Here is a 70914-nt window from a genome sequence, read left to right on the forward strand (position 1 = left end):
GGAGGAGCGGCCATTTCCATGGAAACATGGGGGCCTCTCAGACCAGTGGGTAAGGTGGGGATAGGCAGCCAAGAGGGTGTGAGTGGAAAAACCCCAGAAGGTCCTCCTTCCGCTGGGCAGGCTGAGATGCTGCCCAGAGAGCCCACAGCAGGGCTCTGGCAGGTGGGAGGCCAGGATGTAGGGGCAGAGGCAGGAAGGCCCCCAGTGGACTCCACCCCCCGGCTGCTCTCAGGTATCACAGTTCACTCCTGCCCTTCTGGGATGAGGAGGGGTCTTGGAGGCCCAGAGAGGCTGGGGGGCCAGGGTGTGGAGGCCTGCACCTGAGATGCGGAGGCCGCTGGCCCAGCCGCTCTCCTCAGACCCCATCGACAGCTCCCAGGCTACTTGGAAGACACTTGAAGGGGGCTGGTGGACCGTCCCATGCCTGCACCTCCCCTATGACCAGGACCTCCCACTTCTCCTGGGTGCTGGCATCAGGGGGCAGAGAGCCCCCCACAGCCGCCCATGATGAATCACACTTCCACGCTCTGGGGGCATGGCCATGAGCCTTTCTAGAAAGGAAAAGCACCTGCCTGACCCTCAGCTCCAGGAGACCACAGCTCTGGAACCGGTAGTGGATGGACAGAGGGTGAGGGCCCCAGAAGAGCCACTGGGGGACTGGGGGACAGCACTGGGCTGGGAAACTGGGAGACTGCCTCTCACCTGCCACGTGACTCCCTTCCTCTGGGCCTTGGTCTCCCCATCCATAAAGGGAGAAAACGATGCCCAATGTCCATATGCTACTGTCTCCCAGAAACCTGTCCCCCATCTGGGGGGACCCACTCCCCGCCCCAAGAGAGCTTGGGTCCATCTCCACCCCAGGCTCCTTTACCCCAAAACCTGTCCCTAGTCCCAGAGCCCCAGACCCCACACCCTCTTCTGGCTTCCTCGTCTGCCCCTCCCCCCTCCCCCGCCCCCAACCCAGCCCGCACACCCCGGCAGAGTCCCTGGGCAGCACAGTAAAGACCACTGGTTTCGGTATCAGTGTGTAAACTTTAAGGAGAACATGTCTTTGTTTTCCTGTCCGTTATTGTCGGGTGGTGGTTGTTCACAGTCAGGTGGTGGTCAGGTGTGTGCGTGGGTGCGTGCGTGCGGGTGTGCGTGTGCGTCCACTCCTCGGCCCCCAGCGCGCCCCGCCCGGCCGCCCCGGCCCTTCCCCGCGTGCCCCTGGCCCGCCCCCTCCAACCTCACCAGGGTCGGGGGTGGGGAGAGGGTCACAGCTTCTGCTGGGCCGAGACCCCCTTCCAGTAATCGAGGATGTCATGCAGGTCCTCGTCCTTGGCGAACTGGACCTTCTTGCGCAGGGCGTGGCCGGCGGCCATGTACACCTCCTCCCGGTGGTGCTTCTTGTAGGGCCGGAAGCGTTCCCAGATCTTGTGCGTGCTCTCGGACGAGTACTCAGGGCTGGAGGAGTAACCTGAGTAGTAGTGTCTGGGGGAGAGCTGCGAGTAGGTGGAGTCCCGCTTGGTGCGGGTCAGCGGCTTGAGGAAGGACACACGCTGGCTCAGGCTGTCGGTGCCCTCCTCGTAGTACAGGGCCGGGAAGCTGTGCCGGTGCTCGCTGCAGTGGTAGGCGGGCTTCACCTCCAGGTGGTGGACGGTGCCGCCCCCGCCGCCGCTACTCCCGCTGCTGCTGGCCGGCACCAACGGGAGCCGGTCCAGCGGGCTGTTGAGGGGGCTGCCCTTCTCGATGTACTTGGAGTCGCCCTTGGCCAGCCCCGGTGTGGCCGGATGATCCGGCACGTCCAGGCTGAAAACCTTGGCGCTCTTGATGGAGCCGCTGGAGGAGACGCTGCAGGTCTTTCGAGCCACGGCGGCATCGGCGCTCAGCTGGCGCTGCAGCGGGTGATGGGAGCCCTCCTTATAGGGGGGCGAAAGGAAGCTGGGCCGCTCCAGCACCCCAGGAACAGGGGTGGCAGTGGAGGAAGTGGTGGAGGCCGCAGGGAGGGACTGGCACTCGAAGGCCATCTCAGGGTCCCCACCACCACTGCCACTCCCCAGGAAAGAGGCCGAGTCCAGCTTGAGGGCATCGATGCAATTGTTAATGATCTGGTTGACCTTGTCCACCTCCTTGGCGATGGTGGAGATCTCAGCGGCCGAGCCCTGGCCGTTCTCCAGCTCAGGGAGGTCGTCCTCCGGCCGTGCCAGGCCCTCGCTGCCCGTGCCTGTGCGCACCTCGATATAGTTGCCCTTGGTGGCCCCCTTGGGCGTGTCCAATCCAGCCTCCAGCCCCTTGGAGGCAGTGGGCAGCTTCTCCCCGATCATGGAGGGGATGGAAGACATTCGGGACACGGGCAGCACGGGGGGCTCGCCCAGCTTCTGGGCGGCGTGGACCGCAGAGCCGGCGTCCACATCCGCCCCATAGCGCATCTCCAGGATGGTTTTCTTGACCTTGACTGACTTCTGCTTCTCCTCCTGCATGCGTCGCTTGCGCAGGCAGTAGTAGACGGCTCCCAGCACGATGACCATGCCGAAGAGGCAGCCCAGGATGGTCATGATGTAGTGGGTGGTGGTGGAGGTACTGGGTGCCAGGTCGCCGGGCACTGGGTCCCTGGTGGTGAAGGTCAGGCAGGTGTGGTTGAAGCGGCGGCTGTTTCGCAGTGAGGTCACGCAGAAGGTGTACTCGGTGTGCGCCCGCAGCTTGTCCAGCGTCACGATCTCCTTCTTGTTCTTGAGTGTCATGACGTCGGAGAAGTAGCTGTTGTTGTATTGGACCAGCACGTACATCTTGCTGTACGGGTGTGGGATGATGACCACCAGGGTGGCTGAGGTGAAGGTGACCTGGTGCAGCTTGATGGCTGGCCCCGCTGATGCATCTGTGGTGGACGAGGCTGGCGGCTCCACCGACAGGATCTCGTCGGGGCTGAAGCCTGAGTTCTCATCAGGCTCCCTCTGGGTGTCAGTGGAGTAGGGCGTGGGGTGGCTCGCAGGCCGGGCGGGCAGCGAGCCATTTCGGCACTTGGCCTGGAGCACGGTGATGGCGTTGAGGCTGTGGTAGGGCCGGGGCACCAGCAGTGGGTAGCCGGCGAACTCACGTGGCGACTCGCACTGCAGGCGGTCATAGTTCTTGGTTACATTGTTGAAGACCACAAGCCAGGCCAGGAAGCCGAAGAGGTCGCACTCGCAGTTGAAGGGGTTGCCGGCCAGCTCGCACACCATGAGGCTGGCCAGGCTGGCGAAGGTGGCGCCGTCGAGACGGCTGAGGCGGTTGGAGGACAGGTCAATGCTGATGAGGCTCGGGCACTCGGAGAAGGCGGCGGGCGTCACCACCTCAATGAGGTTGTGCTGCACGAAGAGGAACTGCAGGCGGCCCATGCCCCTCAGCATGCCCTCGGTCAGGTTGCTGAGCTTGTTGTAGCCCAGCTGCAGCACCTGCAGGCTCGACTGGCCCAGGAAGGCGCCGTCCTCGATGTAGGAGATCTCGTTCTTGGTGAGGTTGAGGTCGGTGAGGTTCCCGAAGCGGTTGAGCGAGGAGTAGAGCACGGCCTTGAGCTTGTTCTCGTTGAGCCGCAGGTCGTGCACAGTGCTGTTGATGTGCTGCGGGATGGTCTCATAGGGCGGCTGGTTCTGGCTGCAGATGGCCAGCCACACGTACCCCTTGTCGCCCTCGATGAGCCAGCAGTCGGCGCGCACGGTTCCCGGCCGGCACACGCACAGCAGCGCGGCCGCACACAGCCCCAGGCGCAGCATGGCTCCAGCCACGGCCCCCTCTCAGGCCTGGCTCAGGGTGGGGGGCCGGGGCGCCGGGGGGCCTAGTGGCCAGAGGTCGGGGCCAGCAGCACAGTCCTCCCTGGGGCTGCCACCATCTTTGGGGGGACCCCCAGCTCGGGGGCCCCAGGTGAGGCGGGCACGGCCAGTGCCAACCGTCAGGGGCCCTTCTGGGGTGCTACCCACAGTCGCCGGGCACCAGAGCCAGACCAAGGCCAGGGGGGCTGCGGGCCCCACAGCCTGCTTCCCCGAGGTGCTCCTTTCCTGCCAGGAAGATGCCCAGGTTCTCGGGGCTTGACTTCCTCCGCCTCTTCCTCTTCCTCCTGGGGCTCTGGGCTCAGAATTTCAGACGATTCCCACAGGAGGCTGGAGACTGGGACTCTGAGGGGGGTGCACGAAAGGCAGGGACAGGAAGGAAGAGACCCGTCTGTCACCTGGTTCCTGAAAGGCAGCACCGAGAGGGCAACAGATCAGCGTGAAGGCTCAGGGCAGCCCTCTAAGCTCCAGCGCAGGCCCCTGGCCCCACTCCCACCCCCTCCCAGGGTGTCCTGTGCCAGCAGCACTCTGGGTCCCTGTTACATAAAAGGAGGGGGGTGGCAGGGGGGCAAGAGGGGGAGGAGGGGGCCAGAGGATCTGGGAGGAGGGAAATCAAAGAAACAAGAGGGAGGAGGGAGGGGACAGTGTCTGAAGCCAGGAGACAAGGAAGGGAGACTGGAGACTTAACAGGGCAGGGGCAGATACATGCACGTGTCAGCATCGTCGCGTCCACACTCGTCCACCTGCCCGCACAAAGACCCACATGCCCCCACGCGAATCCGAACTGCATAGCAAGCTCACATAGACAGGTGCGCACAACCACACACACACACACTCACAAGCACACCTACGGTCTTGTGTACCACAACAGGCCCGTACACACATGGTACACACACGTACCCGGGCAGCCACCCTCCAATCCAGAAAAGAATTAAGGAGCCCAGCAAAATGCCTCCTCTCCTCCATGCCCAAAGATAAATAATTCATTTGTTGTGTAACTGCTCTTGTTCCAAAAATAATTCCCTTGTCTCGGCTTTCATGGGGGAGGAGGGGCAGCAGAGCAACATGGTTGTGAGCCCCCCAGGCAGGGGGTGCACAGCGGCTGGGGTCTCCCGCAGTGGGAGGGCAGGAGATGAGCTCTTCTTATAGCAAAAGTAGAGCCGAGGGAAAGAGAGGGCGAGTCTGGGAACCCAGACACACTCCCAATAGCCCCTCCTCATAGTGTTTTCCAGTAGGGGGCACCCCCAACCCTGATCCTGTAGGGGTTGCCTCAGGCAGAAGACAGAGGCATTAGGAATGCCCAGGCATCTCCTCAGTGGCTGGAGAGTTAGAGGCCCAGAGAGGGGCAGTGACCTGCCCAGAGTCGTATACTGCAGCCTGGGTCACGGCCAGGATCAAGGCTCCTGAGCCAGCAGCATTCCGGCCTGGAGCCCCATCCACCCTGCTCGATTAGTCAGATGGACTGCACCACCTCTGAGTCTTGTCTCCACATCTATAAAGTGGGGACCAGGCCCCTGCCGGGCCTTTGACGGGGGGAGAAGTAAAGTGAGCCATGTTGCCCATGCTCGACTTTCAGGGGTCAGGGGAGGCTGTGCAGGGCTCCCAGCCCGCAGACCCTCAATTTCGTGAATTTCAGTCTAGGGGGGACTTGCCCTGGTCTCCCAGCAAGCCAGACACGGCCCTTCACCCAGATCAGTCTCTCACACCCAGCGCTCTCCTGGCTGTGGGAAGAACTCAGCCCTCCCTCCGTCCGTCCTGGGCACTGGCCAGGGATGTGGAGATTAAGCCAGAGAAACCCATGTTTGGATCAAGGAAGCCAAAGACTGTTCACAAGGGCCGCCTCTGCCTCCCGCTCCTCCTCCCGGGAAACTCCAGGAAAGAGAGCGCTTTAAGAAAAAATGTGAAACCTTTGCTGTTAAAAGCAAAACCAATTTACAGCCCTGAGCCCCAGAGGGCTGGAACTGAGGAAAGGGAAGTGGAGATGGAGAGAAGTCCCCAGAGCAGCGCAGGCAGGCAGTTTCCATTGAGGTGGCAAGTGAACAGGGCATCCAGATGTCCCATCAGATGGAAGGCTGATGCAGCATGAGAGGCTGTGATTATCACAGTTGCCACAGGGGGTCAGCCTCACACCTCCTCGACAACCCCCCTGCCCCCACCACCAGTCCCTGGGCCAGCTCAGGCTGAGAGGCCAGATGGGGGCTGGGGAGGAGGTAACCACGAGGCTGCGGGTCAAGATGGGGTCCCCAGGCAACAGAGAGCATTTTTGTCCTTGGCTCTGCCAAGCACATTCTCAGGGCTGGAGTCAGGAGAACTGGGCTCCCTTCTGACGTGGCAGCTGGCTCCCAGGGGGCCTCAGGCCAGTCCTACCCTTCTGGGGCCTCACTGCCCTACCCCGCCAGGCAGAGAGGTTGAACCACAGGGGGCTGACTGGCCAGGTCTGTCCTGTCGAGGACCCTCCGTCTGCGCCTCCACCGGCTGGGAACGTCTGGGGACCGCATCTGTATGCAGGTGATGTGCAGGTGTGCATTGGTGTGTATGAGGAGACAGGTGTGCAGGCCAGCGTGTGCACACTCATGCCCATGTGCACAGGTCATGTGCCCGCCTGGCCAGCTACAGGAGTGAACAGCAGGGTAAGAAGGGGCTATCTGTGAGTGGAGGGGTGGGAAGGGATGCATGTGGGCCATCTCATGGAAACGCAGGCACGCTCCTGCCTGTATGTTGACATGTTAATAAGCACGTGTGTCCCACATGAATGCGTGTGTATGTATGCACATGCGCAACTTTAGCCGCATCAGGCCCCCCCTCCCACCCTCAGATCTGAGTTGCTCAAAGCGGAACCCACTCAGGCAAACCTAGCAGCTAGCAGGCAGGCAAAGCTGGCCAGACTCTTGGAAATCCCAGGCCAAGCTGAGGGTGTGGGAAGAGGCAAAGGGGAGGGGAGTGGAATAGGCGAAGGGGCCCAGGCTTGAGAGAGGGCCGGGGCAGGGCGGGGGGCGCACTAGCCCTGCCCTGCATCCTCCCTTCCCAAACAGTCCAAGGGGTACAGTGGCACCTGTGCCCCTAGCCTAGCCCCTCTGAGCTCTGCCCACCTCGGCCCTCAAGGTGACCCCGCCCTCTCTCCTGCTCCTCCTGGTGTCCAGCTCCCCCTCCTTCCCCCATGACTCAGAGTGGGGAGGAGGCTCCCCATTACCCCGTCCCATCGTCCCATGTGCGTCAGCTGCCTGTCCCTGACCCGGGCTGCCTGCCCACCACCCGTCGAGGCCTGACGCAGCCAGGGAGGGGGAACGGCAAGGCCGCTAAGGCGCTGACAGCAGCACTTGGCCCCCCGCCCGGCTGCACACCCACTCGAGGTGTGGGGAGGGGCGTGCTGTCGGGCCTCGGGCTGACGGTTCTGGGGGCCGGGCCCCGCCTGCTCCCACAGGAGTGATGCCCCAGCCCAGACACTAGTGGGAGGAACCAGGGCCCTATCCGCCCCCTCACCCCGCCCCACACGCCAGGGGCTGGTGAGGGAGAGAGGAAGTGAGGAGCTGCAGCCCAGAGGCGAGAGCTGAGGAGGAGGGAGAAGCCAGAATCTGGAGCCAGCTGAGCAGGGAGAGAGAGAGGAATAGAGATAAATGGAGAGGGAGCATGGGAGACGGAAGAATCGATCGGCAGAGAAGCACGGCGTGATGACAAATGGGGGGGGGGGGGTTCGAGGGAGGGCACACAGTCCAGCTGCCCACTCCGCCCACCCACCCAGGGGCCAGGGAGACAGATGAGCACTGAAGCCACCAAGATGCTGTCTGTGACCAGCCCGGGAGCGGGGTGGGGAGCGGCGGGAAGCGGCTGGTGGAAGCAGAGGCCTTTACTGCCCAGGATGCAACCGGTGCAAAACGTGGGAGGGTATGGTCACCCTGGGAAGCCAACTGTGGGCCAGTGGCCGGGCACCAGGGCTTGTGCAGCGAAGAGTAGGGGGCCCAGCTGACCTGGACCCCTCTTCTAGTGTCCTACCGTCGCCCCACTCCCATAGGTGTGGGTATTGAGCGAACTCTGGCCAGAGAGGGGGGCAGGCCAGCAGCTCTTCGAGGGTCTCTCTCCTGCCGCCACAGAGACGGAATGTGGCAAAGTTGGGGGCAGCATGCCATCGAGGGAGCCTGGGGACCCCAGTGCAGCAGGCTACACACTGCATGATGGCCGCTCTCATGTGGACACCCCTGCACAGAAGGAAGAGTCGGCGAGGCCCATGAGGGTCTGAGAGGAACCGAAGAGGGGCCGGGGGTCTCTGTTAGGAGCTGGGCCTCAGAACATCCAAGTCACTCTGGGCAGAGCCCTCCCCTCTCTCCAGGGCTCAGCACCCACCCTCAAGTCGCCGGTCATCCCTGATGGATTCTGTGCCCTGCTCCAGTGGCCAGGATTCAAGACTCCTCCATGGACTCAGAATCCTAGAACCTCTGAGCAGCCGGGACGAGGCATCCTGGCTCTGCCCAACCCCAGTCACTGTCAGAGGGGAAGCTGAGGCCAGGACTGGGGAGGGCACGTACGGCTGGTGGCAGGTCCACTCAGGACCCAGGGTTGCAGCAACAGACTCTGATATGCCAACCTCGAATCCTCTCTGGGACCTTACTCCCCCGACATGGGCCCCACCCCCCAGCTGCCCCAGGACACTGGGCATGGGCAAGTTTCTCTGCCTGGGAAGTGGGTTTGAATGATCCCTCCCTGCAAGGCTCCAGGGCAAGCATGCTGCCTAGTGCAGAGCAGGTGGCCTCAGAGAATGTTAGCTACCATCCTTCATGAGGCTCTTCTCATGATTTCCTCACAAGCCCATCAGGGTTCCCCCAGACTCAGGCTCCCTGAAGCCCTCGGTCACATCCCCCCAGACCCTTTCACTTCAGGCCGGCCACCAAGCCCCCCAGTCAGAGGGGAGCTTTGACCTCTCCACCCCAGGCTGTGGGGCTGGGAGGGTCAGGGGGTCATTGGGCCACTCCTCCTGCCTGGGCTGGGCGAGATGATGAACAGGGTAAGGGCCTGTGTGTCCCCAGGCTCAGGGCGGCTGGGGTGGGGGTGGGCAGAGGTCAGAAGGCAAGAGGTGGGGCCGCTGACTCTGAGACCTTGGGTCCTCTCCAGACCTCAGTTTTTCCACCTGTGTGGCAAGGTGAGTATCTCCCAGCCACCAGGGCTCCCAACAAAAGCCTAGGACACAGTGGAGACAAACACAGCCTCTACAGGGCAGGAAGCCCGGCGAATGCATAGCTCCCGCCCATAATGTCACACCCTTGTGGATGTTGGTAGGGTCCTGGGAGTCAATGGGGGAGAGGCCATGCGTGTTCGACCTCCCAGGAGCGGGACGTAAGGCTTAGCCAGGGAAATCTCATTTGCAGCAGCTGATCAGCCCTGGCACGGGCTTCTCCCTGAGCCGGCTGGCCAAGGCTCCCTGAGGTGCCACTGACACTGTCCTTGTGAACGCCATTACCCAGGATTAGGAGAGCCAAGGACCCCTGGGGTCCAGCCAGAACTCGAGGGGTAGGCGGCCACCTCACCTCTGCTGGAAGCACAGCACCAGGCTAGGGGTCCCAGAGGTTGGCTGCCACCGCTCTGCCCTCAGGGACAAAGCCTGCCGCCCCCTGGGAACTGGATACTGGGTCTTGTCACTGCCCCCACCTCACCAGGGCTCCTTGGGCAGGCTGCTCTGGGCCTTGCTTCCTCACCTGTGAAATGGGATAATTATACCTTTGCCCCTGAACTACTGTCTGGTAAATGAACCATCAGGATTTCAGGTACAAAGAGCCCCAGCTGCAAGACAGAGAGGAAAAGAAAAGCATGGATGTGGGAGGCCACGGGTCCTGAGAGTGAATGCTGTGCTGTGTGACACAGGGCACGTTAACTAACCTCTCGGGGCTTCAGTCCCTTTCCCATAAGAGCGACACAGCTAAACAGACTCATCTGCATCTGATATTTCACATTCCTTGAATCTCGTGTTAGCCCTGCATGGTTGGTGCTGTTGGCTTCATCTAACAGATGAAACACCAAGGCCCCCTCCTTCTCCAGCTTCCTCCAAAGAGCTGGGTCCATCACAGGGACTGGACATGTGGGCCATCTTGTAGGTTTCCTGCCCCTTGAGTAAACACCTCCCTCCCTACCAGGAAAGCATGTAAGAGTGGACCATCCGTAAACCGAGAGAGAATTCAACATATCCATTCATCAGGAGGTACTTAGTCCAGGCCACCTATGCTCCTCCAGTATCCCCAGGCAGATGCCCACCTCAGGGCCTTTGCACATGCTATTCTGCTTGGCATGCCCTTCCCCCAGTATCCACACAACCCCACTACCTCACTTCATTCAGGTCTCTGCTCAACTGCTCCCCTCAACCTCGCCCTCCCTGATACCAAATCTGAGATGATTCACTTGCTCTGGTCCCTTCAGAGCTCTCAGCAATACCAGACACCATTTAGCTCCTTGTCATTCCCTCCCCGCCCCCATCATAAAATAAAAGGAGGCTTTACCTTGTTCGAAACTGTAGCCTCCATGCCTAGAACAGGGTCAGGCATTTAGCAGGTGCCAGAACACGATGTGTGGAGTGACAGATCAGGGCTAGGGACAAGGACGAGGGACAGAAGGAGATCCTAGAGTCCCTGACTCTACTGAGTCAGGACTTGAACCATCAGCGGAAAGGGTTCCACTACTGATGCAGTGCTCACAGTGTGCAAGAAATGTGCTGAGCCTTCTCTTTAGCCTCATGGTTCTGCTGATGCCTCCTATCTCAGATGAGCAAACAGGCTCAGAGAGGTGCCATCATCTGCCCTAGACCACATAGCCGGGAACTTGAACTGGCCTGAGCTCTTAGAACTACCACACTTCCCAGGATCCCTGCAGATATGACTTCCCCTGACTTGAGTACCTCCAGGGACAGGGATCTCAGCACCCATCTGAGGCTACTGACTCCCTTCTTGAACAGCTCTGATTGTTAGAGGTTTGTTTATATTACAAAGCGAGACCTAGCTGCTGAACCCCTGTCCGCTCATTGGTCCCAGCCTGCCACTGGCCAGACACAGCCCATCTGGAGCCACTGCAGCCAAGAGCCCTCCTCAGAGGTCCTTCTGGTATTTGTTCAACTGCATCTCATGCTTCTGCCATCCACGTACCCAGCCTAAATGGCCTCAAGCCCTCTACTGCTCTTCATGCTCCATGGTGTCAAGCCCCACGCCCTTGGGTCCAGCCGTCCTGGGTCATGCTTGCTGTCAAGGTCCCTCCTAAAAGGGGTCACCTAGAGCTGAGCCTCAGCACCAGCATGGTTGGAGCAGTGACAGGCACCAGGGACCCTCTGCCTCACTAGCTTTGGCTCCCTGGTCGTTAGAGCAGGTGAACATGCACAGCAGTGTGTCCTCACCTCGTCCAAGATGCCAACCAAGCCCCCAGGCCCCCTCGCACATCCTGCCAGGCTGCCCCGATGCCCTCAGAACATCGTCAGGCAGCTCCGGGAAGTATCTGTTTTGGTTTCACCCGAGGTGCCGGGTTTCTGTCCACTCCCATTCAGTCACGTCTTGTTAGTCTCAGGCCTCCGTGCCAGCTGCTCCACATCTCGGGGGAGCTGGCTCCTGCCCCCTGACACCGTGGCACCCGCTCCCAGCTCCGTGCCCTCATGCACCAGGTGAGCAGGCTGTGCCAGCTGCATCCATGTCACAGGGAATCAGGGAACAGGCCCGCGGCTCAGCCCTGGGGTTGGGGGGGGCACGCTGTCCAACCAGCCACACACTCGCCCACGCTCTTACGCACCCACACAGCATCACTGCACACCCACTGTGTGCCTGGGATGTGTGTTATTGCAGACAGACTTGCTCTACCTTCACCGGGTTTCCAACTTACCCAAAAGAGCTTAGTAAGAACACGGCCACATCAACAGCAACAGTTACGGGGGTTAATTGGGTTGGCAAGGCCTCGATGCATCGTGCACCCATCTCCAAGAGGAGTAACCTCGGCCAGAGAAGGGGGCTGGGCTAGCTTGCTGTGCCACGCGCTGTTATGACACTCGGAGGGCAGGCTCTCTGTGTCACCTTGGGCAGGTCAGCGCCTTGCCCCCTCTGGGCCTCAGTTTCCTCATCTGTTTATAGGGAGAACAGCTGAGTGCTTGTGTCTCTCTGGTTTGCTGGGGCCACCCCCAGCCCTCTGTGACCACTCACTGGGTCATCTCCCAAGAGCCCCACTGGGGCCTGGGCTTCCCCTGCTCCCAGGGGTGTTGGATCTGTTGTTGGCACCAGTGCTGGGTCCAGACCTCCGTGGAACGAGGCAGGCAGGAGGATGGAAGGGCTTTGGGGAAACCACCCAGCAGCCTGCTAGGAGAGGCCCTGACACTGGTTCTGTGGGCAACTCTTCACATGGCCCACTCCCTGGTACCCACCCCCCGACCCTGAGCAACACACCATCCACCCCAGCCACCCCCAGGACTACTGTGTAGAGCATGTGACCCTCCTGCTCACAGCCAAGAATGACCTGTATTAAAAGTCTGTCTCCTAGTCCCACCGCAGGAGTCATCTCTGGCTTTCCCCGAATCCCCCAGGCCATTCAAGGGACTGCCTCCTCCATCTGACCTGTGATTCCCCAACTGACCCCTGCTTTCCCCCACCTGACCCTTGCCTCCCCACCTTGCCCCTCACCCCCACCTGGTCCCTGCCCTCCCCCATCTGGCCCTGCCTTCCCACCTGGTCCCTGCCGCTCACCTGGCCCCTGCCTCCCCCCACACCTGTCCTCTGCCTCCCCCACCTGCTCCCTGCTTGCCCCTTGGCCTTGGCTCCGGCACACCCCAGGCCCCGCTCAGCTGCAGCCCCGGGCACTACTCACCAGTCTCCACTGGACCCGCTCTTTCACCAGTGCCTGCGCACGCACGGCTGCCTCTGCCTGCATGGCCTCCATTCATTCATTCAATAAACATTTATGGAGCACCTACTATGTACCAGGCGCTGGCTAGGCCCACCCTCCCGGCTCTGCTCCCTCTCCAGGGCCCCAAGGGGTGAATATTTCCCTGTTTTCCAACACCCTCAGGGCTGCCCCGGGGCGGACTGGCACGGCTGGAGCCCACGGGGAGAAGCGGAGGCTCCGGGTGGCAAAGAGTGCAGCCCCGGGGGCAAAATGAAAACAGAGTCCTGGGCTGACACAGGTAGGCCTAAGCACTTCTCATGTGAACTCACTTAATCCTCTGCACAACCTCATGAGTCATGCTGTTTTTATTCCCACTTTACAGAGGAGGAAACTGAGGTTTCACAACTGCTACAAAGTGGCTTTGACCCTCCATGGCACCAGGCTCTGGGTCAAGACATACTATGAGTTCCTGTTTCATCTGGACAATGGCTTTAAAAATTTTTTTTGAATTACTTGCCAATGTTGATAACTTGGGAGATTTTATTTTTAAAATCCCCACTTCTGGAATGACTGGAAAACCTGGAAGAACTGGCTGCCCACCTTCTAAATCCCTGCGGAGACGGCGGATGGCGCGAGCCTCCCTGGTTCTGTGGCTCTGGGACACTCTGAAGGCATAGATCTTTTTGTGGGGATGGCAGGTCTCTGATTACGAATCTGGGGCTCAAGATCTCTGTAGTTCTTTGATCCTAAAAGTCTACTTGGCTTCTGTGTCACTGATGGTACAAGACTCCCTGGCCCATCCACAACCCTTGCTCACCTCCAAGCAGGCCACCGGAGTAGGGACCCCTAACCAGGAGAGCACCCCCACACCCCTGACCTGCCTGTCACCCTGCGTGGTCCCTGGCTCTTCAACAACGCTGTTCGATTTGCTGGGTCAAGTTGGGGGCTCCTGCTGGGGTTTGGGAGTAACGGGCTCCCAAATATGATTCCTACTCCATAAAATATTGCCAGCCAGGATGGGCTGAGGCTCCCACCAAGGCTGCTGTGAACACCAGGAGGCCTAAAGCCTTGGCTGCTCAAGCCACAGCCCAGAGCAGGTACTGCGGCAAAGGTCTCTGGGGCTTCTAGAATGGCCCCTTGCTCCTGCCCCTCCCCCAGAGCTCAGGTTCCCCTTGCTCTGCTCACCTGGGACTCCTGCCCACCCTCCCCACGGCCTCTCCCAGGCCGCCACCTGGGCTCATAGCTGGCCAGGGCCAGGCCCGTCCCAGGGTGACAGCCTATCACAGTCCTGAACCAGGTGGTCGCATGGGGTCCTTCTCCTAGCCCTGAGACTGGCTTCTCTGCATGGGTTGGGGGGGGGGGTGGGGGTGGGCATGGCTTGCAGGGGCCTGCAGCTGTGGCACCAGAGAACAAGGAAGCTCTGTTTGGGCAGGAGGAGCCCCGGAAGTGCCCAGGGGAGGGCCACCCCATGGACTGCCGGCTGCACAGAAACCACAGCCTGGGACACGTGTCCACCAAGTCTACGTGGCCAACCCATAGAGACTGGCCCTCCTTAGTGTTCTCCTAGAAGGACAGGCCACCTTCAACTCAAATCCCGGCCCTGCCACTGAATGAAGAGTGTGGCCCAGGCAAGCTACGTCTTTCCTCTGAGTCTCAGTCTCCTCTTCTGTAAAATGGGACTAGAAGGGCGCAACCTCAGAGGGTGGGAGAACGGAAGCTTTGGAGCAGGTCTGGCACATAGTAAGTGCTCATAGCTACGTCTAGAATGGGTATGATGGCCTGGCTCACAGGTGTGGCACAGTGGACAAACAGGGTCCCTGTGACCCATCGCTGCAGCAGTGGCAGGGAGGAAGGGATGAGGCCCAGCCCTGGACAGTGTCTGCCTTCCTGCCTGTTCCTGCCCCCTCAGAGACCTGCTCCCACCCCTGCCTTTAGCCTGCTCCCCAGCCTCGGTTTCTCTCCCGTTGCCAAAACACAATGGCTGTTATAATTAACGGATTATCTCAGTGCGACAGCTGTGGTCCTTTGAAAATTGGGTTGAATAACAAGATCCCGGCGTATGGTAATTTCTTTTCATCCCCTGCTCCCTCTTTCTCTCTCCCTCGCTTCAGCCTTGTTACGCATGCAAATGTTTCTTCCCCTTTCCCTCCTTCCCAAACACCTCCTCCTCCTTGGTGGCCCCTTCCTCCTCGGGATGGCATGGGGGACAGACCACAGTTCTGCTTCCTGGTGACAGCCAGGTGGGGGCTGGTCCTCCTGGGCCCCTCCCGTGCTCCTGGCGCTGGGCAGATTGCCTGACGCATGAGTCCCTACACCCCAGGATTGCTCCTTCCTGCCAGGCCACTCCCTCCTTGGGCTACTTTGCAGGGACCTTCCCTGAAGCCCTGGTCCTCACTCTCTGATCTTCCCAAACCTACTTCGCCACTCCTACTGCCCAGCATCTCTGCCCCTCCCAAGGCTTCTGTTAGCAGCTTGGTACCAACCACCATCTTCCTCCCACTGCCTTCTGGACCCCTCCCTGGCACGTGAAACTCCGCCTGTCCTCATCCATGACTGGACTCGCCTCCCACTGCCCACCTGCTCCCCCACCCCTGCTCCTCTCCCCTGTCCCTGAGCCAGGCAGGAGCATCCCCACGTGCCCACACCTGGGTGGTCTTGGCGTACGCCCTCCCACTGCTCCTGTCCCGCTGCAGTCTCCTTCCTCACCCCAGGTGAATTTCTCAATCTGCATGCTCAAGGGTCTCCCTGCCTCCACTCTCAGCACCCCCTCCACCCAGCAGAGGAGGAGCATTCTAAACGTACATCGGAGCATGGTGCTCCCTTGCTCAAAAGCCTTCACCGGCTCCCGTACTAATCTGGGAAATTCCCAACAAGGATCATCTGAAGCTCAGCCTCTGGGGTCTTGCGGAGCTGGTTTCCTGCCTTCTTCTCCTGCCCTCCTGCTTCCCTCCACCAATCAAAATTGTCTGGCTGGGGTCCCTCCTGTGGGTTCCCACGGCACCCTGGGCTTCTTCCATCACAACCAGAGTGAAAACCGCTGCTGTGACTCCTGAGCTGAGTGCTCTGAGGAAGGGCACTAAAGGCCAACACCAGACACCCAGTAGGTTCTGAATAAACATGTATGGATGACTGACTGAAAGAAGCCTGCTATCTCCCTTTATAGATATGAAAACTGAGGCTCAGAGTAATAACTTGCTCAAGATCACACTGTTTGTGCAAGACAAAACCAGGATTTGAACCCAGGTCTGTGATTCTAATGCCAGTCTTTCCCACTCCCTGGGGGTGGGGGGAGGACTGTGGGGGTCAGCTTCTGCACAGATCTCAGGGGATTTGAACCTCCCTCCAGCCTTAGCTGGATGATAGGATGGGACTCCCTGCCCATGCTGTCACTGCATTGACCTTGGACTCCCAGGGCCTCAGCCTGCTCATCTGTAAAGTGGGAAGGAGCCTTGCCTCACTCCCATCTCAGGGGATGTCTGTGGGGACAGAAGCTCAGGTCTTGGAGAAAGCCAGCCCTGCTAACATCTGAGGGTTCACCCACCCCCACCCTCCAAACCCAACTGCGCTGCCCTTGGCAGGTACTTCTATGAGCTTGGGGGTTCCTAGGATGGCTGGTGTCACACAGGACAGAGATGCGCATCCCCTCCCCCCACCCCGCAAAAAAAAAGTGAGAGCTAGTGGAAGAACCATGGGAAGACTGAGGGTCAGATCATGACCTTGGGCAAAAACTTCCCTCTCTCAGCCTCAGTGTCTTTGTCTGTGCACGGGGCCCAGTAGTGCCCACTTTATGGGGTTGCCATGGGAACTGATGTGCAATGTGTCCAGCACATGCAGGCACCACCGTGGTCACAGGTTCTACAGGAACGTGATGGTCAAGTGTACGCAGGAGAGAGGGCAGGTGAAGGGGGCAGCACAAGGCAGGGCCACTGTTCCTGACTCTCAGTCCTCAACAGCCCACAGAACAGAGCTCAAACCCCAACATGAAGCCTTGGGTCCCCCCCTCCCTCTCTAACTTCACACCCTACCACATCCCTTCTCAACCTACAGAGTTATATGGATTCCCATCTACGTGTCCCCTGGGCCTTAGCTCATGCTCTTCCTGACCCTGGGGTACCACTTCCACCTTCCCTACCCCCTTGCAGCCCAGGCCTCGTGCCTCCTCCTCCAGGAAGCCTTCAGAGATTTCTTCTCCACAGGAAGGGTGTGGGCCTCCCTACCGTGCCTTCCCCCATGCCCTGATCCCACCCTCATGGACTTCTGGAAGGATCCTAGAGATTGTCTCACCCCATCCCACCCCAACACTTGTTTTACAGATGGGGAAACTGAGGCACAGGCAAGGGACAGCAGCTCTCCAGGGATGTACTTGTACCCAGGTATCTGCTGCTACCGTACAGGCAGCTTCTCTCCTGGAACTGAGATGTCCTTGTTCAGCCCTTGCTTGTCTTCTCCTCACCCCCCAGCCCAGAGCTACCTGAGGACGGGACTCCATCTTCCTCTCTGCGCCCCCTCCCCAGTGCCTAGCCTAAGGCCTGGCGCATAGTAGGCACTCAGTAAATGTCTGTTGAATTGAATTGCGCTCAGGGCGGCCAGTCGTCTCTGCTCTGTAAGAGAAGCATAGAGTTAGTGGAGCCGTTCCCATGGCGACGGGGGTGGGAACCAAGCTGGTGGGGTGGGAGGGCAGCCTGGCCCAAGGACCCCAAGGGCCCTGGAAAGGAGAGGGTCTGGGAAGCTGGAACATTCAGACTTAGAGGAGTCTGAAATTCTGCTCCAACAGGCAGCACAGCCCTGACAAGTCGTACCGCCCCTGGGGCCTTGGTGGCCTCCTCTGGCCATTGGAGAGGATACTCCAATCCCTAGGGGCTCTGAGGACGGCTTGTGGTGAGGAGCAGAAGAGATGTGAGGAGGGTAAACAGTGACTCCCGCTCACACTGAGCCCTCAGCGCCTGAAACACCAAGTCAGGTGGAAATGATGGCCCATTCTACAGACGAGGAGACTGAGGCTCAGGGAGGCGGGGAGCCTTCTCCCCTGAGGCCGCACAGCCCGCATGCTTGATCCCATGCTGTACACACAATCTCCCTGCAGAGAACGGAGGAAAGCGAGGCATAATAAAAAAAAAACCCCAAAGACGCTGAACCCACCAAAAGGTGGCTGGAGCCCAGGCCCGGGCTGAAGAAAGAACTCCACACACAGGGCCCAGCATGAGCCCCACGGCTGTGAAGGTTCAAAGCCTTTCAGATCCAGAGGCTGCAAAGGCCTGGGCAGGCCCTGATGTTAATATAGATCAGCAGAAACTATAAATACTTGGCCAGGCCAGGTATTGCAGGGCCAAGCCCATGGAGCAGCCCAGCAGTGGCTCGAACCCTGGCCCCCTCTTCCTTGGGCCTCTGATCCCCATCTGTCAAGAGCAGGCTACAACACGATCATGACAGGTTCTTTTTCCAACAACCTAGAGTTCCCTGACCCAGTCAGGCTGGCAGGGGGGGGCCTCAGGGCCCAGACTAGAGTCCCAGGAGGAGTAAAAAAGGATGCAAGAGAGGCTGCCCTGGTCTACCTGGGACAACCAAGGGAGGGCTTGGCTGGGCCTCTGCTCTCTGGCCTGGAGCCCGGGAGAGACAGGGAAAGGGGCCTAGGATGCCAGCCATTCACTCCTTCACTTTTTCATTCATTCCAACAGCCATCCTCTGAGGATCTCCTGCTGGGGGAGCCGAGAACTCATTGCCAAAAGGCACAGCCTCAGGTAGATAGATGCTCCAGTGAGGAAGACAGCAAGGCAGACGAGTGCGGCAGGGTAGAGGCCAAGCTCAGGCTCTGCGCCCCATCCCAGCCTGCATCACCTGACACTAGAGTCACACCTGCATCTGCCTGGACCTCATCAAGGCCACGGATGGGGAGGGCAATCTCGCTCCTCCTGTAAACCCAGAGCCCAACCCGGCACCAGGAAGCACTCTATTAGTATTCACAAAAGGACCGAAGAATGAATAAAACGTCACGGAGCTTAAAAGAAAGGGCGTCCATACCCAAGGCCATGACATGGCAGGGGCGGGGCAGGGGAGCAGGAAGGAGCCCACACAATTAATACACAATTTGCCCACTTGAAGGATGGAGAAACAGACTGAAAGAGGCTAGGGGATGTGCCCAAGGACCTCAAAGCTACAAGAACGGCCCAGGACCCGCAGCTCCCCAAATATAAGATAGGCTGGTGCATATAAATTCCAGATACAGCTGCTTCAAGCATCAGAGGGGTAACGTTTGCAGAGTCTGAGACTCTCCGACACGCTGAGCACAGGTGAGGGTGCAGTATCCCATCTTCTTTCCAAAGCCTCAAAACAGCTCTGGGTGGCAGACAGACCCTCATACCACAGACAGAAAAACCGGGGCTCTGGGAGAGGGTGTAGGATTCCCCAACCCCAGGTCCTTCTTGGTCAGTACCTCAGTGGGACTCTCCTGCTGACTGGCAGTTCCACCTCCAACCCCTCCGAAATTCACCAGCAAGGGGTGCAGACCTGGGCCTGGGCCTGGATCTGCCTCTGCCGACTGGGTGACTCGGGCAGGGACCAGCCCTCCTTGAGCCTCAGCTTTCCCAAAAGCCATCTCCTCTACCCCACGCAGCTGCTTCAAGGAGCAGAGCAAAGAGCACGCGTGCACGATCAGTCACGTCAGTCGTCTCCGACTCTGTGACCCTGTGGACTGTACCCGCCAGGCTCCCCTGTCCATGGGATTCTCCAGGCAACAATACTGGAGTGAATTGCCATGCCCTCCTTCAGGGGATCTTCCCGACCCAGGGATCGAACCCTCATCTCTTACATCTCCTGCATTAGAAAGCAGCTTCTTTACCACTAGTGCCACCTGGGAAGCCACAGAGGAAAGATCAACCCCCTTATAAACTGTAAAGTGCTAGTGACATTGAAGGGAATTTAATCATTACTGTTACACTTTCCTTCCTCAACCACTCCTCTGCCCTCCTTTCTAACAAGGCTATGACAGTTTTTATCAGATGCCCACTACGCCTGCCTCTGGTGCTAAGGGGCTGTCATGAATTTCATCTCCAGGATCTTAGGAATCATTTGCTATTTTTATGCCCATTCTGCAGATGAGGACATGGAGGTTCAGAGAAGTGATGTGACTTTCTCAAGATCACACAGCAAGAAATGAGAGCACTTAGCCATGACCCTGTATATCTGCTTTCAAGTATCTGTATATTCAGCCCTTTGGGGCCGCTAGTGTCCTCCAGTTCACTAATGCCCACCTGTTCCCTGGTTTATCCAACTTCCCAGATGTATGCAATATTCATATTTCCATCAGCAGCAGCTCACGCACCCTTCTCTGAGGCCTTTGGGAGCCCCATTAATCATTCAGACACACCTGCATATTCATTAACTTACGAATTAATACAGGGCCCCTTATTACTTCGGGCCTGCTGCCTGCATTAAAGATACTTCGACTTCATTCATTATTAAACTCCTCTGATAAATGATCACATCCGTCCTTCACAGAGTGGGGCAGCGCCCAGGCCCCCAAGCTAGTAGGTCTGCACCAGCTGCTGTGCGACCTTGAGCCAGGCCCTCACCTTCTCTGGGCCTCCCGCATGTTTACCTGATAAAATGAGGCAAAGGACAGTCTCTAAGCACTGCCTGGGCTTGTCAAGACTGGCCCTGTCCCATCCTTCCACAGGCTCCTTGAACCCTTCCCTGCACTTACAAGTCTTTCCTGGGCTCACATGATCCTTTGTTCTCCATAAAACAGGAGCCAGTTGTCCCTGCTGTTTTCCTGATCCTCTCCCACCAGTGGCCTCCATTCACATCTGGGCCTGAGCCTGGGCTTTGCAGCCAGCATCATGTATCCTGAGCTAAGCTGGCTTGGCAGACCAGAACATATCCCAGATCACAGAGGCCAACTGACTCCCGTGGCCAGCAAGGGTGGACTCCATCTGCCACACAACAACAACGATGATGACCACGACAATAATCATAAGTGCGCCCAGCATTTCCTGAGCACATACCAGGCCCCAGGCCTTGGGCAAAGTCCTGCATTGTCTCAGCCTTCTCAGAACCACGTCCACGTTACAGATGGGGAAACCAAGTGCAGTGAGGTCAAGGCCATCTCCCCATCTCACTTGGGATCCCCAGCTCATCACCATCACACACTTCGGTTGGAGGTGCGACCCTCGGTCAGCACCCTGCCCTGGCTCCACCCTTTCCTGACTGGGTCCTCTGTACACCGACCCTACCTAATAGGGGGTTTCAGGCAACACAGAATGGGCCCCCACTCCCTGGCATACGCTGATCGATCCTCTTATGTCTGGCACAGAGCAGAGCCTGTGAACAAAGCGTGAGGATGCTGCTCCCTATGTCACCCCTGCTGGCTCCGCTGCCCTCCTGCTCTGCTTCTCGGGCATCTCTGTGTGGGGCTGCTCCCAGGGCTGCTGGGCTGCCAACAGCAGAAGGGCCAGGCTGCCGCCTCATACCGGTGCTGGGCCTGAGGCTTCATTCTCTGGCTGTGTGACTATGGGCCCATTACCAAACCTCTCTGTGCCTCGGCCGCATTATCTGAATCAAACCTGACTCCACCCCCTGCCTCATCCCTCATCTCCAATCCATCCTGACACCTGCCCAGGCCACACACCTGAGTGTTCGAGTCACTGATGGCCCTTGTCTGGAAGGTGCCACTGGCTCCCAGCAACTCCAGGTGTCCCCTGGGTGCCTCCCCTAAACCCTTAGCTCAGATGCCAGAGAGCCTCTCAAAATAGCCTGTTTATTATGGACCCGCTGAGGACCCCTCTCTTAAAGCCCTTCCAGAATCTTCTGTGGCTCCAGGCTGAAGCTAGAAGTCCTTCTGAAGGTCAAGGCCCTATGAGGCCTGGCCCAACCACCCACTCCAGACCCCTCTCCTGCATCCTCCCTCAAGGCAGCTCTCCCCTCTCTCATGGAGACTCTCCTGGCTCTTGTCTGACCCCTGATGGCATCTGTCACTCCCATATTGCCCAGCCATTGAGCACAGGGTGTTCTCCACGGCAGCTCCAACCCCTGGCACAGACAGTCAGCCTGGCAGTACTGTGGCCTGTACCAATGCCTCTGTCAAATCCAGAGAGCAAACCCACAGGGCTGCATTGTGCCAACAAGGAACCCAGCAGACTCGGCGAAGGCCTTGCCACTCTTCATCTGCATGCAGACACAGCCCCTGCTTACACAGCCCCCCCGTTACCTTGTCAACAGGGTGACAAGGTAAAGGTCGTCGGACCTATTTCTCAAGTGAGAGGTTCAGAAAGATAAAGTGGGTTCCCAGGTCACCACTCATCAGTGGTGGGGCTGAGGCCAAGCCTTATTGCCTGGGCTCCAGGCACCGAGCACTAACCACATGCCAGACCTCAGTGAGGTTATACATTAACTCATCCAAGCCTCTGCATAGCCCTGGGAGATGGGCACAACTATTACACTCATTTGAGAGAGAAAGAAACTGAGGCCCAGAGCAGTGAAGCCACTCACCCGAGGGCACACAGCAAAGAAGTGAAATAGCCTGGGACACGCCGAGTTGTAGTCGTGCAGCTAGTCTGCCCCGCCAGCTCTGCTCAAATCTCCCCAGGCCTCTGCTGCCAGGGCTGCCCTGGGTGAGAAGCATCTCCACTGCGGCCCCCTCACCAGCCCCAGCTCCATGGCAGCAAGGACTGGAGCCACGCCCTTCCTTTCGTGCCCGGGGTCCATCATCTGGAAGAGGGTGACAGACCAACCAGGGACCCTTCACCAGCAGCATATGATCCCCACACCTAAAGCCTGCAACACACTAGGCCCCAGACTGGCAAAACAAGCCTCTGGGGATCACCAGGGGGTGAGGGACCCTGGGTGGGAAGGGGCAGGGGTCTTATCCAGGGTTTAGGAGCAACAGGGTTCAGGTGCCTGCCTGCTGTCATCAAGAGCAACATGAAGCCAACAGGAGAAGACGATGGTTAACTGGGGGGCTTGGCACCTCTGAAGACCTGCCGCCCAGGACCTGAGGGGGCGGGGCATCCCCAGAAGGGACTGCACCTTGCCAACTAGACAGTCCACAGCTAATGAGCCCCTGCTGCGGGGCTGGGCTAGGACTCCCGGCGCAGGGCAGAGGAAACAAAGATGGGCAAGGACGTCTCTGGCCAGGAGGGAATTTGGGCAAGAGGAGACCCGGCACTCAGGCCCTGGGATCTTGGCTATTTAAGAAAACCCTCCTGCGGGTTACTGGGTTGGCCAAAATGTTCATTCAGAGTTTCCATTATGGTTTTCTATTTCCATTTGTACAACAGAGAAAGTGTTAGTCCCTCAATCATGTCCAACTCTGTGACTCCATGGACAGTAGCCCTCCAGGCTCCTCTATCTGTGTAATTCTCCAGGCAAGGATACTGGAGTGGGTTTGCCATTCCTTTCTTCAGGGGCTCTTCCCGACCCAGGGATCAAACCGGCTCTTCTGCATTGTAGTCAGATGCTTTACCATCTGAGCCTCCAGGAGGTGAACGAGCCTCTAATTTCTCTTAAGAGAGAATCTGAATTTTCACAGATTGGGGTTGCTAAAAGTGGGATAACACCAGTGGATTTCTGGGTACTTCCTCACTGCACTCCCAGTGTGAGTGCTGAGTGTGGGGACCATGGACAGGTCCCATTTCAGCCCCAGGCCCCAACTTAGGGGTTCGGCACACAAAGGTGCTCAGTAATTCTGGCCAAACTGTTAGTGCATCATTTCCAGGGCTCTGTATCAAAACTACTGTGTGTGGCAAACCCCCGCCCCTGCCCCAGTCACCTCCCTCATCCACTTTCAGGCCCTCTCGGGTACTTGAGAGAAAGTCAGAGCTGGCAGCCTCCTCAGCACATCTGGGCTCCTGACATGTAACAGGTGAGGAAACTGAGTCCAGAGTGGGTGAGAGTCTTGCACAAGGCTGGCAGCCACATCCTTTCTCCTTCAGGCCCCCGCTTCCTGCCTCAGCTCCCCAAAGGCTGCTGCCCCTACAGGCTCTACAGTCTCCACCCACCTACGTGTGGCCCCCCGCTCCAGAGTGACCTCGGGCATGCCTTTGGTCCCCCAGATCCTGGACTTTAGCTTGTTGGATGTCTCCCCAGGTGCCCTGAAAGGCCCCAGGCTCAGCCCCAGGTCATCTTCTCACCCAAGCCACTTCTGCACACGTCTCTTCTTAGTCAAGGTCACCACCACCCTGCCTGCCTGCCTGCTCAGACCACAGATCTCACCATCACAAACTCCTCCTGCCTCTGCCGGAAAAGAATAATGAGACCAGCCACCAGCCCCATCCTCGAAACATCTCCCCCATGTGTCCTCTGCTCCCCAGCTCACCAGGACCTGCCGCCATCATCACCCCCTTGCCCATCATGGCTCTGTTTTTCTCCAGTCCCTCCCTCATGGCGGCCAGGGGGAGTCTTGCACAGGGCAGCCCTGACACTGTCTCTCTTCCTCAGAATCTTTCTGGGAGTTCCCTGCAGCCCTGAGGACAGGGGCCAAGTTCCTTCCTGGCATGTGAAGCTTCCATCAGGGGAATCCATATCTTCCCCACCTCCTGCCCCAGCCCCTATTCACTCTCCTGGCCCACCTCCCTGACTGACAAAGGCCCTTTCCTCTCCCTGCCACTTGCCACCAGTACTGTGAACCCCTACCAGCTTCAGCTCAGGCACCACCTCCTCCAGGAAGCCTGCCCTGAACCCTAAGCCTGGCCTCACCATTCCACAGCATCCCTGGGCTCACAAGCTCCAAGCGGTATCCCCGTGGCACAGTCACTATTTCCCTTCCTGAGAGCCAAGGCAACACCGTGTGTCCCTTCAGTGCCATCAAGGGGCCTGGCATGGAGGAAGTACCTGGGGCCTGGGGACTACAGGGGACTAAAGCACAAGAACTACACAGCCCCCGGGCATGTCCTTCCCAGCCTGCCTCTGTCCCTATCCACCTGCCCACCTCCCCACTCGCTGAGTGGACCTGCTTTTACTACTGATGACAACATGGCCTCCCAGCTCCTTGTCATTGTTATTATGACCACTCAGGCCTCAACCAGTGCTGCGGCTCCTGTGTCCACCATGGTCCCAGCCTGCTTGGGGCAGCATGGTCAGGCAGGGGCAGAGGAGCAGAGGAATGCAGAGAAGGTGGACAGAGCCCCTCCTGGGAGCCTCACCTGGGCGGGGGGGCTGATGTAGCTGACCTTGAAGAAGACCCAGCAGCTCTTATCTGGGCACGCAGGGCCTCTGTTTACAGATGAGGAGACTGAGGCTCTGATCAAGAGCAAGCAGCTAATCTGGAGCCTCATTGCCAGTGAGGGCCAAGCCAGGGATTCAAACCTGCCCACCAGACTCCTGCCCACCCTCCTTGCACTAGATCCGGTAGCTTTCAAAGTCAAAGGATGGGACTCGTTCACCCCGAGTCCAGGCATTCCAGGAGGCCACGGGCACTGAGGACAGAGCGCCCTGCACACCCTCAGTTCAGACACTTGCTCTGTACCCCTGCCAGCTGTGTGGTCTCAGGGAGCCTGAACAGCTTCTCTGAGCTGATTCCTCATCTGCCCCTGAGGATGGGAGGCTGCCCTGCAGGCCTGCCGTGAGTGCTAAAGGAGACAGAAATGACCACAGCCAATAACTACAGAGAATCTCCCAGGCTGGGCTACAGGTAGGTTAACTCCCTTAAGTGGCCCCACAAGAGGCAAATTCTTACAATATCCCCATTTTACAGACAACAAAATGAAGGCACAAAGGATCTTCCCAAAGCCTTGCAGCTATAAGTGTGGAGCTGGGCATGCAGCGCTGGGCAGAGAATGATCAGCACGGGATGGGTCCTCACTAATGATATTCCTTTCCAGCTCAGACCTTCCCTTTAATCCTTCAAAGGCATCCTGAATAAGCTGGCCTCTCCCACCTCCACTGAAACCACCTGCTGGGTCCTCCTTCCACCTTCACAGAGTGAACCCTCTCGCCCTCAGTGGCCCAGATCAAATACTTCTCCCCTGAGCCTTTCCTGAGCTCCACCACCCTCCATCCTCTCCATCGCCACCTGCTAAAGTTACCCGGATGGGTCCTGCGGTCTGGCAAACAGACACCTAGAAGACCTTGCCTCTGCCCAGTCCCTGCACAGCTGCCTGAAGAAACTTCTTGAAGCATAGCCAGGTTCATGGAGCGCCTCTCTGCTCGGAAGCCTCTGGGGCCTCCCAGGCCCTTATACCCACAGTCAAGATCGGGCTTGGTCCCATCTCTGCAACTCTGCCCTCCGACACCCCTCCTGCAATGAGGCTACTGTCCAGAGACACGGCACCCCACTCTGCACACAAATGCCTCCATGCACACGTGCCTGTGCAGACACATGCCCACACACACGTGCCTCCCACACACATGCTTGTGCACACACATGCCTACGCACACGTGCCTCCCCCCACATGCCTGCACACACACATGCCTGCACCTACACACACCTACACACACATGCCTGTGCACACACATGCCTGTGCAGACATATGCCTGTGCACATGTGCCTCCCCCACACATACCTGCACACACACACGCCTGCACATATGTGCCTCCGCCACAACCTGCCTGACTCCTCCTACTTGGGACTCTCCCTTGAGCCCCCCTCTACCACACCAGCCTCCCACTCCTCAGCCTGACCCCAGAAGAGCACCATGGAGAACTCCCCTCCCCAACTCCTCAGCTCTTCCTGCTCCTTCCGTCCTGATCTGCATCATCCCCAATACCGTTTCTCAAAGCCGGTGGCGGGCTCCCTCTTGCTGGAAGACTACACAGTCTGGACTCCTCTGACCTGTCTGGAGCTCCCAGGGCCTGTCGAGACTCCTGCACCCCATTTCCCCACTCCAAGGTCCTCACATGGGAGCTTCTTACCCTTCTCACCCAACACCTCTTGGCCTTTCCCCTTGAAATGGCCACAACCTGGCATGTCCCACTCCCACCTCCTGCCTGCTACTCCTCAGACTCAAAGCCACTTCCCACAGGAAGCCCTCCAGCCCACCCAGGCATCAGTCAGCCTCACCTGCCTTCCGCTTGGCTGTGGAATTCCTAATGGCAGGGACTGTTCTCATTCACTCCCAATTCCCCAGAACCCTGCACGATGCTCAGCCCACACCAGACGCTGGAGAACTGTCTGCCGAATAAACACGCTGCTTCCCTCTTGAGCTCCCAGAGGCAGAGGAAACAAGTTCCATTAGCCAACCATGACCAGTGTGAATCCACTCGCTTCTCCCCACCTCCGCCAGCCTCCAATGGCTCACATCAACTACTCCTGTGGCCCTCACCTTCCTCCCTGCCGCCACCCCCACCTGCCTGCTGACTTCCGTCAGGCCTGAAGAACCTCCACAGCCCTCCCTGACTTCCTGTCTTCACCTCTCTCCTCACTCGTGTGCTCCAGCCCCAGGGAAGGCCACCTTGCTCCTCTGGGTGAACGAAAGAATGAGAGTTTGCAACTTCCTAACGCTGGACCCTCATTGAGCCTGTTTTTTGAGTGCAGCCTCTAAGCCTCTGAAGGGCAGGACATGGCTTACTCTTCCCAAGATCCCCGATACCCAGCACAGAGCAGGAGTTCGAAAGTTTCCATGAACAAATAAATGAGGGACTTCCCTAGTGGTCCAGTGGTTAAGAATTCGCCTTGTGATTCAGGGGCCTGGGTTTCAATCCTTGATCAGGGAACTAAGATCCACATGCCCACAAGCAACTAAATCCATGCACAGCAACTACTAAAGCCTGAAGCCCATGCACCCTGGAGCCCATGAGCCACAACTAGAGAGTCTGTGCATCGCAACGAAGATCCCACATGATGCAACTAAGACCTGACACAGCCAAATAAACAAACTCTGGTTGTTTAATCGCTCAGTCGTGTCTGACTCTCTGCAACCCCAAGGACTGCAGCACTCCAGGCTTCCCTGTCCATCACCAACTCCCGAGGCTCGCTCAAACTCATGTCCATTGAGTCAGTGATGCCATCCAACCATCTCATCTTCTGTCACCCCCTTCTCCTCCTGCCCTCAATCTTTCCCAGCAACAAAAACAAATGAATGAGCACTGGATTCAAATCCTGACGCTCCTGCCTGGGCCTGTTTCCTCATTGCAGTCCTTGACCTCCCTTCTCCAAGGCTAGGGGGTGAGGGGAACACAAGGGATGTGGGGATCAAAAGGTGGAGATCAAATGACAGCAGCGCCTGAAAATGCTGTAAAACCACACATCACTACACACCTGGAAGGGACTATTCATTCCAAAGCAATGAAAACGAGGCTGAGGTCAAGTATTTCACAGACTCATTCATTAGTACCGTTTCTCAAGCCCTGGGCCAGGAGCAGGGCCTCCCAGGGCACTGGACACAGTGGTTCTGCCCCGAGGCATTCACAGCTCAAAGGCAAGAGTGCAGGAGACCAGGCATCTCAGGGAGAGGGTCAGAGAGCCGTTGGGCTTCACGACAAAGTGGCTGAGGCCCAGTAAGCGTTCCAGGAAGGCCTCCTAGAAAAGGGGTCTGCCAGTTCTCAGATCATCCAGCTCCACCGGAAAGAAAGGGAACCAAACAGCCAGGTTAACTAGGAATACGGGCAGGCCAGCCCCACAAGCCAATGTCATCTCAGATGAGCATGTACTACTGCTACTGTATCCATTTCACAGGTGAGAAAAATTGAGGCACGGAGAGCTAAAACCACATGTCTCAGCCCCCAGCTCTTGGGCAGCTCGTGGTCTCTGGGCCTCCTGCACCTTCTGAGGCCCCTGGAGAGACTAGAAACCATGTTTAGAACGTTCAACCTCTGAACCAAGGGCCACACCACTCTGATGGCATCCAGGTCAGCTGCTTCCAGACACAGCAAGGACAGACACAGCTGTTGGTGCCAGGCACACAGTGGGCCATCAGGAAACAGATCTGAAGAAATCCCAGAAAACAGCTGCTTCCTGTGAGCTGAGGGGCAGCTGCCCTGGGGGGCTGGTGAGGGTCCAGGTACCATACAGGGCCCCGGGAGCCCTTCCTTGAATACATGCAAATGAATGGCATAAATTTCTACTTACTTAACTTCACAAATGCTAACAAGCTCATAAAAAATAAGTTATTCTTCCTCAGCTCCACAACACCCTGCGTTTGTTTAATTTTGTTTTTGTCCTTCTCCCAGCCTCCTCTCCAACAGAAATGAAAAGCCACATCTTTGGGGCTTTCCCTGCCAAGTGGGTCTGCCCTTTCCCCTCCCCCATTCTGCCCCCCAGATAGGAAACCAGGGTCCCAGGAATGGGCTCTGCTCCCTCCCCCACATCTGTGTGATCTTGAGCTCTGACTTAACCTCTCTGGTTTAACTGGCTCAGTTACCAAGTAGGAAGCACGCGTGCACGCAGCTGGCCTCTGGGTCAGCGTGAGGATCAAACATGGTAATCCTAGTGAAGTGCTGAGTCTACTCCAGGCACAGAACAAGCCCTCAATAAATGTCAGACCTTGTTATTATGTAAAGAAGAGTTAAATAGCTCCCTTCCAGTTAATCCATCTGTAGGGTTTGCCTTCTGGGCCAGCTGGCTGCCCATGGACAGGTTTTGTTGGTGGGCTCAGAGCTGATGCAAATCTGGGTTTGATGCTATGAGGCAGAGCCTTTACCATAGGCCCCACCATACCCTACTGCCTTCCTCAGCCCGGATGCTCACATTTTGTGACGAAGCCCCTATGGGCATCTGAGTTAGCTACCCCTAGTTTATGCCTCTCAAAAGCTTTTCCAGTGGATCATTGATCACATCATTAGGCGCAACTCACAGATGAGGAAACAGGCTCACGGATGGGCAGCGACTTACCCACAGTCCCTGAGGGAGGGACTGCAGAACCAAGGAGAGTTTCTTCCCCAATCCTGGCCTGTTTTCTCTCCAGCACCCCTGCCTCACCATGCCAGCTTAAGAGCCACCTCCCTGGTGGCGTCCCTGGAAGAGCAAATGGCCTATTAGCCAGATGATGGCAAGCCTAGCAGAGCCCAGCACTGGGGCCTCCAAAAGATGGGGCCTGGGCGTCAGAGCTGCCCTTTCTTCCCAGGTCCCCCCTATAACATCTACCTTGAGTGCACTTCCAGGAACGGCCCTAGCCAGACAGTGCACCTCGTTTGCCCATACTGGCCCCCTTCTGCTGGCACAAAGCCTAAGTAGCCATGGCCCCAGCCAGCTCCAATCAGTTACCACCAGCTACAGCCCCATGAGCTCCTATTTTGCGGAAGAGAAAACAGGCCCAGGCAGGAGAAGAACATTCCCTATGGTTACAATGAGGGAGACTCAAGCTGTGGCTTTTGAAGACCTGGCTTGTCCCACCCTCCAGCCAGCATCAACTAGCAAGATCCAGGAAGCAGGGCCAACACTGGAAGGGACAGCCCCTGAGGCACCAGCTACAACTGCCACCACCGTCCCCCACCCCTGCTGGCCTTGATTTTCCCATCTGCAGTGTGACGAGACACAGTGAGCCCGTCTTAGAAAGGAGAGAGGTAAGGCTAGGAGCCTCAACAACTCAACAGTGTGGCTGTGATCATCATCCTCAACTTCCCCAAGAAGTAGGTGGGACCACTGTCCCCTGTGTTCCTCACAACCCCTCTCACAGGGCACCCCCTGGCCCACAGCCAGCAGAGGCACAGAAGCAATGAGTAGTTAGCACAGACTAAATATTAATACCATGCTGAGGGCTTTTCATATCCACTAGGTGGATGCTGTCATGCCCATTTTCCAGACAAGTGGAACCACAGAGAAGCTAAGTAACTTGCTCAGGGTCGCTCAGGAAGAGACAGTGCAAAGTGGACTGGTGGACAGACCAACAGAGAAATGATGGAGACCACAGCCCTGGCTGTTGGTGTCCAGTCAGCAAGATGCAGGCTTAGAGGATGCCAGGAAGGTCAGGATGGAGGAGGCAGAGCTGAGTCAGAACCTGTGGCCAGGGTAGGGGGCCCCATAGCTGCTGCCAGCTGTAGCTCTAACAGCTCCTGACCCTGGACACCTGCTGCTGCAGCCCACATGCCCATGCTAGTCTCAATGGCATCACCAACCAGTTCAGGCCACTTTCATTCTTCCTTTCTTACCAGTCTCTCAAATCCATTCCAGGGTACCCCTCCCCAGGTAGGTCGAGTCATAGCGTGGTTCCCAGTGGTTCAGGACCTTGTCCAAGCTCCCACCAAGCCAAGAGCGACCGAGTGGGGACGTGAACCCAGCTCTTTGATACACCTATCCTCTCCCTCCTCGATTCTCCAAGGGCACAAGGGCACCATCAGCTGCCGCTGGAGAAGAGGGTGGGGCCAGGGCCTTGAGGGGTGGGGCCAAGAGAGGCAGGGGCGGGGCCTAGGAGGTAGAGGCAGGCGGGAGAGAGAAGACTGGATCCCAGTTACCTTGGCAACAGAACTAATTAATTCCAACTCTGGTTCCATCTGTGCCTTGGCTGGATGGGTGGTTTGGGCTCGCGGGTGTTTATTTTGAAGGAAGGGGAGAGAAGTGGGAGGAGCTGGGAGGCTGTGGTCTCGGGGGCCAGTAGGGGCTGACACCCCCACAACGCTCACATATAGCATCTCCACCCCCAACAGGAAGAGACAGGTTCCGGCCTCCAGAGACAATCTCAGACCTCCTCCCAGGGAGGCAGCGCTCATCCTAGCCCAAACACTGCCTGGCTCAAAGGGCAGACAGCAGTGCTTGCTGTACGCACACACGTGCACACACACATGGACACAGATGGGGGAGAACACAGGCTCCACAGCAAGAGACTTGGGTTCAGATGCCAGCTTAGCTTTCTGAGTCTCAGCTTTCCCATCTGCAAAATGGGCAACACTGCTCCCTGCAAAGGGCTCTTAGAATTAGCAGGATGTCCCCAGTGCAGGGGAGGGAATGTTCTGCTGAGGGTGATCCTGGCGATCAAACTGCCTACCCAGTTTGTAGGAAGTGCTACCCAGAAGGTAGCACTTCTGAGAAATTGGAATGAAGCCAGGAGACAAGATCACGGCATAGGAGAGGGAGAGGGAGCCCAGAGGCAGGAGCCCTGTGGCTGGGCCAAGTCCAGCAGGTCTCAGAAGCTAGGCTAAGGAACCTAGACTTAAGCCCCAGGACAACAGGGAACCAGTGACATGCTAGGGAGCCCAGGCCAACAGAAGAGTGCAGGACAAACTGGGGAAAATGAGAGCTGGCCTTTGAGGAGCCTGCTGCAATAGTCTAGACTCATGATGGTGACTCAACGCAGATAAGGGTAGCAGGGAGGACAGGCAATGGGATAATCAGAGCACAGGACTTGGTGACCTACAGGCTGAGAGGCCAGGGGTGAAGTTCAGAGACGACTTCCGGGTCCAGGTGGCTAGCTGAAGTGGCTGGCTGAATGATGGCAATACCCACACTGGAACAGGGAACTTCAGAGAAGGAGCTAACGGGCCAGAAGGCAGGAGGAGAGAGGAAAAGCCTGCATCAGACAAGCTGAGTTTTGGGGGCCAGAGGGACACCCCAAAAGACATGTCCAGTCAGCAGGTAGCCATACCCATTGCCCAACAGCCAGAAGCAGGGCACAGAGAAGGATGAGAACTGGGCATCCCCTGTACACGGGGCTAAGAGGAACCAGGGAAGCAGAGGGATCGCCCAGAGACCAGGCAGGCAGGATCAGCCCTCAGGGATGGACACAGCTGGGAGCTGACACTCATGCTCGGGAGCCTGCCACCGAGCTGCACCAGGACCCAGGCCAACCAGGTTCAAATCCCAGACCCTTCACCTCACCAGCTGTGAGAGCCTGGGAAAGTCATTTCACCTCTCTGAGCCTCAATTTCCCCATCTGTAAAATGGAAATAAAAGTAATACCTGCCCGGTAGGATATTATGAGAAGGGCCATCCCCCTGGACCCTTAGGCTGAGCCCCAGAGACACAGGCTCTCCAGGAACCAGCCCTTTCAGGGAGGGTAGAAGCCACTGACCTTTGCTGAGCACCTGCCAGGCACAGGGCACCTCACAGGGGTTTTAGACCACACACAGCCACAATCAAGGAGGAAGGGCCTGGAGTCAGATGGCAACTGGCTAAATCCTGGGTCCTCTCCTTACTAAGTGGGACCAGGAGAGGCCCCTCTTTTGAGACTGTGAAATGGGGTAATTAGGGTGTCTACCATGGTTCCTGGGATCACTGTGAGCATAGAACGTGAAAACATGTAAAGCATATGTCACCTGCCTGGCACCCAGAAAGCACTACATAAATCATCACTTAGTCTTCATCAATACAGCTGCTGTTACTGCTCCTCCCCACAACCCAAGAAGGTAGATGGACTGGCCCCCATCTAACTTAGAAGGACAAAGGCCTCACCCACCATAGTGTCCAGGACCTGGACCGGCCACCATCTGGTCAGGGGATCCTCTCTCCCCCAGCCCAGGGCAGGGCCACATGAGACCGCCTGGGTATGAACCCTGCCCTGGCTGCTCTGAGCTGTGTGACCTTAGATTATTCACCTCACCTCCTGAGCCTTAGATTCTGAGCCTGAAGAAATGAGGGTCCCCTACCTGCACCATCATCTGAGGATAGAGCAAGGAAATATACAAAAGGCATCTAGCCGAGGGAATGTACACAGTAGGTGCTCCATGAAAGCAGCAGTTATGATTAATTTTTGGATGTGAAGACCTGCAGGAAGGAATGAATATAGACGAGCTCTGACAGAGGGGGTCCCAGGTGTCACGCCCTCCCAGGGCCACGCAACCACCAGGCGGTTGCAGCCTGGGCACCCATCCACAGGCACACCTGCCCTGGCATTCCTCCACCAGGCCACCCCAGTTGACCGTGCCCCCCAACCACACCCACCCCCACCCCTGCCACCCCTGCAGTGAGCACACAGCCACGCGTGCTCCCATCCAGCCCCGTGACCAACCCGGCAGTCCCTCCCCCTCCCCCGCTCTGCATCTGCTCAATTAGGGAAACTGGGGAGTGAAGAAAACAAAGACTTAATTTCTGAGCTAATCAGCCTGCCTCATACTAATTACCATCCTCCCGGGCATTAGGGCAGACTTCCCAGGGGAGGCAGAGGTGGAGTCTGGTCCCCAGGAATGACACCCCTTCCCCCAAAGCCTAAGACAGCTCAGTGTTGGGGTGTGGGGACCAGAAGACTTGGGCAGGTGGGCCTTCAAGGTGGGGCTGGAAGAAGGGGACACAGAGAATTCACTGGGTTCACAGCAGGGAATGTACCTTGGCGGGGGTGTGACTTGGACAGATCACACCCTCCCAGGGCCCCCTTCCAGGACCCCTGCCCCTTCCTGGGACAGCCTCAGGCTGTAGGGGAGGCCCCAGAGCAGGTGCCTCAGTAGGTGTCCAGCCCACGGCCTTGGCAGAGAGATGGACAGATGGACACTTTAAAGCTAAAAAGCTAGAAAATTGAGCAATGATCAGCGTGAAGCTTTTGAATCATGGCATAGAGTATGTGTGCATTTTGGAGTGTGTGTGTGTGTGTGTGTCTGTTGCATCTGTTTACGAATGCACAGAGGGCTCAGGATGGGAGCCAGGAGGCCTGGCTGCAGTTCCCAGCTTGGCCCTGGGCAACTCTCCGCCGCCCGCTGAAATTCAGACTCTCCCAGGAGACAGTGCTGGAGGGATCACTCCTAAGGTCGCTTATTCCTCAACCATTGCTTACTGAGCATCTACTGCGTATGCACCACTGTGCTAGGGATACAGGGCTCCCACTGTGGTGGACGAGCCGGGGAGTCAGATGTAAGCAGAGCCACAGAGCGCAGGCTGGAGAAAAGTCCCCTGCAGGGCATAGACCCTACAGAATGTGAACCAGTGTGGCCGGGACAGGACGACTGTAGGAAGGGTTGCTGCTGCATTCCGTAGAAAAGGCCCTGCTCAGCAATGACTTCAGATAATCTGAACTGTCTGTGGGTCCCAGTACAAATCCCTTCTCTGTTCTGGGCCTCAGTTTCCCATTTGCAACACCGAGGGAGCAGGACCAGAGGGTCTCCGGGGTTCACCCCAGCCCTCACAGGAGAGGACGCTCCATTGTCTCTCCACGGTGGGAGTGTCTGTGTGTGTCCCAGCCCCGGGTGGGCTGGCTGCACCAGGTGGGAGGTGTCCCCAGTGATGAGAGGGACTGGTGGTACATCCCCTCAGACCCATCCTCTCCTAATCACAGGCTCCCAAGGGCACACACTCCTCTCTCCTGGCACAGGGCACCCCTTAAGCTGCCTCCCTCTCACCCTGTCACGGGGCCATCACAGCTGCCACAACGTGCTGAGTGCCCCCTACGCCGCATTGCACCAAATTCTCATAACAGCCCTGCCAAGTAGACACTGTTACCCTGTTTTACATATGGGGCAACCGAGGCTCGGCTAGGGCAGGTGCCTTACTCAGTAAATGATACACTAGACACTCAAATCTGGCCTGACCCCAAGCTGCCACAACTACTGGGTGCCAAGACCAGCTTCCTGGACCACTGTCAATGCTCAGACCAGGGGACCAGGCTGGCCTGGGAGCCAGTTCAAGCACTGCCCTCTACAGACTACTGTGGCCACGCCACACAGCAAAGCAGTTGGGACAGCCCCGGAAGCCGGACGGCCCAGGCTCAACCCCAGTCGCACCACTGACTCCCTGTGTGACCATGGCAGAATCCTTAACCTCTCGGGGCCTTGATTTCCCCATCTGTAAAATGGGGATAATGGTATTTCGCTGGATTGTTGTGAGTTTTTGATTTTTATAAAGTTCTTCAAATAGCGCCTGCACAAGGTAAATGTTACCTGCGTGTGTGTGTTCAGTCATGCAGTCCTGTCTGACTCTTTGCGGTCCCATGGTCTGTAGCCCACCAGACTCCTCTGTCCACGAGATTTCCCAGGCAAGAATCCCGGGGTGGGTTGCCATTTCCTCCTCCAGGGGATTTTCTCAACCCAGGGATCTTCTGTCTCCTGCATAAGAACCTGCAAACGAGTTCTTTACAACTAGCGCTACCTGGGAAGCTCCAAATGTTATATCGATGTTGTTAAATAAAAGGAATAAATGACTCGCTTTGATTCCATGGGCAGCCTGAGAATTGGGTCCCACTGAGGGTTGGGGTAGAGACGACACTCAAACCCTGGGCCCAGCTCTCTCCTGACAGCACTGAGGTGTCTCCAGCTCAGTCAAGAGAACAAAGAATTTCTGGGACTGACCAGACTCAGGTCCCTGGGGGTGAGAGTGCAGCCTGGGGGTCAAGCCTGTAGACCCTGTACCCACCTCCTGAATCTCCTCCTTCTGGGGGCTGGGACTCACCCACCTGCCCCTCCCCCAGCTCCAGAAGGCTTCAGGCACTCTTGTGGCCACTCAGGGGACCTGGGCAGCCAGGTCATAAAGCAGTTTCCCTTGGTCCTGGGACCCAGCAGGTAGGGATGGCAAGGGGTGGCTTGGCCCCCAGCACTGCTACAGCCATCTTGATCCAGGCATCCTGCTCTGGGGACAGCCAGGGACCTCCTGGCTTGGGATCCCCACACACCACTGCTCTCCAGGCTCTAGTGGGCCCTGCAGGAAGGAAACCCATTCAGAATGGGGGTCCTGCCTAAAACCCTCAGCCCACAGTGGAGCACAGCCGGCCACACTCAGCCCGGGCAGCAGAGCCCCACAAACGAGGGCACAGGGAAGTCGGCTGCCACAGGGCAGCCGGCGGTGAGGGAGGTGAGGATGTGAAGCCATGCAGTATCACTGAAAGTGGAGAACCTGCAATTGGCCCAGTCACCCATAACACGGGCAGCCGGGCGAGGGGACCCCAGGCCAAGGTGGGTTGGGATGGGTCCTGCTGTGCCCCAGGGGAGGTGCCTGGAGCGCGCAGCCACAGCCTCCTGAGTAGAGATGGCAAGTCGAACCGCATGGGCAAAAGGCTGCTGTCCAAGTATCTGTAGTACCAGGAAACATGGGCAAGGGCCCCAGTGATGCAGGGGCAGCAGCTGTCCCAGAGCACGTGTCAGGCCCCTAGTTAGAAAGAGGGTGCACACACTCACATGCCCTTTCACATGCACACACTCCAACACATTGCAAACACACGGAACCACTCCGGGTGCGTGTGCTCACACCCACGCATGCCCGGCTCTAGTTCATCCGTCTCCCTCAGGTGGCTGAGGGAAGGATACGAAGTCTGCCCCAAACAGACAGGGAAGGTCAGGCTGCTGGGGGTTGGTGCAGGCCAGAGGGTGGGCAGATACTGACAGAGGAGACAGAGGCCGAGCTAAGAAAGCTCAGCCCAGGCCCTGGGTGACCCTGTTCCACCTGCAGCCATTTCAGCCTGGCCCAGAGGTGCCGTGGAAAATGAAAGTGCCCAAGCTAGAAGTTGCCAGACCATGTTCTACCTTCAAGCCCGGCCACTCAGGGCAGGGTGACCCTGGGCTGGTACCTCTGTGGTCGTCAGCCTGCCCGTGGGTGCAGGTATTCATGCAGATCCTCTAGCGGGAAACCTCCAGAGTTGTAGGGTCCTGATTTCCCATCAAATCCCACCTCCCCACTGTCCCCAGGGCCCTCAGCATCTGCATCCGAGACCCAGATGGTCTCCAAGGACAGCTCTCACCTCAAGTTCCCTCCCGAGTCCAGGACAGAATTTCTGGGTCAGATGCCATCTCAGCCAAGATGGGAGTTCCATCTCCAAAGCTCCTTGCCTGCCAACAACCTCAGCACCAAATCAGTAAGCAGAAGAGGAGGAGGAGGATGGGAGGCAGTAGGTATCAACAGCATCAGCACACGACTGGATGGGCGCTGCCTTTTAATCCTCACAAAAGCCTTTGATCCCATTTTACAGATGGAGACACTAAGGTTCAGAAAATGATCTGCCCAGAGCCAGGCAGCCAGCAAGCGGATGAATGAGCTGGGATGGAACCCATGCTGCCTACTCCAAAACTCATTATCTCTTTCCACAGCATCTTGCTCGGCAGGCACTGGGGAGAGTGGGAGGAGCTACAGTGGCAGACACCCCCACATTTCCTGCCCTGGCATCCCAGGCTTTGGGATTCCACAAGCCACCGCCTGTCCTCAACAGCCTGAAAGGTTGTGGCTGGAACGGCCATGAAGCCCTTGCCTGCCTGCTGCCAGGAAACCCAAGAAGCAGAGTTAGCATTTATTGAGTACTCACTGTATGCCAGGCACAGGGCTAAGCACTTTATAGCATCAGCCTTATGAGGTGGTTACTATATGTATTTCCATTCTATAGGTGAGAATACTGAGGCACTTATGGGTAGAATCGGGGGAAGACCTAAAACCTGAACCCACATGCTCAACCTCTGTGTCACCCCCTTTTACAGCCCCAGGAGTTTCTCTGTTCTGATCTGCTGTCCCTAAGCCAGAACCCCAGAGTGTCTGGCAAATGCAAGAAAGGCCTTGCTCCCCCAGGCTCTGCTGAGCTGCAGGGCCCCTGAGCCACCAAGGCCTGGGGTACCTGCTCTGTTCTGCCAACCCTTTTCTGTGGTCTGTCTCCTGCTAGGATGCTCAGGGTCCTCAGCTGGCCCCAACTCTACCCTCGAGGTCCAGAAACAGTGAAGGAGCAGGCAGAGTCACACAGCAAGTCAGAGGCAGGAAGGAGCCCTATCTCCACCTAAGAGCTCAGCCTAGACTCTGCCCTCCCTCTTATGCCTGTAAACTTCGAAGCCGGGTGAGCGGAGCTGTGACCACGGGTGGAGGCAGAGGGTCGGGGCATGGGCTTTTGGCAGCTTCTGGAACTCTTCACTCAACTCCCAACAGCCCTGTGGGCCTATTCCGTGCTCCTCCCTCCAGCCCCATTTCATTCCATCCCCTCCAGGAGCCCGGCAGTGTCCCCATTTCACAGACAAGCAAACTGAGACTCAGGCACACATGACCACTCAGAATCAGGACCTAACTCACCAGGCCTTGCTTCTAACCACAAAACAGGCCCTCTTGTAGGCCCCGCCTTGAATCCAACCCCTTCTCAGTCCTCAGGGACCACCTCTTCCAGGAAGTCTTCCCAGAATTGAGGGAAACTCCACTCAGTTGGACCATCCTCTCTACCTGCACTCAGAAAGCAGATGGTTCCAGAAACACCCACAGTGCTTCCACCCTCAGACTGGGGCTGTGTCTCCCTCAGACAAGGATCCTGGTGGCTTGGCCTCTCCCCACCTCCCCTAAGACCTGAGGCTCCCAGAGGACAGGGCCACCACACTTTCCTTCCTTCAGACCAGGAGTCATGAGAGCAGGACTCCCACGCCCTCCTCCTGCACCTCCATCCACAGAGCCCCTGGCCCAAGGCTCTGCCCCAGGCAGGACCTCAGACCACGCCCACGCCCCCTCCTCTCACTCCCTCCTGGCACCCGTTCAGGCCTGGCCCGTACCAGGCAGGCTACCCCCTCCCCTTTCTTATCCATGAATCCCACCTCTGTTGGGTACCACAGACCCCCCTTTCTCCTCCCCAAACAAATGGGGTCTTGAGTGAGACACTGGGATAACCACACACAAGGCTAGATCTATTCTCGGGTGAGTGAGGCTGCCAGCACTCGGTGGTGGGGGAGTTGGGTTGGTGGGAGCAGTCTGCCCATTCACAACCCCTTGAGGTCCAGCCTCTGGAATCAGGGCCACACTAAGCTCCCATCCTGGAGGGCCAATACCAATAGCCCTCCCCAGGGAACCCCAGAGCAGACCCACCCCAGACACTTTCATCACTCTCTCCCCTCCTCCAACACAGAGGAGACAGAAGCCTCCAAGCCTAGGTTCAAATCCCTGCTCTTGCCCTGTGGAAGACTTCCCCAAGCCTGAGTCTGGGCATTTGGAAAATGGGTATAACAAACCTGCTCTGCCTGGGTTGCTGCGACTGTGAAAGGGAATACATACGGGAATGGCCCTGGTGCATAGTAGGTGCTCAATTAAAACCTTCTCTCTCCTCTCTGATCTTCTCTCTCTTTTTCTAAGGGCAGTAGGGGTGGAGTGAGACTAGAAAGACCAGGCTGCTAGGGCAGAAAATGGCCTGTCCCAAGCACAGAAAAAGTCCCCTGTTCGGAACTCAAAACCTCAAACCCCTCAGGGCTGGCAGTGGGGCCTCTGTGGACTGGGGTGATTCAGCAGATGCTGTTTTCCCACCCGGGGGAGGGGACTGTGGAGGCAAGTCTGCAAACCAAAGCTCAAAGTCCACTGCCTCCCAGAAGCCAGCTGAGATCAGCCAAGATAGTATCCCCATTTTATGGACAAGTAAACTGAGACACAAAGTGATTAATTTGCCTAAGGCCACACAGCTAGTGGGCAGCTGAACTGATCTCTTTTGACGATTCTGGCTGCTACCAAAATCTTTTCCTTCCTGCAGGAGCCTTCCCTACTTAAAGGTCTTTCTGTGATTCTGCCTCTGTGTTCGGAGTAAAGTCTAAACTCTATACTCTAAAAAATGCAAAGCTCCCCACAGCAAGGAGGTGTGGTATAGCAGGAAAAGGACTTGACCCGGAATCAGCCCAATCTGGGGTCAAGTGCCAGGTCTGCCACCTACTTCGCGTTGTGTGTCCATGGGCAACTACCAACCTTCCCTAGAGCCACTTTCCTCATGTGTAAAATGGGGATGATGAGATGACCCTCCAGGGTAGCTGGCAGGCTACCCATCCATGCTGTCACCATGTATTTATTGAACATCTACTATGTGCCAGGCTCCATTCAAGGCCCTAAGGACAGAGCAGGGAACAAGACAGAAAAAGCTCCTACCTTCATGGAGCTGATACTCCACGACAGTAGGAGGGTAGATAATAAGTGCTCAGTAGCTCAGTCACATCAGACTCTGCGACCCTTTGGACTGTAGCCTACCAGGCTCCTCTATCCATGGGATTTTTCAAGCAAGAATACTGGAGTGGGTTGCCATGCCTTCCTTCAGGCGGTCTTCCAGACCCAGCGATTGAACTCACATCTCCTGTGTCTCCTGCACTGCAGGAGGATTCTTTACCGCTGAGCCACTGGAGAAGCCCCAAGGATAATAAACAAGCAAATAAACAAAATAGCATAGGCTGCATTAGGGGTTACAAGGAAACAGAGAGAAAAAACCAGAACAATGAACAGGGGGTAGGGGGTGGGGGGAGCTCCCTGAAGAGTTGACAATGAGCCAGAACAGGAGACGGCCATACCACAAGCCTGAGGAGCAGCAATGGGCACAGAAGGAACAGTCACTCCTGTAGAAGGAACAGCAAGTGCAAAGGCTGGGGAATTCAATGAGACCTGGAGCATGTGGGAAAATGCCTGGCACATAGCAGAAAATCGGTAGAGAGCAGATGTCAGTATTACTGCTATGAACCCTTTAAGCTTCTTGAACCTTGCTTTCTTTCTGCTTCTGGAAAATGAGATGCCGTGAGGATTCAAGGGACTCCTGGATCTCTTCCACGTATCTGAACTCATTTAACAGAACCCTTGTTCCATTATTATTCCTCCCATCTTGCAGGTGGGGAAACTGAGGCTCCCGAGATCCCGCAGCCCATAAAGGGCAACATTAGGACATGGGCCTGGGTCTTGTAATCCTCAGCTCTTGCCCCTGCCAATCTTCTGTGGTTCCACTGCACTTAGAGCACTCGGTTCCTCCTCCACCCCATCCGAAGACAGCTCCGGCTGTCACAAAGTCTCCTGTGACTAACAGAGGTCTGTACCTGGTTGGGCCCACTTCTGTCATTTGGGGCCACCCAGGACCAATCCCTCCCCTCTTACCCAACTCAGCCTGAAAGGTGAAGAAGGCTGACAGGTTCTAGAAAGAGCCGCTGCCACTCCAGGAAACATCTCCCTGTATGTTTTAACATCATTCCCCTGCCTCACATCGTCAAGGTGGTCTAACGATTCTCACTATGCCCATTACACAGATGAAGAAACTGAGGTCCAGAAAGGCAGAGAAAAGTTGCCAGGCCCACCCACCTAGACAGTGGCAGAGGCAGGATCTGAACTCAGATCTCTGTCACTGGAGAGACATCCTGCTAGTCACTTCCCAGACCCCTCAGATGTCCCTCTTTGTATATCTTTTTCAGTCCCTTGCCTGGCTTGTCCTCTGGTGGTGCCAAGAAGGTTAACAGGACAGCTTTCCCCCGATACTTCCAGGGTACCACCAGCCAGGGGTGGCTGAGCTGGCTCAGAACCCCGGGCGCTGGGGAGGAAGCCAAAGGGCTGTGGTACCCCGGCACAGCTAGGGGTACAAGGCCCACATGACTAAAGTGCACATCCAGGCCCCTGGAGTGAGCAGGCAGGGAGTACCTGACAGGGAGCATCAGACAGGGAGTCAGCCTGGAGCACTGGACAGGGAGTCAGCCTCCATCCTGACTTGACAACCAGGCCCCGCCTCCTGCTTCCTTGATGTCAGGTCAGCACCTCCGCTGCTCAAGGAGCACAGACAAGGACAAAATGAGGCAGATCTCTGGTGAGAAGTCACCCTGTCCACCCCAGGCAAGTAAGAAAACCATTTAAAAGTCATTCTTTAAAGGAATTATGATAACGGTGGTAGCTACTACTTTCTGAGAGTCTACTGCATGCCAGGAACCAGGGCATCCCAGAAGTTATCTCCAGTGACAGCAACCCTGAGAGGCAAACGCATCATCTCCATCTTACAGAAGGGGAAACTGAGGCACAGACTCAAACAGCTGTGAGCCACAGAGTCAGGGTTTAAACTCTGTGCTCTTTCGTGTTGCCTCTTAGTGACATTTAAATGGAATGTGTGCTTCTGGAGAATATCTGGGGACTGAGGGAAGAGAGACAACTCTGAATGGGGTAGGAAGTCTCTGGAGGAAGGAGTTAGGCCTAAAAAATTGGACCTTTGGGGAGGCAGGCACCCAGGATCAAACCCCAGTTCCAAGGCATCTGTGCTGTGTGACCTTGGGCGAGTCTCTTCCCCTCTCTGATACCTCAAAGGCAAGCATCAGTGCTGGGCGTCCCAGAGCTCAGCAAACACGAAGGATAGGGACAAAGTCATCTGGGGATAAGCAGGGAGGACGTGTCCAGATGAGGGATGAATGAGGCCCTGAAGAGGGAGAGGGCTCAAGGAGCAGAGGCAGGAGCACTGGGCCACGAGGTGGGCAGGAGGCCTGGCAACAGGAGGCCACGGGAGAAGGGAGGCCAGGGGTGCAGCAGGGGCCGCAGTCTGGTCTGGACAGGACAGAACGGGCAATGGGAGCAGGGAGCACAGCTCAGACCCACCCAGGGTGCCTCACTCCCGCCCCCAAAAACCCTCCTTCAGCCTGTGCCAGCAACACCAAGACCAGAGCAGTAGCCCCTCCCGCATCGTCCCCTCCTCTGGCCCTCCATGGAGCACCCACCACCCCCACTCCCTCCCTGCAGAAGCCCCCTCCAGAGCACCCAACACAAGTCCTCCCCTGGGGAACCCCAACTCCTTGCCCAGCCACAGCCCCTCCACATGGGGACCACCGCATCTTAGAGACAACATCTCCCTCTCCTTAGCAACCACCAACACCAAGCCCAGACAGCCAGCCTCCTCCCTCTGTCTCCTCTCTCCATGGAGACCACAATGCCACAGAGGCAGCTCCCTTGCCACGCAACCACCATCACTCAGCACCCTGCCTGGACAACAACTCCCTCCACGTGGCCACCACCAGCACAGCCACGGTGACAGTGACAGGCTTGGCCTCTCCTCTCCAGGGCCGCCACCAGCCCCAGCTGGGACAGCTCCTGCCAGCTGCCCTGCCTGTGGCCTCCTAGTGTCAGACTGCTCCCCTGCCTCCTTCCAAGTTCAATGACACTGGATCTGGCCTGGTTCTGGTGCCGCCGGCACTTCTCTGCTCCCAGCTCACTCCCAGCCCCTCAGTTTGCCCTTCTCTACATGGAAAGGCCCCCACCTGAGGCAGAAGAGGCCACGATCTTCCAGGCCATCTCCTGGAAGCCAGTCCTTTCACCCTCAGCTGGGGTACAGATGCCCCCGGCCCTGCTGGGGCTCAGGCAGGCTCAGCTCAGGCTCTCAGCTGGGCTACAGGGCAGGAGTGGGATCTCTGAGCCAGCAGGGGCTTCCTCCCCACCCTCCCCAGCGGACTGGCCCAGTCCCTCAAAGACCCACCGTTCTGCCAGCTGCCTCACAGGCCCTGTGGAAGGGAAGCTGGGGAGGAGCAGAGTGGGGGTGCCTGCAGCTGGGGGCAGGGGCGAGGGAACAGGAGGCAGAGGCCGGGCCACATCACGGGTTTTGAAGGCCAGGTCATGTGAGCCGTGATCACACACAGCCACACACTCACACACCGTGAGAAGGACCCTGTTCTTACCAGATCTCTGCAGGTGGAAGGAGCCCCTCTGACCAGTGAAGCTCTGTCCCTGGCCTGGTCTCAGGCAGGTCCCCACGGTAACAGCAGCGGCGGTGGCAGCAGTGGGGTCTCAGGTGCGGCGGCAGCTCTTCACCCAAGTCCTCTCCTTCTGTGAGGAGGAGGAGGAGGAGGCAAGGGGAGAAAGGGGAGGGAGGGAGAGGAGGGAGGGGGGGACAGCAGGAGGGAGGGAGGAGGGAAAAATGCTGAAGTCTTGAAGGGTACACTCACTTCTTTCTTAGGTTTCCCATGGCAACCGAATATACCACAAATGAATATCAGTGTGAGAAGAGGGAGGGAAGGAGTGGAAGGAGATGGAGGCAGAGATGGAGAGAGATGGAGGCAGAGAGATGGGGCGATGAGAGCAGAGAGACGGAGACAGAAAGATGACGGGGCAAGAGACAGGGAGGGGAAGGGGCTCGAGACTCAGACAGAGGAAGGGGACCCCCCACCCTACCCCACAAGGTGCAGCGGTGAGAAGAGCAGAGGGGCGGGGGCCACAAGGCTTCTTCCAATCTCTCCATGGCCCCTGGGCAGGAGGTGCAAACAACAGATGGAGAGATTTTCTGGGAGCTGAAGGGCCCCCATTCCCACCCACCTCATCCCTTCCCATGTCCTTCACTCCTAGCTGGGCCCACAGCCTGGAGGGTCCTCCCAAGTCATAGTCCCAGCCCCACACCTCACTCCCCATCACAGACACACACCCAAGTGGGGATGGCCACACGCACTGCACACTGACCTAATGCCCGGTACCCACGCACACCTCTCCAACCACACCACCCTCTTCTTAGTCACCCCAACACCAACTGAGCCCGCCCCCTTCTACAGCTGGGCCTCTTCCTCTCTGCTGCAGGGAACAAGCACCCCTCCCCTACCCCAGCACATCTCTTGTTCAGAACTTTGAGAGGACCAGCACCCACCCCTATGGCCCCCCACTTGTGCTCTGCCAGGTGTAGTGTCTCTGCCCCACTGCTCACACACCCTTAGAGCAACGTACCTGCCTGACCTCCACCTGCAGAGACTCACAAACCCCGGACAGACATGCCGAATCTGCCCTCCATCTGTGCGCACACGTGCACATGCATACGCTCATCCCGTCCCGCGGAGGCCCCTCTCTGCCTGGCCCCACACCTCATCAGCCCAGATGGTACTCCTGGGCCCTCCCCCGCAGGCAGGGGCTCACACCTCGGCCCCCTCGACACGGCCATTCACAAACATATTGTAGACCCACCGCGTGCTGACAGCCAGTGGCAGCAATGAAACAGAAACACACACTCGGCCAACCCCCCTCCCATCCGCCCTCCCCGCGATGCCTCAAATCCACCACCCCCAGCCCAGGCGGATAAGGAAGCAGCCAGCTAGCTCCAGCTCCAGATCCGGAGGGACACTCTTTCCTCAGCTACCAGGCTCACACGACCCTGCACCCAGTGGCCAGCAGGGATGGGACGTACCCTGCAAGGATGGGCTACACACTATAACCTCACACACACACCGGCACCCAGGGGGCACATCCAGACAGCAACTAATCCCCCAGAATTTCACTCTCCCTCAGACACACGTGTACACACAGACCCTGAGGTACTGGACCCAGCTGCCCACAGAACCAGACACTGGGGCGTCTGCCCTAACTTGGCGGCTGGCACATGTTTCAACACACCTGAGACCCTGCACAGACACAGGTCAACACACAGAAACACACCGGCCCCTGCTCACTGCGGACCATAGCCCGTACACACCCAAACAAGCCCACAGGGGCCCCTGTAGGCACACACAGGCCAACACATACGTGCATCCCCAAGCTGGCTCACACTGGGGGGCCACTCTGCACACACATAGCCACACCTGCATCCCCGCCCATCTCTCCCAGGGCAGCTCAGAGGCGCACCCCATCCGGCCCACACCCACCTGACCCACACACCCCATCGGAAACACGGGGCCTCGGCGGGTCCTCGTTTCGGTCGCCCCCCTTGGCCCGGTTTCCGTGGGCGCGGGCCGGTTTATGATCGCGCGCGCCGCGCGGAGCCCAGAGGCCGTGAAATTGGCTTGGAGCGCCGGGAGATGCGGCTGCAAATTCTAAGCACAGGGAAGTAAGGTGGAAACCCGCCCAACGCGGCCGGGCCGGCGGCGCGGGGCTGGGGCTCGGCTGAGCGGCGGGCGGCCGGGATGGGACCCCGCGGCGGCGGGGCGGCGGAGGCCGTGTGGGCTCTCCTGTCCCCTCCGTCCTCCTCCCCCGCCCCTCCGGCTTTGGCTCCGGCCCCGCCGCCGCGCACGTGCCCAGTAGGGGGCTCGGGTACACCGCGTGGGCCAGCCTGGGACTCGTCCCCTGGGCGGAGACACCCCGCCGCCCGCCAGGCCCCGGACCTGCCTCGGCCAGAGTGCCCACCGGATGAACAGCCTCGGGCCGCCGCTACGCGACTCTGCGTCGCCGCCTCCTCCTGGACGCCTTCCGGGCTCTCCACCCTCCTCCTCCCGGCTGCTCCGCTCCGCACTCCACCCCCGCCTCTGGCCTCTGCTCACAGGCACAGCCGCAGGCTCAGCTCCACCCGCGTCCTCGCACCAAAGGCAGGAGACGGGAGGGCATCGCTCCTTCCAATATGCTGGGGCAGGCCCTCTCCAGCCTCACTTCCTCCCCTCCCCACCCCACCGCACTTCAGTTCTTTACCAGCAGTGAGGCCTTGAACCGTGACCCACACTCTGCCTCCAGCCCTCCTCTGTGCAACAGCGAGGATGCGGAGGGTCGTTCTGAGGGTTTGACGAAGGACTCCTTGAACAGGCTTAGAACAGCAGTCAGTGAACACGAAGGTTATTAGAACAGCAGTCAGTGACCACGAAGGTTATTAGTCAGTGTTAGTCAGTATCGGCCTGGGTCTTAATGTTGTGTCACCCAAGGGAGGGTGCCTAGCTTCTCTGTGTTCAGGCCCCCTTTGGAAATCGGATATGGCTTTGATGCCTACCAGGTTGTGGGAGGAGTCCAGAAGATCCCCTGGAATAGGCAGCAGCCCCCTCAGCTGCCATCCACCCCACAAACAGGGTGAATTCATCTTCTGGAAATGCACTAAAAAATTCAGGTTCCTGGGCTCCCCATCAACCCTACTGAATCCAAATCTCAGCCAGCAGGGCCTGAGGATCTGCATCTAAATAAGTACCCACAGACTCTGATACTCTCTGACAGAAAGGATAATGCTGGATTTCTTAGCTCTGATTTTAGGGTTATTTAGGTTGTTGTGTGGTTGATCACCAAACTTCATGTCCAGACTCACTGTCCCAAATTCCACTCCGGGCTTTCCTACCTCCAGACCTCAGCTCACATGGTCTCCACCTGGCATGCCCCCACCCCAGAGGCCAGCTGGACCTCTTCCACAATCCTCCAGCCAAAATTAAACAAGATAATAGACAGTGTTTTGCCCTGAGCCTGGCTCGTAGTGGGCGTGCAATCCTGGGGACTCTGCAGTGCCCAAAGCGGAAGCCATCACCACCTCTCCAGCTCTGCTTCCAAGGCCGGCTCAGCACCAGTCCCTGGTCTGCCGGGTCACAGACTAACAGGGACAGCCAGTCAAGCAAGCCCTACTGTGTGCAGGCCTCATGCCAGGTGCCTGGCAGACAAACTGGGTGTCTCGTGTCTCCTCAGGACAGGAACTGATCTCTGGGAGTTCCTGTCTGAGTCCCAGGCACAGCAGTTATACCTGGTGAGACATCCTTGTAATAGTGTGTATGTGTGTGTGTGTGTGAACTGAATACAAAATACATCAGCCCATTCTCAGTAGTTGGTAGATGAAAGAAAGTTGTTCAACAAGCACCTTTTGAGGGCTTGCTAGTCTCTGCCTGTTTGGAGCTGACACATTGTGGGAACAGGAGACCTCCCCCCGCACCTGCTCCAGGTAATGACAAGGGCAGGGAAGGGAGGGTGGCAGGCAGGCTGACCCCACAGCCTGTGTCTCCCCCCAGACCCAAGGAGAACTGTAGGCGAAGAGAGGCGATAGAGACAGGCCGAGGAGGGAAACTAAGTCAGCCTTGAGGCTGGGCCCTTGGGAATGGCTCCCTGCTTGCCCAAGAGAGGTGCTGACCAGGGTGCACACACACAGACACACCCACAAAAACATGCCCTGCTCCCCTCCCAGCCCCTCTGTACACTCCACTGGGAGGTATGCTGCTCCCAGGTTCTTCTCATGCTTCCCGGGCTACCCCAGCCTGGCTCTAGAAAACAATTTCTATGCATCTCAGGGAATGAAACTACAGGCTGAAAGAGAGAAGGATGGACACACACACACACACACACAGCCCAAGCCCCATTCCAGGGAACCAGGAATGAATAAAGGAGACAGATGGGAAGGGGGAGGGAAATCATCTAATTGACACCTACTATGTGCCAGACACAATGCTACATGCTTGTCATTCCCTTATGTAACCAACCCGAGTTAGGAATTCAGTACCACTACCCCCCACTTTACATTGAGAGACAGAACCTTCTGGAAGTGAACTCTCTTTCCTGGGACACACATCAAGGAGACAAAGAGGCAGAATGGGGACCCTGAGTTCCTGTTCTTCCCCAAGTCAGATAGGGAGAGGGAGGAGGAGTGGTCCAGGAGGCCCCAGCTGAGGCTTCGACAGCCTCAGGCCTGCAGAAGATGATAATCCTAGAGCAGCATCCCCTCCACTACCCAGGGGAGCCCCTAAGGAGCACCCACTGTGCAGCCAGCACTGTGCTAGGCACTGTGGGAGAATCTGGGAGCAAGGACCTACCTTCCAGAATGTCACAGGTCAATATAGAGGGAGGGGGAGCAGGGGCTGAGACCTAGGAGCCTTATTGCGCCTCTGTCCCTGCAGCCACACCCACTGCTTCCCTACAGCAGGGTCACTGCCCCTATTTCCAGACAAGCAAAGTGAGGCCCTGAGAGGTGTCTCAGAGAGAGGGGAACCCCGAGATGCCCCAGGTCCTCCAGCAAAAGGCTTCATCAGTTAATGGTTAACAATGCAAAGAGTACACCCATGGGTCTTCCAGTCCTGGTTCTGCTGCTGTGTGGCCCAGAGCTGGTCAGTAACCTCTCTGTTTCTTGCCCGGGAAATGAGGAATAATAACAATTGTAGTGTAGAAGGCTTAGTGGGATTAAACGAGTATGTCTATAAAGAGCTTCCCACCAGGGCTGGCTCTCAGTACAGGCTCGATGAATATCAGCTAATATCATTATTATTATCACTATAATTATTGCTGTCAGCAGCACCGTGCAGCCAGCGCCCTTCCCCTGGCACCCCGGGTGTAAACTTTCCCAGGTTTCTCCCCAGTCCTCAGGGGCTCTCTAGGGCCTCCCTGGGGGCTGTCTGCAGAACTGGGGGTGGTGGGGAGGCGGAGATTCTATTATTCCATCCCTCCCAGACACCATCCCCAGTACTAGTGATAGCGCCTCTGCCCCAGGTGCTCATTGAGCCAGAAGAAGGCAAATTTAATAGGGGATTGGGCTGAGACAGCAGGAGGCAGAGGATTGAGTTAACCTGGACTATTAAAGCTTTCCCCAAAGAGGCCTGACTTGTTAAGGAGACTTGGGGTTCAAGGCAATCTGCTTCCTGGCTGTCGGGTCTGCACAGCGTGCTGTCACAGCAGTTTTGGAGCAGGGGACATGGGGAGGGGGGTGGCAGGATGGAGGACCCGGCTTGGGGGCACTGGAGCTAAAGTGGTGAGAGTAGCTATGATGGGTACTATCCCGACTGCCCGGGGAGGCGCCACTCTCTCCCGCTCAGCAGTAAGCCTGGGAGGCAAGCAGCCACCACCTCGGAGACAGACGGGGAGGCTGATCCCTGCGTCACACACGGCCAGGACACAGCAGAGGTGTCACTGGAACGAGGACTGCGTCCACAGCAGGCACCCTGCCAGACCTCAAGGGGTAGGGAACCAGCCTGGGGAGCAGGCTCAGAGCCCTCGATGAGCACCCCAGGCCGACCCTACTACAAGAGGCTTGGCGCTGCATGCAGCCGTTCCTATCGGTCGGGCCACCTCGGAATCTCCTGGGGCGCCAGAACAAGAGGGTGCTGGACTGGAGTCAGGAGGCCTCCACTTCCTCCACCGAGCTCCCGGCCTTGGGCTCCCCACCCTGACACTTCCCACTCCTCTCCCCACTGCAGAGAGCTCTGTCCCTCTGTTAAATGCAGGTGCCCTGCCCATCTAATGGGGGTCTCCCCACACCCACCAGCAGGGGAGTTCTTACTAAGGATTGAAACAACAATAGCTTACTCTACCCTCTGGACCTCAGTTTGCTCATCTGGCAAATGGCCACATAATAGCCAGCCTGCCAGCCTCACAGGACTGCCGTAGGATCCAAGGAGAGAAAACAAAGCTCTTGACAAAGTTCGACTTAAAGCAAAACAGGGGAACAGTTGCTCTAGGTGGGGCGGGGGGAGCGGGGGGACAGAAGGCCAAGGGACGGGGCTCACTTCTACCATGTGCTGGACATCTGGCCCCTCAGAAGCCCTCTGCCTCCTGTAATTCCTCCCTCAAGTCCCTAACCACCTCCCAGGTGACAGATGAGAACTGAAGGCCCAGAGAGAGGACAGGAATGTCTATATCACAAAACACAGAGCGGCAACATGGAGTGAAAGCCAAAGGCCTCTGGTTCCCTCACTATGGCTGTTTTCTGTTGTCTTGTCATCTGCACTCACACACACACACACACACGCACATGTTCACCCACCAGAACACACTCACCTGAGGTTCTGTGTGGCCTGACTAGGATGGAGTGGAGAAAAGGGGTCCCAGGCAGAGGGGAGAGAGGGGACATGGGTAGGGGGAGGTAGCAGAGATGTGCCATTGGTGGGGGCAGGCCTTATGGAAATGGGTCCCACATCCACTCAGGAAATGGGGCTTCTTGGGAAGGACTGCTCACTCCAAAGCTCCACCCCTCTCCCCTTCTCATCTCTCAAAACACAGGGACGTGACCCCGATGAACCACACACCCTCACAGTGACACCTCCCTCACCTGCCCATTGATATCATCCCGGTCCTTGGGGGTGACCTCTCACACCGCTGTCCCAGTGACGTCACTGGCAACCTGGAGCTGACGTCACACCCAGAGATCCTCACTGACGTCACACAAACACACTTCTCCCTGAGACCCCCTTCAGTTACTCTGCTTCCTTCTTGCCCCAGGTTTGATGGCCCAGAGTTCCCGCTGGTGCACACAGCTCTCTCAGGACAGGCATTTACAGACAGCACCTGTGTGTGTGCATGTGTGCAGGCACAGGGGTTACTCTCCCCGGACACATGTTTACACGTATATGTGGACCCACATGCCCTGCTGATGGCCTAGACATGACACGTCCCACAGGTGCCCACATGCTCTGAGAACAGATGTGTGAGCCAGGCACACACACATAGGCACATGCAAATACTCTCCCGCCAGGCCGCTCCCCAGATGAAAATGTCCCTCCTCCGTAACTAAATCTGGTAGCCTGGGGCCTGCAGCTTCCACCACATCCCTCCAGGTGCTGCCGGCACCCCCTCCTCCCCCCTTTTCTCCTCCGACAGCCTGGCCTGCTGACAGCAACAGCCGCAGCCCAGACACACACACACATACACACACACACACACTCCAGTCCAACACCTGTGTCTCGGCAAGGGGATCCAAGCGCCCTCCAAAGGCAGGCACTTGGGTGGGAGGGGTCCAGGTGGAAGGGACACAGCAGGGAGCCCAGAGCTGCAGAAAGTGCCTTCAAGTACCACGTACCACGTTCCTCCGGAGCTGAACCCAGCGAGGGTCAGCACCACCATCCCAGTCATCTCCCTTCTTGGGCACGCCTGACACACCACAATCTGGCCACCTCTGTCCTGGACACAAGCTCCCCCAGTGCACACATAGAAAAACACACAGCCTTCTCCCCTCCAAATATTCTGCTAGACCACGGACAGAGAGAGAGAGAGAGAGAGAGTGTGTGTGTGTGTGTGTGCGTGCGCACGCGTGTGTGTGTGTGTGTGTGCAGACAGAGCGGAGTCCATCCCTGCACACAGCCTTGTGTGCGCACACAGAACACACATCCTTCCCCACGTGCACACATCATCTTACCAACCAACACACCCACCCCTTGCCCCCCTCTTCTGCCAGTTGTTGGAAGACACACACACACACACACACACACCAGCATTGGCCCTGGCCCTGCCAGAGCTGCAGTCTGCCGATTTCTGCTGCCTCCCTGCTTGCCCCACACCAGCGCCATCAGAGGAAGGGGTAAAGCCTTCGCAAAGGTCCCCACCCCCTGGAAGCCCCCACTCCCCAATTCTGGTCCTCTTACCAAACCGTCGCCCTCCTTCGGGGAAGGGGAGTAAAGCCCCACCCTAGCTCCCACCCCCCCCCACCTCAGCTGTCATCCCGCACCAATCAACTCCCCCTTACCAGCTAGAAGATGAATTCCTTGACCCCCGCACCACTCCCTGAAAGAGGGGTGTGAGGGCCCCCGAATCGCAAAGATGGGGGCAGAGAGGCGCGCTGTTGTACTGGTTGGCACGACCGTCCACCATCAAACCTCTGCACCACCCCCCGAAACTGCTCACCTCACCGACCGTCCTCCTTGTCCTCCCACCCCGCCTCCGTCCACCACCCCCAGCCCTGCACAGGGTGGTCCTCCCGGAGGAGGGGTAGGGGGGGCGTCTCACGGGGATCCCCCGACCCAGGAGGCGCCGGGGGTGGCTTTCCCCGTCTCAGCCTCCCCCGGCTGAGTTCTCCTCCAAGCCCCACCCCCATGGCGGAGCGGGTGTCCTCCGGTCCCAGCGCCCACTCCCACCGTCTGGGCCGGCCGCGGGCTCTCAGATCCGAAGGAATTCACTCACCTCCGGCCCCTGCCGGGCTCCAGGCCGAGCACCGCCTCCGATCGCGGCGGCTGCGGGGCCTGCGCACGAGTGTGAGTGTGAGTGCGAGTGCGGGCGCGGGGCGATGCGCTCGGCGCCCGGCGGGCTCGGTGCGTGGCGTGTGTCTGTGGCGCGGCCGGTGTGTCTGCGAGCCGCCGCCGGGTGCGCGCAGACCCCGCCGCCCGCCTCGCGCCTCTGCCCCGCCGGGGTCCGCGCCCGGGAGGGGGCTGGAGCGCAGCGTGCGTCAGGGGCCGCGGCCGCGGGCTGTCCGCCGCCCTCGCCACCCGCGCCCGCGCCCGCGCCCTCCGCAGGCCTCGCCGCAGCGAGACCCCTCCCGCCCCCTCTCCAGGCTCGATGCCGCCGCGGACACACGCACGCTCACAGACACACGCCCGCCGGGCCGGGGCCGCGCCGGGCTCCGCCGCTGCCAGCCGAGGCCCCGCAGACGACTAAGTCCCGAGCACGCCCTGGCCCCCGGCCCCGCTGACCCTGCGGGGACCCGGTCCCACCGCCGCCCCGGGCGCATTCAACAGCTGGAGGCAAACTTACGGAGGGGCGAGCCGCCCTAGGTGCGCGGCGCCCCCCAGCGCCCGCCCGAAGACGCCTGCAGCCCCTGGACTCCCCCGAACCCAGCAGTGGAACCCCCCATCCCCCGCTCCCCACACCCCATCCCCAGCAGCCCGCTCCCCGATCGCCAGTCCTGTGTTCAACCCCTGGCAACTGGAGGAGTGTGGCTGGTGCGTTCCCATTTTACAGGCAAGACAACTGAGGCTTGCGGAGCGCAGGGAATCCCCCAAGGTCAGAAGCCAGCTTGGTAGCAGAGACAGTACTACTAGACTCCAGGTCTCTCTGTCCTTGGACCAGGACTCTGGGCGGTGCTCACTACCTTTCCCCAGCCCTCGCGAAGTATGGCCAGGGGCGCACTGGGCTCTGCTGCAGCCCAGAGATGCTTCCTAAGGCCTTCGAGCCCTAACCTCTCCCTAGCCACTGTCCCCCACATAAACACAGAGGGAGGAGATGCAGGAAGAAGCTCTGGCATGCGGGCCCTATAACCCCCCACACTACACACACACACACACACACACACACACACACACACACACACTTGGTACACAAGCATCCAGTGAGAAGATTTGGCTTATGTCCTTCCCGTGCAGAAAGAAACAGGCCCCTCCTTGGCCCCTGGGCCGGCACACCTACTGGCTGAAGCTCTGCTCGGGACAGGCCTTAGGCGTCTCAATCACTTTTATGGGGCCCCTTGCGCCAGTGCCAGTCCTCAAGTCGTGCACAGCAAAATGGGCTGCAGGAACTCCCAGAAGAAGCATCTCATCCGGGCCAGGAATGGAAGAGACTCTCTGGAAAAAGCCATTGCCTGAGCTAAATCAACGGATGAGTAGGACCTGGTCAACTGAAGAAGGTGGAGGAGGGTGTCTCAGACTGTGGGAACATCATGTGCAAGGGCACAGAGGCATGAGACCACCTGGTGTGTGCGAGGAACTCCTCGGAGTTTAGGTGTTACTAGAGCATAAAGAATCTGTTCAGAAATCCCTCTATTCTGTCAACTGAAAACCGAAAAGCAGGTCCAGGATGAGGCAAGGAGGGCAGGCAAGCTCTGAAAATTAGGCCACCGAGGTCACGGTTTCTCTGAGTAGGAGCAAAACTGTTGAATGTCCCACTTCTGCCCTCCGCAACTGCACTCCAAGCTGGCTGGCACACTCCTATCCACCCTTCAAGGCCCCTTGCTGCAGACCCAAACAAGCCATTATGTTGTCTCTGCCCTCTAAACTGAGCTCTCCTAGAGGTCAGGGACCATATGGACCATATGGCCCTGCACAGGGCCAGGCGAGAAGCAGGGTCCCAGCCCAGAGTCCTTGCTAGAAGGAAGGACTCGCGCACCGCACCGCCCACCTCAGGCGGACGCACAACAGCCTCTGCGCCCTCTGGTGGATCTACGGAGCAACAGCAGAAAGCTCCCCAATCTACCCTTATGGCTGAGGCTCTGCGGGTGCAGAGGCCTGCCAGGAGGGCACTGGAGGAGGTCCACCAATTCTGCTCCGGCCCAAAAACCTCAGCAATGATTCCAAGGAATACAAGACAGCAAAACAGTCTGTTCTGGTTCAGTTTGCGTGACTTTACTATTCCTCTGCCAAAGAACAAGTCACACCTGTCTCTCAGCCTCGTGCCCCCATGGGTGCTAAGTGGCTTTGGTCGTTGTCTGACTGTGAGAGCCTATGGGCTGTAGCCCACCAGGCCCCTCTGTCCATGGGGTTCTCCAGGCAAGAATACTGAAACGGGTTGTCCTGTCTCCCTCCAGAGGATCTTCCCCACCGAGGGATCGAATCTGCATCTCTTAGGTCTCCTGGCAGGCAGGTTCTTCACCACTAGCGCCACCTGGGAAGCCCCTCTGAGCCTCAGTTTCCTCCTCTGTGATATGAGAATAACAGAAGCAGCCCTGTCTCCAGCACAGTGCTGGGAGTCACCACGAGGGCACTCCCTTCCCCTTGGAACCTCCAAGTCTGGTGGATTAGCTCTGAGATTACTTTAAGCTCTGAATCCATTCTAAGAGTCTCCCTTCAGAGGCTTTGTCCTTAGCAGGCAGACATAAATTGGCAAGACTTTCAGACTCTTAACTTAGTCATTGCCACCAGGTAGAAGATGGAATTGACCTAGGCTAACTAGGGTCATGGTGGTTCACATGATCTGGACACCCAACTAAGCTTTCTCTAGATGAGTGCCATCCAACAGAACTTTCTGTGGCGGTGGAAAGAGTATATATCTGCATCATCCAATACAGTAACCACTAACCACATGTGGCCACTGAGTGCTTGAAATTGTGGCTAGTGGGACTCAGGGACTGCATTTTTAATTTTTATTTTATTAATTTAGATTTAAATGGCCATATGTGGCTAGTGGCAACCCTGCAGATTAGCGCAGGTCCAGAAGTACAGCACCTTTCTCCCTACAATGGAGCCCAGACAGAGCTAATACATACACACACACACACACACACACACACACACACACAGGACCCTGAGCTCCCTGACCGGGCCTAGGGGTAGAGATGAATCCATTGCTTGCAATCTCTAGCTGGACAGGTAAGGTTGAAACAAACGCAGGCAGCAACAAATCCATCCCCATGGTTCTTGTCCTAGGTTAGGACTTACCATTTCTCACCTGAACACCTGCAACAACCTCCCTCATCACCCACCTATTTCAACCCTCCAGTAGCCCATGCAGAGATGAAGTGTGTTCCTTTTTTCATGATGAGGCCGAGTGATTGACAGCAGCTACCTGGGTGCTTCCTTTGCAGTGTCAAGATCGATTGGTGATATCTGCCTTGGGTGCAGACAAAGAGATGAATGGTACACCCTCCCTGGTAAGGAACAAAACCCAAACTTCCTGCCTTGCCCAAATAAGACCCTCAGCAGTCAAGCCCTTACTTACCTTTCCAGCGTCATCTCGTATCATCCTATACAAGCTCTGGATCCCAGATACCAGTGCCTGCCCTTTCCAGAACATACCATGAATCTCTCACCTCTCCACACTTTCTTGCTTTTGAGCATGTTGTTCCCTCAACTTGGAAGATTTTCCCCCTTTCCTATTCCTTCCCCACCAGTCTACTTCTAGTCTGTCATCAGGGACTGCTCAGAGTCTGCCTCTTCATTGAAGCCTTCCCTGACCACCCCTGAGCTGAGATGACCAAGGTACTGCTTCCTCCACTGGCTCCCAGAACAGTCTGTGTAGGCCTTAATGACAGCACACATCACATCCTATTATTATTCATTCTCGCGTGTATCCTCCCCCAAATTATTTCTCACGTCGACACCTCTCTCATAGTAGCTAGCTTGTATGGGGCTCACTCAGAGCCAGGCACTGTGCAAGGCCTGTAACATAAATGATTCTCATTAAAAAGTCACAAAGTTTAAAAAAAAAAAGTCATAAAATGAACATTAGGGATTTTTCGTTCTGGGAACCCAGCACCTCTCCCCCTTCCCACAAGACTCCCAAGTTCCTCTCTCCCCACTGCCATGTACAGTCTTGGTGGAATTTGGGTCAAGGTGCCCCAGGCTGGGCTCACTGAGTTGTGACTAGAGAGATGTATGGACGGGAAAAGCAGCCACAGCAGAACCATCCCAGAAGCCTCAGTGCCAGATGAGGTGCAGGCATTTCCAGCTGCCTAGCCCCAGACCCTGGGATCTTCCATACTGCCTGGGAGTTGCCCCCCTCAGCCCACCTGCAAGAGCCCTAAATTGACCAGATGTGGTCAATGACCACACTGCCCTGGCCATATCACCACAAGAACCTGTTTCTGGAAGATCTTACTTTCTGCAGGCTTAGAGAAAAGAGGAGTGAGAGTGTGAAGAACCCATCAATTGCCAAAAAAGCTTCATGGGCTGTTTAAGGTGAATAACAAGACCTACCCTTTATACTTAGGTGAATTTTTTTTCATTCAGTCTACATGGCATTTCGAGTTGATGCTAAGAAAATTAGGTTAATTGATTGTTTTAGAGAAACACACACACACTGACCACGTATGGGGTGTCATATTCCTATTTTGGATCCAGAACAAAAATCAGATTTTCTGCTGTGCTTCCAATGCTAGAACCAAGGGCTATGATCACTCAGAACAGGAACCAGGGGTGAGACTCAGAATCCAGAGGACAAACAATGAAAATTCCCCTACTAAAACCCCTGCCTCTTGTCCACCATGGAACCGTCCCAGACTGAATATAAAGAGATAGATGTGGGCTGTCTTCTTGGGAAAGTGGGGCCACTTAGCTGAGGGCATTTTGTTTTGCTGGGCACTGTGACAGGTAAGGGTGTGCCAGGTTAAAGGTAGAGGTTAGGGAGCAAATATTGCTGGGCATAAAAAGGATGAGAGGATTTGGAGCTGGGAATTGAGGGAAGGTGGGCAATATAAGGACTTCTCGGTGGGGTTCAGCGGTTAAGAATCCGCCTGCCAATACAGGAGACATGGGTTCAATCCCTGGGTCAGGAAGATCCCCTGGAGGAGTCAACCCATTCCAGTATTCTTGCCTGGGAAAACCCATGGACAGAGGAGCCTGGCAGGCTAGAGTCCATAGGGTTGCAAAGAGTCAGCCATGACTAAGGGACTGAGCGCACAAACTTCAGCAATGTAAGCCCCTCCCCCAACCTCAGTCTCCCCCACCACCTCTCCCCACCACTTCCTCAGGAAGGTCTACATGCTCATCGTCTAAGTCATCTATTGCTGCGGGACAGATTACCTCGAAGCTCAGTGGCTGCAGCTAGCAAAAGAATAGTTATTATTTCACAATTCCTCTGGTCAGGAATTTGGGAGCGAATGATTTCAGCTTCAGCTTCCTGGTGGCTTGGTGGTAAAGAACCCGCCTGCAATGCAGGAGCCACAGGAGGCTCGAGTTCGATCCCTGGCCTGGGAAGATCCCCTGGGGGAGGGCATGGCAACCCACTGCTGTATTCTTGCCTAGAGAATCCCATGGACAGAGGAGCCTGGTGGTCTACAGTCCATACGGTCGCAAAGAGTTGGACACGACTGATGCAACTTAGCATGCATGTATGATTCTGGCCTGAGATCTCTCATGAGATTGCAGTCAAGGTGCCTGGCCGGGGCTGCGCTCATCCGAAGACTGCCCTGGAGGGCCTGTTTCCCAGATGGCAAGTTTGTGCCAACTGTTGGCCAGAGGCCTCAGTTCCTAGTCACATGGCCGTCTCAATAGGACGCTTGAGTGTCCTCACAGCATGGCAGCTGCTTCCCGCAGAGTGAGAACAGGGAGGAAGCCGTCATTCTCACATGACCCCAGAAGGTACACACTGTCATTTAGGCCATTTCCTATTGGGTACACAGGTCTGCCCTGTTCACTGTGGGAGGGGACGACCCAGGTGTGAATTTTAGGAGGAAGGTAGCATCAGGAGCCATCTTGGCAGGCCAGTGGGCTTGAGGTAGATCAGTTGTATTTAGGAAAATTGAGGAGGTTCCATGTTCTGCATTCAGACTAGCAAGAGTGAAAACAGAACTGGGGGTGTGGATAAAGGAGGTGGAGAATCTAATTTCATAAGATTAGGTCTGGGTCTATCATCCTCCAAGAATCAAGGGCAATTCAAGGTCAATAGGGCTTGAAGAATGTACAGAAAATTCCTGATGAAGCCAGGCAAGAATGAAGGGTGGCTTGGTGTGTGGCCCCCATGAGAGGGTGTCTGTGAGGGCCAGAGGCTAAGACCGGACCCTGGGGGATATTTTGAAATGTCCAGGTGGAGACCTTTTGATCCAGAAATCCAGTTATGGGAGGGGCCCCAGGGAACCTCATTAGGGCTGCTGATAGCATGCATGGCTTGGAGCTGGGGGGTGAGGTTGGCCAGCCTGCCTCCCTGCCAGTCTTGGTAGAGCAGGCCTGGAGCACACCCTGGGGCAGGGAAGGAATGTGAGTGCCCCTGTTTAGACACCAGATGCCTCCACCAGAATGTGAACAACTCCCAGACCCCGCAATATCTGACCTGTTCTGTGCCCTGAGTGCCCAGGCCCTCGCAAGATACAACATGTGCTGGGGAGGGTCCTTATAAGTGGCCCCGTCCACTGGTGAAGGGTCAGACTCAGAAGACCACTCCAACACAGGCATAGGCCACAGGCACTGCAGCCCTGTGACAGACCACCTCCTCTAGTCTTCTGAGCCAGAGGTCTCCTCTGAGACCTACCAGGGAGAGCTGGAGAGGGTGGTGGGATTGAGCCAGAGGTCTCCTCTGAGACCTACCAGGGAGAGCTGGAGAGGGGGTGGGAATGCTTGGGGCTCTGTATACCTTTCTGCTGTCTGCTGCCCACCAGCCAAAGGCCTCTGAGCCGTGCACCATGGGGGTGTCTGCCATTTGGGGCTAAGCATCCTTATGTGGGGCTTCCCTGGTGGCTCAGAGGTTAAAACGTCTGCCTGGAATGCTGGAGACCTGGGTTCGATCCCTGGGTCAAGAAGATCCCTTGGAGAAGGAAATGGCAACCCACTCCAGTACTCTTGCCTGGAGAATCCCGTGGAGGGAGGAACCTGGTAGGCTACAGTCCATGGGTCGCAAAGAGTCAGACACAACTGAGTGACTTCACTCACTCATCCTTATGTGGGGGCTTCCCGGGTGGCTCAGTGGTAAAGAATCACCTGCAATGCAGGAACCACAGGAGATACAGGTTCGAGCCCTGTGTTAGGAAGATTCCCCTGGAGGTGGGCATGGCAGCGCACTCCAATATTCTTGCCTGGAGAATCCCAAAGACAGAGGAGCCTGGGTCACAAAGAGTCAGACATGACTGAAACAACTTAGCACACATGCATCCTTACGAGGGGGGGTGCAGGCATGAATCTCAGCTGGCTCAGCGGCCACGAGGTCAGCCAGGCAGCTGCATTATTAAACCATCTATCTGGCTCTGCCCAGAGGGATGCTGGGGGTTGGGGTCAAACTGGCTTCTACTGCCTGGGTCCAGAACTGGGGCAGCTGGAGGGCTCTGGGAGCTGGAGGTCACTGGCCTTGTGGCTGGGCTGTCACCGCTGGCTCGAGGCCGACTCCAAGGCTTTGGATGCTGCAGGGACTGGAGAGGCACTGACTGGCTGCTTTCCTTGTGTTCTTCCTCTGCTCAAAAATGTCCAGGCTCTGACTCCGGCGGGATAAAGTGCCAGCTCCTTACACTGGCATCTGGAGTTTTCTGCAACCTGGCCACACTCTACCTAGAATCATAAGAATAGCTTGAAACAGAGGCATTTACTATCTCTTTCAGGTCGGATGCCAAGTGTTCCCCATGAGTTAAAGGCTCAGTGAAAAATGACAGCAATCTTACAAGGTATTTATGTTGTTATAGCTGTTTTACTGATGTGGCTCAGAGATGCTGAGTGATTTGACCAAGATCACACAGCAAGCAAGAGGCAACACTGCAGCTCATCCAGGTTTTCCTGCTGATGGACCAGTGCTGTGACTAAGGGTTTCTTAGGATAGTCTAGGCTAGTAGCTCCACTCTTAGCCCCCATGTAGCTCATCCTTCCTAGCACCTTGCCTCTATACCCAGTGTTCTATCAGTCTAGAACCCAGGTATGAGAGTGGGTCAGGGTTAGGGTAACTGTGTGTTCCCCAAGCTCTGTGCAGAATGGCTGATGTATGTTACTCAGGCCCCAAACCCAGATGCCACCTTGATACCTTCTGAGCTCCCTGCAGAACTGATAGGAGATATATGACAACTCCTATCAGCTCTGCCTCCAAAATATACCTAAATCCAGCCCCTTCTCTCCCCGTCGCTGTCACAGACGCAAGGGCAGGGTCCTCGCTATTCACCTCGGTTTGCTCAGGATCTGGCATGCAGCCGGCACTCCAAAAATATTTGTTCAATAAAATGATCAAGCTTACGCCTGAGAGAACAGATGAAGGGAGGAAGAGTAAGCAGACAGGGAAAGAAAATGCATGGAAACAGAAAGGCAAGTGAAGTCAGTACTGCCCTGGACACAGGGCAGGAGATGGCGAGAAGGTGGGCAAAAAGAAAACTTCACAAAAGAAAACATGCTCTGACCTTAAAAACACAACAAACTAGTGACTATAACAAAAGAAGCAGACTCACAGGTATAGACAACAACCTAGCGGTTACCAGTGAGGGGTGGGGGGAGCGATGGAGACGTGGGAGAGTGGGAAGTACCACTGCTGGGAATAAGAGAGGCTCGAGGATGTGTTGTTCAACATGGGGAATAAAGCCAATATTTTGTAATAACTGTAAATCGAAAGTAACCATTTTAAACTGCATAAAAAATTTTAATTAATGCAAAACAAAAGAGAGAGAGAGATGCTCTGTCAGCCTGACAGGTGGGGAGGTACATGCAGGCAGAGCCCCCGGAAGGAACAAGCCAGAGAGGCATGAAATGGCCAGAACAGGACTTAGGGGCAACTGAGGCTCAGGACGGCAAGCCAGGACCTGCCTCCTCCCTCCTCGGGCTGAGCAAGGTCCTTCCCAGCCCAGCTCCAGGGCAAGGTGGCTGCGTGCCCTCAGTCACTCTGCCCTGGATTTCCCTGGTGGTGTCTCTGCCTTCCTGGCCCACAGCCCAGACCTGAGATAAAAGAGCGACTTCTGCCCTTTCTCACTCAAATCCTTCTGATTGCTCTGCCTGCGGTTTCTCTGAAACCTCCCCTTACATCTCCTGCTCCCCCGCCCACCTCTCACTTGGGGCCCGTGGAACTCCAGTCTCCACAGTTCCTCCAGTTCATTCTCAGAACAAGTACTAGACAAACTGTGGCTTTCAAACACCCAGCTTCACCTTGATTTCACTCAGTCTGGCCAGGCCAGTGTTAGGATTTCCCCCCATCCAATTCTGAGGAGGAAATTTGCTACCAGAGGTTAAGTTCCATTTCCTTCTCCTTGATACCCTTCCCAGAGCAGAGCCTAAACTCAGCTCCCAGGAACTTCTCTGATGATCCAGTGGTTGAGAATCTGCCTTCCAATGCAGGGAATGTGGGTTCAATTCCTGGTTCGGGAACTAAGATCTCACTAGCGGGGCAACTGAACTTGCATGCCACAACCAGAGAGCCCACACATTGCAGTGAAGACCCAGCACAACCAAAATTTTAAAAAAAAGAAAGAAAAAAACAGCTCACAGCACCAAGAGGAGGAGGCCAGGAGCAGGGCCAGAGGTGAGAAGTCGTGTGGTATTAGCTGAGCTGGTATTAAGCAGTATGCCCAAGGCGGGAGGGGAGCAAGGCAAGTGTCAGGGCCGTAACCAAACAGGCTGAAGTTCACAGCAGGCCCCAGACTCCCTGGAGAAGAAAAAATATCCCTTGCCATTTACAGGATGACTGCCATGAGCCAGATTATATACAAATCCCATCAAATCTCCACAATGACTGGATGGGATGTTATATTAGGACTCTCTGCATGCAAGTGACAAACCCAACCCGAGCCCAGTTTGAACTGACAAACTCAAAGGAGGATATACCCGCTCTAATAAGAGGATAGGGCAGAAAAGGCCTCCCTGAGGAAGAGTGAGGAGGAGAGGCCGTCTTGAATGCCATCTACATTCTCTGCCTGTTTCTCTCTCTTGGCAACTAATTCTTCTGAGCCACAGTCTCCATTCAGCGCAACCAGGAGACCCCAGACTAACAGCCTGACAGATTCATGGCAAGAATGGGAAGGTCCTTCAATTCCAAGCAGCACAGTTCCAGGGGAGGACTCTGATTGGTCCATTGTAGGTCACATGTTTACTCCTTGAACCAACCATGGTGGCCAGGGTGATGAGGGCAGATTAATGGCCCAGGCTGGGTCAGGTGCCCCCACCGCTGCAGCCAGAGGAGGACCTGTCAGTCCCTTTCGGGGAGGGACTCGGAGCAGACACCGGAAGAGCAGCAGTACAGGTTCCTTGAGGTTGTTTGTTTGTTTGTTTCTTCTTATGTGTATAAACATCTTATTTTGGAACAATTTTAGATTTCTAGAAAGAGCTCCAAATATATCACAGAGAATAGCTGTATACCACTCACACAAATTCCCCTGATGGTAACATCTCGCATCACCACAATACGTTTGTCAAAATTAGCACAGATATATTGCTGTTGTTGTTCAGTCGCTCAGTTGTGTCCAACTCTTTGCGACCCCGTGGACTGCAGCACACCAGGCTTCCTTCCCTGTGCTTCACCATCTCCCAGAGCTTGCTCAAACTCACGTCCACTGAGTCGGTGATTCCATCCAACCATCTTGTCCTCTGTCGTCCCCTTCTCCTCCCGCCTTCAATCTTTCCCAGTGCTAAACTCCAGATTCGGTTTCCCCCATTTCCCACTGATGTTCCAGGATCCTATCCAGGATCCCACATTGCATTCTTTCATGTTTCTCCTTAGTCCCCTCTGGCCTATGACAGCATCTCATTCTTTCCTTCCTTTTCTAAACCTTGACAGTTTTAATTAAAGGATATTTCCCAGGTATTTGTGACTTAAATGGTAAAGAATCTGCATGCAATGCGGGAGACTCAGGTTCAATCCCTGGATCAAGAAAATCCCCTGGAGAAAGGAAATGGGAAACTAATCCAATATTCTTGCCTGGAGAATCCCATGCACAGAGGAACCTGGTGGGTACAGTCCTTGGTGTCACAGTCAGACACAACTGAGCGACTGACACTTTCACTTTCACTCAGGTATTTTGGAGGATGTCCCTCAATTCAGGTGTGCCTGAAGTTTTCTCATGATTGATCTGGGCCATGAGCAGGGAAGAAGAGCACAGAGGTTTAATGTTCTTGACATGGCTGTGTGTGAGGAGGTACATGACCAGTGGTTAATGTGAGGTCTACACCCACTTAACAAATTGGTAAACTGAGGCTTGGAGAAGCTAAGCTGCTTGTGCCAGAGTCAGTGGTGGGAGGAATGTGAACCAGACTGACTCGCATTATCAGTTCTTTGGAGTTTTAGCCCAGCTCTAAGAATGGGAAAGTAAGAAAGGTTGCACCATGAAATCTACATGAAGTCTGCAGCAAGAGCACTGGGCCCAGGGCTTCTTGGAAGACAAAGCCCTGTTGGGATTGGCACAGACTCAGCCAGGTAAGAAGGATGAAGGAAAGGGGGAATGGCAAGGATGGTGGGCCAGACAATCCAGGAAGGCTCCCTGGAAGAGAAGACTACCACTGTAGGAACAGTCAGGAGGGCAGCTCAGGTGCCCAAGGAAGCAGAAGAGCAAAGTGTTTATGACCGTGAGCCTTGGACTCTGACGAGACCAGGTCCAATTCCTTGTCTGCCTCTTCCTGACTATGGTCATGGGCAAGTGACTGCTTCCCAAGCTGATTCTGGGCTTTCTAGCTCCCAGGCTTTGCCTGTCCCACTCTCCCTGCTGAAATGCTCATTCCTGAGCCAGCTCTCAGACCTCCACAGCCTGGACAAACTCTATAATGTGTGAGACCTGGTAAAAAATGAAAAGGCAGAACCCCCTTTTCAAAAAGTATTAAGAATTTCAGGACAGCAGTGCAGAGCATTCAGTGAAATATGGGGTCCTTTATGGCACGGGGCGCAGGGTGACTGCACAAGTTACACGCCCATGAAGCTGACCCAGTCCCCAGACCTCAGTGACCATCCTAACCCCGTGATCCGACCCTGCCATATTTCCTCTACGGTTCCTTGCACATTAATCATAAGTCTCCTATTGATGCTACTCAGGCCACTGTATTGAGCTTTGCTCTCCCATGGCTTTTCCTTGCTTTGCTCTGGGTGGAAGATTGAATGAGATGAACTCCAAGGTGCTTCCAACAGTTCAATTTGATTTCCTTTAATTTTATGGCTCTAATATTTTTTTGCCAGGAAGCTCCAGCACTCCCGTGCCTGATACTAAGAATCAAGGGGTCTGGACCTCCCTTGTGTGGTCTCAAAACCCTGACCTCCCTGGGCAGTTGTGAGTTTTCGGATGAAAGAGGAAAAGTTGGAGGAATGTCATTCGCTTCCATTTTGCAATTCTGAAGTGGAATATTGTGACTTTTTGCAGGTGCTGTAGCCTGGCTGGCACACTTTAACGTTTTGTGTATTCCTGCTTATTGGTTAATTTTGCTTCCTCTCCTCTCTTATTGTCAAGAGGCAGAATGTTAGAATCAGGCTGCCTGCACTCATCTCTTATCTTTGCCACGAAAACAGATGCAAGTTGCTTAATCTCTCTGGGGCTCAACTGCTTTATCTGAAAAATCAAGATGAAATGAATTCTATGTCTTCTGGTTACTATTGCTGCTGAAAATCTCTAGCGGTGAAAAAAAAAAAAACGCACACCCAACCATTTTATTCTGTTCACACTTTTGTGGGTCAGGAGTTCTGGAAGGGCTCAGCTGGGCAGTTCTCACTGGGGGTTCTCGCGCAGGTGCAGTCAGATGCTAGCTGCGGCTGCCGTCATCTGATGCATCAGCTGGGCTGCCTTGGACGTCCAAGATCGCTCACTCACATGGCTGGCATCTGGTGCCCACTGGAGTCTGGCAGCTCTACTGGAGCTGGTGCCCACATCTAGCATGGCAGAATCAGGGGAATTGGTGCCTGGATTCCTCTAGAACAAGTGTCCCAGGAGAACCAGGCAGAAACCGCATGGCATTTTTGCACCTGAATTTGGAAATCAAAAAGCGTTACTTTCACTGCCTAGTATTGGTGATAAACGAATCAGTAAGTCCAGCTCAGATTAAAAGGAAAGGGATGTAAATTCCAGCTCTTCACAGGAGGAGTGTCAAAAAAAAAAAGGAAGCATGTATTAAAACTGCCACATTCTATATAAAGCACTTAGTATAGTGGCTGGCATGTAATAAACTCTCAAACATGTTTGTGTCATATTACAGCTTCAAAGAACAAAATGGATTGATCGTGGAAAATGGTTTGTTGAAACATGAAATTAGGGGTGAAAATATTTTTTAAATTCTATAATTTAGAATAAGGCATAACCATAATCAGTGACTAGGATTTTTTACTTGAATGCTCTGGTTTGAAGAGGTATGATTTTTGCACCAGCAAAGACAAAGAGTAAAAATAGAAAGTACAATCCCATGTGCCTGCCAGTGGATCTGTGTCATAGCTACAACCAGTGCGGGGTCTCTTCTGTCACGTTGTCTAGTGGTCGGTAGGAGCCTTTGAAGTTTTCACATGTTTCCCTAGAAAACAATCATAGCATCACTCTGGGAAACCACTGGAGTGTTTCTAGAACAAGCATGAAATAAAGCTTTCCAGTACAAAATTGATGGCTCCCATCACTAACGGCAGAGTAGAAACCAGAAGCACAGAGGCATTATTCAAAGTGGCTGGCCCCATAGAAAAGCCAGGTACAAACCACTCTATCACCAGGACCCTTCTAAAGGCAGCCACACAGTGAGTGACAAGTCAGAGCAAACAGGTTAAGCTATTGGCAAGATTATTTTATCTTTTGTCAAATAACACTATTGGAGTTGGGAGCCGTGGTCCATGGAATTAATGGCCAGTGATGTAGAAGACTTGTAATGATCACACAGGCACAGTGGCTGCCTGTGCATTCTTTAGAGAGGCACAACTCCCTGGGGGGCAGGGCACAGCAGACCTTGGCACAGGCATGGAAGGGCATGGCAGGCAAGCCCCCTTCCTTCTTTTAGCTAAACTCTGGCTGCATTTGATGAGGCAGTGTGCCCTCCTGTCAACTGATCTTGAGAATCCTGGTCCTGATTTCCCAGCCTCCCTTGCAGTTAGGGGTGGCCATGTGATTCAGTTCTGACCAATAAGATCTAAGCAGAAAGCAGCAGGTGAGTTTCTAGGAAAGATGTCTCTCTTCTTTCACTTTTCTTCCCCTTTCCTCCCACCTGGAATGCTGGCATGATGCTGGAGACAACAGTGGCAGCCATCTCATCCCTCCTGGAGGCTTCTTGTCACATGTTGACTTTGTTTCCTGTTTTCACTGAGGATTCAGGAATCAGAAGAGACTCCACCAATACCCATGTCCCTCTTTCTAAGACCAGAGTTCCAATGTGCCCTCATCCCAATCCCTCTCATCTCCTCAAGGATCTTCCTCCAGCATTTCCCACATCTTTCTTTTTCATCTTCATTTTTCATTTTCCCCTGAGATCATTTTCACTACTACACACATACTGTATTTCTCCATCTTTAAAAAACCTGTCAACTTCATACTCCCACTTCTTTTTCTTTGTTTTACACAAAGAAAAAATACCCAAAGAACTGTCTGCTTTCACTCACCCCAATTCAGTTCCTCTCCAGGAGGCCCCTTCAGTCAGTCTCTGCCCCTCCTCTCCACTCCTTGTCTAGGTCACCAGGCCCTTACCTCACCTCTGATTTGTCCCATCAGCCACCTTAGGCACAGTTGACCACGCCCTCCTTGAGACCCTCTCTTGTTGTTCTTCTCACACATTAGTGTGAGCTCCAGAAGAAATAGAATATTTGCTGTTTTGTTCACTGTCCCATCTTCACCCCCGTGGGCAGTCTATGCTATTCACTGAATTAATGAAGAGACTGCCTGGACTTCCCTGGTGGTCCGGCTGTAAATCTCCATGCTTCCACTATGGAGGGCGTGGGTTTGATCCCTGGTTGGGGAACTAACATCTTGTATGCTGTGCAGTACAACCAAAAAAGTAAAGTAAGTAGACTAAAGCGTATAGCTGAGACGCTTGCTCCTTGGAAGAAAAGCTATGACCAACCCAGACAGCATATTAAAAAGCAAAGACATTACTTTACCAACAAAGATCTGTCTAGTCAAAGGTATGATTTTTCCAGTAATCATGTATGGATGTGAGAGCTGGACTATAAAGAAAGCTGAGCACCAAAGAATCGATGCTTTTGAACTGTGGTGTTGGAGAAGACTCTGAACTTAACTGAAACTGGGAAATGTAGTCTTTATCTGTGCAGCTATGTACATCATATTCAGCAAAACTTCTACTAGTACTATAGAAGAGGAGAGGGGATACTGGGGGACAACTAGTGGTCTCTTCATTTTCAAAATAAACCACTTCAGTTCAGTTACTCAGTCATGTCTGACTCCTTGAGACCCCATGGACTGCAACACACCAGGCTTCCCTGTTCATCACCAACTCCAGGAGCCTACTCAAACCCATGTCCATCGTGTTAGTGATGCCATCCAACCATCTCATCCTCTGCCATCCCCTTCTCCTCCTGCCTTCAATCTTACCCAGCATCAGGGTCTTTTCCAGTGAGTCAGTTCTTCCCATTGGTGGCCAAAGTATTGCAGTTTCAGTTTCAGCATCAGTCCTTCCGATGAATATTCAGGGCTGATCTCCTTTAGGATGGACTGGTTGGATCTCTTTGCTGTCCAAGGGACTCTCAAGAGTCTTCTCCAACACCACAGTTCAAAAGCATCAATTCTTCAGCGCTCAGCTTTCTTTATGGTCCAACTCTCACATCCATACATGACCACTAGAAAAACCATAGCTTTGACTAGATGGACCTTTGTTGGCAAAGTAATGTCTTTGCTTTTTAGTATGCCATCTAGGTTGGTCATAACTTTTCTTCCATGAAGCAAGTGTCTTAATTTCATGGCTGCAGTCACCATCTGCAGTGATTTTGGAGACCCCCCAAAATAAAATCTGTCATTGTTTTCACTGTCTCCCTATCTATTTGCTATGAAGTTTTGGGACCAGATGCCCTGATCTTAGTTTTCTGAATGTTGAGTTTTAAGCCAACTTTTTCACTCTCCTCTTTCACTTTCTCAAGAGACTCTTTAGTTCTTTTTCACTTTCTGCCATGAGGGTGGTGTCATCTGCATATCTGAGGTTATTGATACTTCTCCTGACAACCTTGATTCCAGCTTATGTTTCATCCAGTCCAGCGTTTCTCATGATGTACTCTGCATACAAGTTAAATAAGCAGGGTGACAATGGCTCTGTGACTGGATCTTGGCCAATGGAATGAGAACAGAGAGGAATTGTGCAATTTCCCACTCATGCCCTCAAAAGGAAAGATGTATACCTCTCTTGTTTTTCCATACTTCTTGTAGGCTGGAATGCAGATGCAGTGGCAGGAGCTGGAGCAGCCATCTTACACCAGATAGTGAAGCTATCTGTGGGATGAGGAAGGCAGGTAATAAAATAAAAAGCTGTGGGTTTTTTTCCTATATTTCCAGGAACACACCTTATTTATTAAAGTACTTACAGCTGGATTTTCTTCTATTACCTGAAGCCTGATTATTGTACATATATGAGGGAAATGTGCTCTGTGATTTATTTGGGTCCTGTTCATCACTCAGCATTGACGCTGCAAGAGAGAACTTCAGGGGTTAAGTGGATGGTAACTCTGTGAGTCACGATGTGGACTGGAAAGGCACACAGGGATCAGAACTGACATTCAGCTACCCTATGGGTGGCAGGAAAGGGCACAGCTTCACGGATGGAGGCGTTAGCTCAGGAATGCTAGCCCTTACACTTGTTCGCCAAGCAGCTGGCAGGCAACAACGTGCCCCCTGATCTTCATTCAGCGTTGAGAGAAATGGAGAAAATAGCAAGCACAATCAAACCAAGTCCACTGAGCAGATGTCTTTTCAGCAGCAGTTAGAAGGGATGGGCTGAGCAAAACTCTGCTGTTGCGACCTGAGCATCACTCACTGTTGAATAAAGGTGCTCATCAAATTTTTTAAAATGAGAGGCAAGATTGAACATCTTTCTCTACAACATGATGATGCCAATAAAAACTACTCCTTTGATTTTAGAAACATGACCTGGCTAAACAGTCAGCATTGAATAATCTGACTCTGTCACCTGGGGCCTATGTGATAATGTTCACATTTGATGAAAGATACCAGGGTTTTGTAAGACCTGATGTGGGGCACATTTCTTGATCCCCAAGAGCCTGACACTGCCCCAGCTCTTGACGATTTTCTCCACTTGCTCATGGGGAGAAATCGATGACACAGCAACACACATAATAAAAGCCACATCCAGGAGCTCATGCTGAACAAGAAGGAATCCTCTCCAGTGTGAAATGCAACCAAAGCTCAGGCCAGGCTGTTTGTCCCCACGGTTGCCGGCTCTCGAGGGTGGTGCTGTCTCTTCTGATGGGTGCTAAAAGAGGCCGCTGTGAGAAACCGCTTCTTGGTCACCTCGGGGCCGTGTCTAATCCTCAAAGCCCAGAACCACCTAATCACTACCAGGCACTGGTCCGCAGCCCAAACAACCTGTGGCCGGCTCAAGTGCTGTCAGATTTGGTGAAATAAAGACAGAAAAGAGAGCCAGCTGCCTGGCCAGGTAGCCGGTCAAGGAGGATTCTTGTGGGGACAGACGGGAGGCCCGCTCCATCCATTCAGCAAAGGATGAGTAGGGTCCTGTTATGTGCTGGGGACCAGGAGAGGAGCCTGGAGGATCAATGGTGGCCATTAAAAAATAAAAAGAAAAAAGAAGGATTAAAAACAAAATCATCTCCCTCAGTTGCAAAGAAACCTTTTATTGTGCTAAAATATACAATAAGAAGTTGACCATTTAAAAGAGTATGCTCGATCATATTAAGTACATTCATCACCGCTATCCACTCCCTGAATATTTTTATCTTCCCAAACTGGAACTCTATACCCATTAAACACTGACTTCTCATTTCTCCCTCTGCCAGCCCCTGACAACCTCTTCTCCTGTCTCTACAAATTTGACTATTCTATGTACCTCATATAAGTAGAATCGTACACTTCCATGAGTGTATAATATGGAAAATTGAATTTGACTGGAATCAAATTTGCAAGTTTGATTGAAAAAAGAATGTAAATCAAATCTGTCATTTTGCATCTGGTTTTCTTCACTTAGCATAATGTCTTCAAGGTTCATCCATGTGGTGGCATGTATCAGAATTTTATTTTTTTGTTAAGGCTAACTAATATTCCATTATATTACTGTACATTATATGTACTTGTATTTTTCATACCTTTATATATGTTTT

The 70914-nt window shown here is 55.7% G+C and overlaps 1 protein-coding gene across 1 annotated transcript; it reads right to left on the reverse strand.

The window, feature by feature from the left end:
• Nucleotides 1–1012: 1012 nt before the first annotated feature.
• On the reverse strand, nucleotides 1013–46193 carry ELFN2 (extracellular leucine rich repeat and fibronectin type III domain containing 2). The gene is made up of 3 exons (XM_069581193.1): nucleotides 46123–46193; nucleotides 43704–43851; nucleotides 1013–4187 (listed from the first exon to the last, which is right to left on the reverse strand). The coding sequence occupies exon 3, from the start codon at nucleotides 3726–3728 to the stop codon at nucleotides 1254–1256; it is 2475 nt and encodes an 824-aa protein (XP_069437294.1). The 5' UTR covers nucleotides 3729–4187; nucleotides 43704–43851; nucleotides 46123–46193; the 3' UTR covers nucleotides 1013–1253.
• Between the last annotated feature and the right edge of the window lie 24721 nt (nucleotides 46194–70914).

Source organism: Ovis canadensis, chromosome 3 (assembly GCF_042477335.2).
Source record: "Ovis canadensis isolate MfBH-ARS-UI-01 breed Bighorn chromosome 3, ARS-UI_OviCan_v2, whole genome shotgun sequence".
In the NCBI taxonomy this organism is placed as follows: domain Eukaryota; kingdom Metazoa; phylum Chordata; class Mammalia; order Artiodactyla; family Bovidae; genus Ovis; species Ovis canadensis.

Coding starts and splice junctions, on each gene's coding strand:
- ELFN2 (XM_069581193.1), bottom strand. CDS start 3,728: ATGCTGCGCCTGGGGCTGTGTGCGGCCGCGCTGCTGTGCGTGTGCCGG.